This window comes from Ictalurus punctatus, chromosome 27 (genome assembly GCF_001660625.3).
Source record: "Ictalurus punctatus breed USDA103 chromosome 27, Coco_2.0, whole genome shotgun sequence".
Lineage (NCBI taxonomy): Eukaryota > Metazoa > Chordata > Actinopteri > Siluriformes > Ictaluridae > Ictalurus > Ictalurus punctatus.
The window spans coordinates 11,852,738-11,913,685 of record NC_030442.2 but is presented as its reverse complement, the minus strand read 5'-3'; the positions used below and the strand labels follow the sequence as shown (position 1 = coordinate 11,913,685).

At 38.5% G+C, this 60,948-nt stretch overlaps 5 protein-coding genes and 1 long non-coding RNA gene across 9 annotated transcripts in view; 2 read left to right on the top strand and 4 right to left on the bottom strand.

Moving 5' to 3' along the window:
* Positions 1-2,195: 2,195 nt before the first annotated feature.
* smad6a (SMAD family member 6a) lies at positions 2,196-12,140 on the bottom strand. The gene is made up of 4 exons (XM_017459295.3): positions 10,608-12,140; positions 8,962-9,018; positions 8,641-8,718; positions 2,196-3,206 (listed from the first exon to the last, which is right to left on the bottom strand). Exons 1-4 carry the CDS (start codon positions 11,308-11,310, stop codon positions 2,671-2,673), a joined length of 1,374 nt encoding a protein of 457 aa, XP_017314784.2. The 5' UTR covers positions 11,311-12,140; the 3' UTR covers positions 2,196-2,670.
* A 1,892-nt stretch (positions 12,141-14,032) lies between these two features.
* Positions 14,033-18,402, bottom strand: LOC124626427 (uncharacterized). The gene is made up of 2 exons (XR_006981246.2): positions 18,232-18,402; positions 14,033-14,880 (listed from the first exon to the last, which is right to left on the bottom strand). It is a non-coding gene; the product is annotated as an uncharacterized LOC124626427 (long non-coding RNA).
* A 19,600-nt stretch (positions 18,403-38,002) lies between these two features.
* crybgx (crystallin beta gamma X) lies at positions 38,003-40,870 on the bottom strand. Its single transcript, XM_017458979.3, has 6 exons — positions 40,748-40,870; positions 39,929-39,977; positions 39,543-39,664; positions 38,632-38,767; positions 38,384-38,523; positions 38,003-38,258 (listed from the first exon to the last, which is right to left on the bottom strand). Exons 1-6 carry the CDS (start codon positions 40,789-40,791, stop codon positions 38,126-38,128), a joined length of 624 nt encoding a protein of 207 aa, XP_017314468.1. The 5' UTR covers positions 40,792-40,870; the 3' UTR covers positions 38,003-38,125.
* A 2,620-nt stretch (positions 40,871-43,490) lies between these two features.
* Positions 43,491-51,282, top strand: lctla (lactase-like a). 2 transcript variants are annotated; one of them, XM_053676594.1, is made up of 14 exons: positions 43,491-43,740; positions 44,266-44,426; positions 44,650-44,737; positions 44,836-44,945; positions 45,200-45,328; positions 47,148-47,243; positions 47,391-47,445; positions 47,743-47,908; positions 48,992-49,262; positions 49,376-49,502; positions 49,595-49,794; positions 50,389-50,452; positions 50,728-50,801; positions 50,925-51,054. In XM_053676594.1, exons 1-13 carry the CDS (start codon positions 43,614-43,616, stop codon positions 50,799-50,801), a joined length of 1,668 nt encoding a protein of 555 aa, XP_053532569.1. In that variant the 5' UTR covers positions 43,491-43,613; the 3' UTR covers positions 50,925-51,054. The 2 variants fall into 2 exon arrangements, with proteins under 2 accessions (XP_053532569.1, XP_053532568.1); XM_053676593.1 differs by lacking the exon at positions 50,728-50,801 and having other exon boundaries at positions 43,496-43,740; positions 50,925-51,282.
* A 1,823-nt stretch (positions 51,283-53,105) lies between these two features.
* tipin (timeless interacting protein) lies at positions 53,106-57,281 on the top strand. Of its 3 annotated transcripts, none has more exons than XM_017458984.3 (8): positions 53,106-53,478; positions 53,831-53,981; positions 54,061-54,151; positions 54,240-54,315; positions 54,470-54,592; positions 55,819-55,885; positions 55,982-56,161; positions 56,386-57,281. In XM_017458984.3, the coding sequence occupies exons 2-8, from the start codon at positions 53,840-53,842 to the stop codon at positions 56,598-56,600; spliced, it is 894 nt and encodes a 297-aa protein (XP_017314473.1). In that variant the 5' UTR covers positions 53,106-53,478; positions 53,831-53,839; the 3' UTR covers positions 56,601-57,281. The 3 variants fall into 3 exon arrangements, with proteins under 3 accessions (XP_017314473.1, XP_017314474.1, XP_017314476.1); XM_017458985.3 differs by having other exon boundaries at positions 53,106-53,533; XM_017458987.3 differs by having other exon boundaries at positions 53,109-53,177.
* A 143-nt stretch (positions 57,282-57,424) lies between these two features.
* The window catches only part of dis3l (DIS3 like exosome 3'-5' exoribonuclease), an 11,938-nt gene continuing 8,414 nt past the window's right edge, over positions 57,425-60,948 (bottom strand). Inside the window, exons 14-17 of the mRNA XM_017458980.3 lie at positions 60,113-60,291; positions 59,267-59,412; positions 58,924-59,095; positions 57,425-58,313 (exon numbers count right to left, since the gene is read on the bottom strand). Of these exons, the coding sequence (XP_017314469.1) occupies positions 57,972-58,313; positions 58,924-59,095; positions 59,267-59,412; positions 60,113-60,291 (839 nt within the window). The 3' untranslated portion in view covers positions 57,425-57,971. The remainder of the gene's footprint in view (positions 58,314-58,923; positions 59,096-59,266; positions 59,413-60,112; positions 60,292-60,948) is intronic.

Sequence of the window (60,948 nt, the reverse complement as noted above, 5' to 3'; positions counted from 1 at the left end):
CGTTTAATACAATGATGATGTTACCATAACTGATGGAATTCACTTTACAATTCAATCCATAATTATGTGTTAATTAATTAAGTATCAAACACCTACTACCAGTCAGAAATTAGATAGCTAAGGGTTTTCTTCATTTTGTATTGTTTTCTATAATTTTAGCATAATAATTAAGATATTAACACTACAGTTTAAACAATTAAAACTATGTTTTTATCTATATTATAAATTCTTAACAGTATTCCTGATGAAGCTTTTCACATACCCTCTCGACAAGGAGCTTCACCCAGTAGGATTTTCTTGAACTTCCCAAATCTATTTGGGGAATTTTCATTTTCATTTTAAGAACAAACTGCTTGTTTTGTATCCCAAGTGGCACAACAGAAAAAAAATTCACACTATTGTTGGGGGATTGTTTGAATCCCAACAATACCACAGCCATCCGTGGTCATAAGCCAAGCGAGCAAAATTGGCCACTGGTGCTTTCTGGATGGGAGGGATGACATGCTCTCATTCCCCTGTCAATCATAGTGATACTAGCCAATCTATGAGCTCATGCATGGAGAAGAGTGCAGACAGCAGACATTCTCTGAGTGTTTTACACTATCATGTTCCTCATCACTGACACAAGTTTGCAAAGATGCAGTTGGCTGGAGGAAGCACGTTAGCCTTCTCCCTCCTGTTTGTAGTTGTCATATGATAGGGCAGGGGCTGGCTTGTGGGTGGGAAGTGACAGGTGATGAAATTGTGGAGAAAATGCGAGAAAAAACCCTACGTGTTTTAAGTGAAGACTACTTAAACAAATTTATACATGGGTTTCAACTTGACCTCTTACTTTTGTCTACCATAAGCTTTTACAAAAGTCTTTAAAGGCACAATAGTTGATTTTTCTTATAAATAATAAGTATAAGCTGGAAAAATATGTCGAATGTGATCAAAATTATGGTTTACGCCGTAACTCAGGAGAATAGTATTACGTGGCTGAGAAAACCTCTTTTGAAAACTGTTTTATGGCCTGAAATGCATGTTTGTGTTTACGTGGCTATCCTGTCATTCATTTTATAAACACTCCCTCACACTTCTTCACTTATGAAGAAAAAAGGACAGGGACTGCACTTGGGACCATTCTCATAAATCACTGAGCCAGATTTTGCGTGTTTATATTATAGTGTTATATAATGTACTGGAAAGTGATGTCATGACAATCCTCGCTAATGCTAACTCTCGTTGAACCACCGCTTTGTGTTCATGGGTAGACTGAAAGAGTAAAAAATCTTATTTAGCTCCAACAACTTAAACGATAGAAACCTAATCTTGACAAATTTTGAGAAATCTTACCTAATGCACCTTGAAGACATGAAAAACGTGTATTCACTGCATCGTGTCCACACTTCTGACTGTGTAATACAGTATATTCTGCACAGGGATCGGCTTTTCGTATCCAATAACTGTGATACAGTGCTGTTATTCAGCACTGTTATTCAGGGATGCCTGTTTTCAGCTGTGTTGTAACTGGATGTGAAGTATAAAGGCGCTGACCTAATATGGTTCACTGTGAGGTTACAAAAAAAAAAAAGCCTGCAAACAGACCATAATAGTTTACGGAACCTAACATTGAGTGCAATATAATTTTTTTAGAAGGCTACTGTTAACTACTGAGCTCATATGTTCGTGGGTAAGAACAGGGTCGAAATTGAAATTGAAACGGACAAATTTTTCCTCTGTTCGAAACAGTAACATGAGTATTAGAGGAAACAGCAGGAAAACACAACCATCCCTCCCATCCAGAAGGTCTTTTCCAGTGTAAGGCACAGACACAAACCGTGTGAACATGCTAATTTTCCTTGCCTGTCTCCACAGTCATAATAATGCATTCATGGACTTGAAGAATTCGTCTGGAGGCTGGGAGGTCAGCGCACTGTGGCACATGCATATAATGTGCATGTGGCTTTCTGAGAGCCTTGTTTTAAAAGGGATGAGGTGGGGCCGGCCTGGCTGCTGAATAAGCCAGAGCAGTCGCCTTCCAGTACAAACAGAGGCTTTAAAAGAAAACGTTGCCTTCCCCCGACCCCGGGTGCGAGCCCTTTTACTAGACCTGCAGCTTAAAACAAGGTGGGTTAAAGTTCAACACAGTGCATATGAATGCACATACTGTACAACTAATCAAAATTGTGAATAAGGACAGCTGACAATGAAAATATCTGAGGAATACTTTATTATCAATGTGTCCATGGTACTTAGTTTTTCTTTTCTGGATATTGATCGTATATGAAAACTATACACCAAAACCAGGGTTTCTGTACACATCCGTTAGTAAAAATGGCAAAGATTCCATGTGAGCATATAGAATCCAAAGTGCATCACCTGATCATCTTGTTTTTCCTTATGTCCATATACACATTGCACCATACATAAATAATTACACTGTAAAAAGGACTCATATTTACAAGTATAATGTCCTTTATATAATATGTATATATAAAACTTTATATTAAATCTAGATAGATTACATTTTGGGACTGGGATTGTGAATGTATTTGTGTGCCTGTATGTGTATGTGTGTGTGTGTGTGTGTGTGTGTGTGTGAGAGAGAGAGAGAGATAGAGAGAGAGAGATAGAGAGAGAGAGAGAGAGAGAGAGAGAGAGAGGAATAAGCATGTGTGTGTGTGTGTGCTATCTGTGGTTGTTGAGTAGAATCTCCAGCCAGCAAGGACATGACGTGACAAACTGTCTTGAGTAGCACGGCCCCCAGCCCTTAGCAAAGCTGATCCTCACGCTGTTTGGATCGTACGGCCCTTCCGAGTGCATCAGGTGCCCAATTTGGCATGACTTCTCGTAGTCAAAAACCTTAACTGAGTAGCCTGGCATCACCCTTGTGACGGTGGGGCTGCGGCAGCGGGGGAGCTCCAGGGTGGGTGAGTTGATGAAGATGGGGTGCTGGCTGCGGTTGTAGGCCCACACGCCGTCAGCCTCTCGGCTCAGCAGGATACCGTAGCCGATTTTGGCGCGTGCTCGCTGAACTGATGAGCTGGCGCGGCCCGTGTTGGGCAGCAGGCCCAAGCACAGGCCCGTGCCCTGAGGTAGGTCATAGAAAATGCTGAGGGAGGAGTCGTACACCGGATACAGGCGGCCCACACGCATCCGGTGCTCCCAGTACGCCACGTTACACCAATGAGTGCGTCCAAGCGAAGAGGGAGATGTGCTGGTATCTGCAATTTAAAAAAAAAACCTGAGATGCAAAAATGTGCATAAAGGAAAGAGTGGAATCAGCATGTTGTATTTTAAATCATCAACACTGAAAAAAATGCAGCAGAATAGTCAAACTGTACTGATAGTGATAGTGATGCATATAATGTCCATCCACATATTTTTGTGAAATATTTCCGAAGGGAGTACTGAGTTCAAACATGAACAGACCCACAAATCTTAGCCAGCAGGATCCAAAAATACACATTCACTAGACGCTAGGAAAGTCTTTATCATATGAAATTGTAGGAAAAACTCCTGATACATCCAGTCCAAAATGGTGGGTAAATCTCATGAGTGAAATTAATACCGATAATACAGATCTGATATAACAGTCATATAACAACATCCGTCTAAGCCAAATACAAGCGATAGCATCGCTCTAGCATCACAACTCAAATCAAGCTCAATTTCTGCAATGATGAAATCATGATACTGCAACTCTAAAGCAACAGTGTATATATATATATATATATATATATATATATATATATATATATATATATATATATATATACACACACACACACACACACACACACACACACACACACACACAAACACACAGTGCTGTGAAAATGTATTTGCCCCATCCTGATTTCTTCTGTTTTTGTGTACATCTCATACTAAATTGTTTCAGAAATTAAAACAAAATCTAAGATAAAACAAAGCCAATGTGAGTAAACACAAAATACAGTTTTTATATGATAATGTTATATACTGAAGCAAAAAGTTTTCCAATACTAACTGGGCCTGTGTGAAAATGTATTTGCCCCCGTAGTTACTAATTCCCCAAATCTATGAAACTGCATTCATAATGGGGTTCAGCTGAACTAGACTCAACCAGGCCTGATTACTGCAAACCTTGTTCAGTCATATCAACACTTAAATAAAACTTTTTCTACAGCATGAAGTTGGTTAAAAGGTCCTACACAGTAACACACTATGCTGAAATTGAAAGAAATTCCAGAAACGATGAGGAAGAAGGTGATTGAAATACATCAGTCTGGGAAGGGTTACAAAACTATTTCAAAATCTCTGGAACTCCAAAGAGCCACAGTGAGAGCCATCATGGAAAAAGTCGGCACAGTAGTGAACCTTCCCAGAAGTGTCTGACTTTCCAAAATTCCTCCAAGAGCGCAGTAACGACTCATCCAGGAAGTCACAAAAGACCCAACGACAACATCAAAGGACCTACAGGCCTCTCTTGAATCAATAAAGGTCACTGTTCGTGACATCCATGGAAGCGTGGCAAGGTAAAAACCACTGCTAACCCAGAAGAACATTAAGGCTTGTCTGAATTTTGGAAAAACATACCTTTATGATCCACAATCCTTTTTAAAGAATGTTCTGTGGACTGATGAATAGAAAGTGGAACTGTTTGGAAGACAGGGGTCCCGTTACTTCTGGCTTAAACCAAACACTGAATTCCACAAAAAGAACATCATAGCTACTGTCAAGGATGCTGGTGGAAGGGTGATGGTGTGGCAAGCTTTGCTGCTTCAGGGTCTGGGCAACTTGCAATAATTGAGGGAAACCTGAATTCTGCTCTGTACCAGAAAATCCTAAAGGAAAATGTCTGCTCTTCAGTCCATAAGCTGAAGCTCAACTGGATTATGCAGCAACACAATGATCCAAAGCATAGGAGTAAGTCCTAGTCCTAGAAGTAAGTGAAAGTCTGATCTCGGGTGTGTTTGGTTGCAGTTATTGCTGCTAAAGGTGGCACAACCAGATTTTAAGTTTAAGGGGGCAATCAGTTTTTCACATTGGTGATAGGTGTTGGATAACAGTTTATGTTTATGTTTACTCAGGTTGCCTTTGTTTTATGTTGTATTTAGTTTGAAGGTCTAAGACTATTTAAAATTATATATATATATATATATATATATATATATATATATATATATATATATATATTTTTTTTTTTTACTAGAAGAAAACCACAGGCACTAGTTTGCAGGCTTCTGAAACATGAGAACACTGCTCTGCAGCATTATATCAAACGTTCCATTCACTTTCATGTAGATATTTATTTTTTTGCTGTTATGCTGAGCGGAAGTGCTACCTCATTTCCTTACAGTTTTACAGTTCCCTTTGAGAGGGATTTGGCTCTGAAGAGGCACTGGTTCCCACTAAAAGGCCCAAATCTGTCATCTCTACCTCCAACACATACACACACACCCCTCCCTGCATTCCAGCGGGCCACTCAGGGGCCCTTCTCCCCCTCTGAGGGCCTCCATTCAGCTCCCTGACAACTCGTGACCTCCTGACCCCCCAGCCGCCAGCCTATCAGCTCTGATTAACTGGCACACAGACTGATGGCATTATTTTGCTTCACAGGCTCCATTGAGGGGGAGGATCTAAAGGCCTGGGCCTGTGGCGCCATTCTGCTCGCACTCCTCTCCCTGAAGCAGCTGGAGAAGCGCTGCTAATGAAACGAGACTGGTTTAAGGAAAGTGCAGGAAGGCGCATTGACTCCACTATTGATGAATCTTTATGACTCCAAGTGTAATATGAGGAGGAAATAGTACTGGCCCTAGGTGTAAATATGGACAGTAATTAATATATGCATGTGAGTGAGTGAGTGTGTGTTTGTGTGTGTGTGTGTGAGAGAGAGAGAGAGAGAGAGAGAGAGAGAGAGAGAGAGAAACAGAAAAAAGCAGAGCAGTGTGGTAAATCACGACATCGATTTCCTGAACTTTTGTTCAGTTTGACCAGGAAAAAGCATCAATGTTTTAAAAGACCCACTTCACATTTTAAACAGTTAACATTATAAAACAGCTTTTTTTGGCCTGATAAACCAGTTCTGCACTCCTCACAGCCGGCAAATCTACAAAGATTATGATGCGAAAATCTATGACCTTTATCTGCATAAAAAAGAAAACAAAATGCAAAACATCAACAAAAAAAATAATATAACAATTTACTGTGTAATAAAATGCTGCTGCTAATTTTACTCCATTTTCCATACTTTTTATATCCAAATGGTTCACAGAGTGTGTATTACTATTCAAGATGCTCATGGGTGGTGAGGCATGTACGCCCATCAGAAGAGGTCTGAGCACAGCTAAGCCTAAACCAACACCGCCAAATGAGAGAAGGAAGGGGGCGAAGCAGTGCTGTGTGTCCTGCTGAGCCAAAAATGAGATCTCCCTGCACAGATTAGACTCTTCCAGCATGCTGGGTGAGAGAAGGGAGTGAGAGAGCAAGAGAGAGAGAGAGAGACAGAGAGAGAGAGAGAGATTTCTGAGGAGGGAGAAACATGCAAAAGCCAAAACCAAAAATGCTTGCAACACAACTGCTGGCTTGACAATGCAATGAGAGCTATTTTTGCTATTCTGGACCAAAAACAAAGTTCATACTGTTGCAGAAGTAAGACAGTGTTCCTTTTGTAACTCGTTTTTTTTTAAAGGAATGATTGTGCTTGGAAATGTTAAAATGACTAATTACTAAAGGTTAAATTTACTGTGGAATCCTCTGGAATATGCGCATGGTATTATGGAATCCTCTGGAAAACGTGCATGGTATTATGTGCCGGAATGGATTTATTTTTCAATTTGATAAGTGATAGATGTGAGCAATTAGACTGGATATCGATCCAGCCCTCAGATGAAGAAAACTAGCTACGTCAGGATGAAAGAAGGCAGACGCTTCACAGTGTCACAACACTCAACTCAGAGACAAAATGCTCAATCACACACACACACACACAGAAAATCAACAGAAACACACCCTGAACCGTCTCCTCCACTTTTCCAACAACTGATAGAGTCGTCCCTTGTCGACATCTGTAAAGAATCTCTGCTCAGACTGGCAGGATTTCATTAGTTAAATTGCGTGTTGGCCTGCGCTCAGTCAGGAAGAGGAAAAGCCACAGCGAGCCCTGTAATTTAAACCTTATTTTAAAATGCGACTGGCTGGCCGTGCCGGAGCCTGCGTTGCAAAACTCAGCAGGAAACAACAACATGCAAATAATGGAGCAAGAGCCATGTGTGACACGCCAAAAGAGGATCTTGTTCCTTGTCTTCAGACCACAAAAGGCGCGGTAATTATGCGGTGCTCTGAGACTTCCCACTGCTGCTGGAAACAGCGAGGCCCGCGCTCACAAAACTGCCCATTGTTGGTCATAATCTAATTTACAAGGAGTTGCGCCTCAAGTCTGGACGCCGGGAAGTGTGCAAATGATGTTGAGGAATCTTTTCACTGCTATAAAGAAGTCTTAAAGAGTTCAACTAGATTAGCAACCAGGAAAATGTTTCTCTGTTATGCTTTTGAACTGGAAAGCAAAATGGACAGGCAGTCCAGAAGTGACAAAACCATACAGGACAAAGTCAGATGTAAAGTATGTTAATAATACTATAAAAAAAAAAAAGAGAGTATACGGTAACCGCAACTTGGTCCACAACTTGGATCTACTCATTACTCATGTTTATTTTAATGCTCTCAACTTCCTCTAGAGGGTGTGCTTCCCAGCAAAACCACTACAGAGTTTACAGAATACATTTTATTAATCTACCCACCACTAATAATAACAAATAATAAATAAATTCACACATAGGAAGCATTCAAACTAGCAAGAATCATGCCATCCTCGTCAATGCAAATTTAAAAACCGCTCCAGCATTCCGCAATGTAATCTCTATCTACTGTATCTGTAGTGTGTGATTACCACCGACAAATTTTCAAAAAGAATAATTCCTTGTACAAAGAAAAGAACATGAAAATGTGTTTACTCAAAACATACTTATGATGGAAGCCTAATGATTTTAGTTTTTACGACTTGTACAAGTACAATGAAATTCAGATTAATCTCTGTTAATAAATTTTTTTTGTGAAATTCATATTTTTGTAGAACGCTTTGATGAATTGTAATTTAAGCTCTAAATCTGGATCATTTATTGTCCTTTAAGAGAGGAATATTTTTCCCGACAGAGAATCTGTTGATATGTGTTAGACGACGCGATTGTAAAACCTTCAGTACAGAGTAAACAACCAGAATTACTATTTACAGTTTTGCTTCAGTGTTATGTTGTTAACTTGGAAAAAAACTACATAAAAACCACTTTAGTAAGACATTCGCTCATGTCTGTCTCATCCAAAGACCTTTATAGTCAGAATTTAACGGCTGTTGTTCTAAATGAATTTGAAACCTTTAGTGATGGATCTGGCTTTTGACTTCCCTTATATGTGAGTTTTGATGAATGAGAGTATCTATTCTTTTTTTCAGTACAGGTGAACAACTGAAAGGGATTGTCCAGGATAATCACTCACATGCTCCCAGCACATGTAACCCAACACATAAGACATAGAGAGCCATCCAAGTGAAATACATTCAGCAGCAAACATCTCATCACAGCTTAGGTTGAATGATATTTCAATGAAAACGAGAGTACTCACCTGAGTGACCCCCAGATGTGCTGCTGGGTGACGCAGTCGCCTCAATCTCAGTATAAGGCAACACCGAGTGTATAGGAACTATAAAAGATCATTTTAAAAAAGAACATAAAAGACTATAAAAGATCATTTAAAAATATTACCCAATTTCTGTCTAAGACAAAACAGAATACTGTACAAAAGCAATGTATTTCTAGTTTGTGATGTTCTTTCTTCTTAGTTCTTTGGTTCGTTTTTTTTTAAGCACACAACTCAAAATATATCACAAACTACTACCCTCTCTATAATACGGCAATAAAGGGAGTGATGATGCAAAAGACTTACCCAGAGACTCCTGTCCCAGTTTGGGAGAGAGCTGTGAGTAGGGAGGAGGGGGCGAATCTAAAAGGAAAGAGTTTATATTAGAACTTGCTTTATATTCAGCATCCAAAACTTACATATCCATCATGATATATCTGTATCACAGCCACTAAGACTGCACCAGGCGTGAAGCATCCTGGGCCGAACCATAACACAACGGCGAGTACAGAGCCGTGGATGTCTCCTGCTGCAAAGCATGCACTGTCTGGTTGAATTCATTTTTTCTTTTGAATAGTTATTTAAAATGGATTTGACAACTTATGGACTTGACCATTTCTCAATCAAAAATGACATTATTTATTGAAAAGGGTGACTACAATCAAGTCACCACTAGTTCACTTCGCAAACTGTTTTCAGATCAGTGGCGACACACCTGCACTGCAGTGCATTTTCTATGCTAGTGTCTATTCTGCATGCAAAAACTTTACAGAAAATGATTAATATGCCTACCTATCATGATAGTTACATTTGCACACGTTCAGGACTCTGTTTATCCTGTACATGATACATAATTATCTGTACTTTGCACATTGCACACACATTGTTATTTGTTTCTCAGTTTATTTTCTTTTCAATTATATTCTTGACATATTTTTGTAATCTTTTCCCTGATTTGTTTCAGTTTAATCTGTGATAATGGAGCAAATACCACCTTAAGTTTCTTGTAAGTAAAATCCTTCTTAGCCAATGAAACTCTGAATCTGATTCTTTCTCATTTTCCTTCTCTGTTGTCCCATAAAAAGTGTTTACAGGGAAAAAAATTACAACTTAAGGGAGGAATGAAGCTCTAAAGGACAAAACTGCCCTTCAGAATAACTCCACGTTACACTTCTAGTATTGAATCTTTAACAAAAAGGTCATTATATAAATAAACAATATGCATACTATTTCATTGTTGCAAGAACAGCCTTAATCTTCACTTGATTATTGGGTAGAAGCATGACTCAATGCGAAGGAAAATTTGGTGAGTGCACAAAATTAGGCTTGTCTTTTACAGTCCAAAATATGGAAAACCTCTAAATAACTGATCTCATGAGAACTACTACACCCTGCCTGGGCAGCAGCCCTGAGAGCTGCTCTGTGCGCACTGACTGTGTGTTTTTGTGAATAACAGACTTGAATGAGGAGCAAAAGAACTAAGCGTCCCAGTAGGGTAATGAATTGGGAGTTCCACTTCCTGAATGAGAGAGTGTCACAGGCCAGCTCCTCTCTCTCTCTCTCTCTCTCTCTCTCTAATTCCCACCATGCAAATGCAGGATTGTGCAAGATCTTCTAAGAAATGATGGACATTTCATATAGCCTTGCAATGTCTCACTGAAAATTTAAACCTGTCTGCAAATCTGTCACTCTAATTTTTAATGGAGGTTTCATAAAACCCCTACATGAGGCTATATATATATATATATATATATATATATATATATATATATATATATATATATATATATATATAGTACTACTAGTGTAGTAGTGCCAGTACATTTTGTGAACTGATTGTATACTGTGCTATAAAATTTATTGGAATTGTACGATTGTTGCAGAAGCCTTCGCTTTTGTACCCTCAGATATTTGATGACGCCATCATGTCCCTTTGCTTCGAGCATCCTCACCTGGTCCACAAAGGCGGCTGTAATGATAGGGGTTGCAACATGGCGCCTCGCCGCCTGGCACCTTGAAACTCTGACAGCAGCACAGTGCTTTGAGCGGGGAGGCAAGCTGCAGGTCAGGCCAGCGGAAAAACCTACACAGCAGGTATTGAGGAGACACAGCACAACCTCCGACATGCAGCTCGGCCTGAGGAGCTACAACACAACCACCCAACACGGCTCCTTTAGACTCCACCGCCTCCAACAAGACGCCCAAAGGTTTCTCCTTCAACTTTTTCAGGAGCCCATAGGCACACCTCTGAAGTTCTTGCTCCAGTAATGTTCTACGAGTTCTTGACTCTGCAGCACTGTGCTCTCTAATCTGAAAGTGATCAGAAAGGTCACTTTTGCTTCTGTGCCGGTCTTTAAACCAACAGCAGGTCACTGTCCTGCTGCTCTCCTCGGATGGAGGGAGTCCACGCTGCTCCTGGACGCACATGTCCACCTGAATGCCTTCTTGCTCTAGAACAAGCTCTGATCCTGCACTTTCCACCAGAGCCAGGGTGTCGCTCGATCCCCCGGAGTTTCCCACAGCCGCAGGCTCCGTTTGGGAGATGTTCTCCGGATCGTCGCCGCTCTTGCTGCCTCCATCGGCCTCCTCTCCGTCCGCGATCAAACGGCTTCTCCAGAGTCGCCGAACCAGAGCGCCGCGTCTCGTCCTGAACATACGACACCTTAACCGCTTCTCATGCGCGCTTCTTTCTGAGTGTGTATGTGTGTGTCCTACGTCTGTTCCCGATCCCGACGATGCTCGTGCTCGTTGTCCGACATCAAGGCTCCGTGAGCGCCGTGCACTAGCCTAGACGCACAGCCGCGGGCGCATTCCTCCTGGCCGGAGCACAACATTAGACTCGGCGATCGTGGCAGTTTTGCAGCAAAGTGGCGGCGCTGTCACGGCGCATTAGTGCCAACAATAATAATAATAATAATAATAAAATTTTTAAAAAACGGTGCTGCGTGCAGCGCTAAGTCTGCAAAACATGAACATAAGAAAGTTGATTTATAGGCTTGCTTGAGTCCTCTGCATTCCTGCACAGCCGTTATATTCACATCCAGAACAGGATTAACACACTCTTGATCAGCCAAACCTCTATCACCTATATAGTAGTTTTAGATCTGTACAGGCGCGTGGACAGAGCAACTCCGCAACAAACCCAAAAGTAATCCTTTGACGCTGAACAGTTCCATCCTGATACGCCAAAAAAAAAAAAAAAAAAAAAAAAATTCTTCACGCAACGGAAACATCCATTAAGTGTGCGCCAGGAAGACTTGCCCTTTAAATCCTTTCACTCCGCGCAGCAGCGATCGAGATGAACGGGATCCTACGATTGTTCCTTACGCGCGCGCTCTCTCTATCTCTCTCCCTCTTTCTCTCTCACGCACGCACGCACACACGCACAATTACAAGCGTGCGCGCGCGGTCGCGGGGCCCTCGAAGGAGCACGGCGGAGTCATTGGCTGTTTCTCATCATGTGCTCGTCTAGACTCGGTGGCGGCTGCGGGGCGCGCGGAGTGCTGCGCAGGCGCGGTGTCGGGTTTCTGCACACTTAAAGGGGCCACTCACTCACAGAGTACTGGAAAACCTAAAATTGCAGTAAACATATACATATACATATACAAGATTAAACATTCTTTGATAAATGTGACAAACATGCATGATCATTTTGTACATGAAAGCAAACTAGCAAGCAAACAATAAATAAACGAATTACCTAAACATGCATATGCATATGCATGTGATGCATAAAAAAAATAATTAAAAAAAAACACACAAGCACCATGCAATCCCATAAATAAATCATTCATGTTGCATGCACTACACTTGTTTTGGTGTTCCTGTTCCTCCATGCAAAGATAAACACGTTTATATTTATTACTGCAATAAGTATTAGTATCGGTTGTTACAGTATTAATAGCACTAACTATTATACTAACAGTAATAATAGTAATAGCAGGGGTACTATTAGTGAAACAGTATCAGCAAACTCCACAAAAGGGTTCATTCTTCCCATGTGGAGTTAGAGAAGAGAAAACACACCCCGTAATACACTGTCTTGATCACAGTAACTAAAGTGCTGCAGAAAAGTTGATGTCTTTGATACTGAGAAAGTCTTATTTCCACTGAGAAGGTTAAAGTTTAATAGCAATTTGGCCCACCCTTTAAAATACTTCAGGAGGCAAGGCAGACGTGCCCATGTGCTATTAATGGATGAAATCATCAGGCTGTAAATCATGGGCTAACTCCTGCAGACCTATGCTTAGGCTATAGCTTTTGATCATCCTGACAGGAGCTCTTCTCGCACTTCTAACAGTGGTGTGCACATGAAGCTTCTGTAATCATGTCTCACCTGGCTAATTTTTGCCTGGTCTTACAATCAGATGTATCATTTGTGTTAGTAAATGTGCACTTGTTGGTGTGGACAGTCAAGATTTTATGTTTTTAAAATAACAATACAAAACGTTTATAATGAAATACACCAGACTTTCCAACTGCCAAGTTTGCTAAAGAATATAATAAACACACACACACACACACACACACACATATATATATATTTTATATATATATATATATAATAATTGAAAATCTCTGTCCAAAGTTAACTAATGACCACGCCTTAATCCTCTAAACAACAACAGCCTTTGAGTTGCATGAGCAATTGTACTCTGTTATTGCACTTGGTATTTAGTTCATGTACACCATCTTCATGAGAATGAATTATGCCAGTTGTTATAAAGGAACTAGCACCTACAAGTTTACAAAAACGTTGTAAAAAATCTTTATGTGTTATATAAGAATGTCAAATAGTCTGTCAGTACCAGTGCCACTTGCTTAGTATGACGCTGCTGAAAACTTGTGTCGGCTACAAACTCAGTAAAGTACTGCATTATGGCCTTCCTCTGTATGACGATTGGTGGGATCCTCATCACAGCTCCCGTCACTTATCAGTGCTCTGAGTGGACGATAAACGCACTTGCCTGGCGTCAGGTTCATAACTACTCTGACTCCCATTTAGTCTCCTGTAGATAATCTATCAGCAAAGAAGTTTAGAGCTAAGGAGACAGGGAGTCCGGCACCAAACCACCTCCCAAAATAGCCTCGTGTCCACCCAGGCTCTGGGCAGCCGTGGTGCTGTCGTAAGGGGCCTAGCAAGACCCAGCACAGGAATGCCATGTCATCAGGAGCAGTAATGAGGCTATAGCAAGGTTGCAAAAAGCAGCAAGTGAAGGAAGTCACTCTGAGTCCATGAAGGCCTGAAATGGATTGGGGGCAGATAGAGTGGCCTTTGCAGGCTGGAATTGATCTCAGGCTACTGGAGAAAATGGATAATGAGAAATGGATACAGAACAGTGAGATGGTGATTTAAGAGGCTGGATGAAAGACGCCGTTCTGAAGTACATTTACACTTGTACTATGCTTGTATTGAGTTTGTAATGCAATAGACAAGAAATCAGACTTTCTGACTCCAATGCATATTCAAAGAATGTTCACAACAAACACATTAAACACATAAAAACATTATAATTGGAAAGCTTTCCCAGAGAAACCAGATTCCCAGAATATATACAGTGCAAAGGTTTTAATCACACAAAATTTTATCTTTCATTCTAATTTTATATATACTGTATCAGTATATCAGTAGAAAAATAGATTTCCGAAAGACTCAGTGATACAGAGAAATTTTTGTGTTTTGTTTTGCAATGGGCCATAATAAGTAACAGAGCACATCATCAAGGATGTCTGGGATTTTACTTGTGCAACAAAAAGTTCTCCAAGAAGCCTAAAAACAATATACCAGCCAATTTCCTCAGAACTCTTCTCCACAGTGTCCCTAAGAGAATTTATGCAATTGTAAACACGAATGTAATTTATAGTTTGATTGAATTTTTTATGGTTATGTTATTATTTACTGCTAAATACCATCAATATTTTAACACTATTCAGCAGCAGCATGGTGGAGCATTGGGTAGCATTGCTGCCTCACAGATCCAGAGTCTCTGGTTTGCTTCTGAGCTGGGATTACTGTCTGTGTGGAGTTTCTGTGCATGTTCTCTTCATGTCTGTGGGCTCCCAAAAACATGCCAGTAGATGGATTGGCTAAGATAAATTAGTCCTTGGCGTGAATGTATGTGTACAACATGTCCTGTAATCGTCTGGTGTCCCAGCCAGGGTGTATTCAGGCCTCATACCCAGTGTTCCCAGGATAGACTCTAGATCCATCATGTAAAGCAGATACTGAATATGAGTGAGGGAGAGAGAGAAGAAACTTCATTTCATTATTTCTGAAGGTATGTATGCTTTACAAAATTTCTTTAGAAGTGCCTAAGAGTGTTGCATATAAAATATAACATTTCTATATAAATACATTATTAGTGTAGCAAAATTGTTAAGAATTGGAATTCAAACATTCGATTTGGAGGAAAATTATGCACTTTGTTTCTTTTTCAACATGTTTGTCTTGTTAAAAAACATTCACAAGATATTAGAAGGAATTTATATGATATAATAGTTATGCATTTCCAGTATGTTCATCTTGTATTTGGTATATACACATACACACACAAGCACATATATATGTGTGTGTATGTATGTATATACACACACACACACACACACACACACACACACACACACACACACACACACACACACACACACACACACACATCCACATATACACATGTAAGTATGTAGTCTATAGTCTAAAGTATTTGTTTGAACTCAGTAGCCACATTATTACGTATGCCTGCCTTGCCTTAACACCTTGGCCATTTTATCAAATATTTTCCCATGTTTGATAAAGTGGCCAGTAAGTAAGCACAGTGCTTAAAATCCTTAATATCACTGCAGTGCCTGATACACTCGGACCAAATAGAACCCAAATAGAATCTGGTCAGTTGTAGTCCCTTTCCACTGACAGGTGGAATCATTATAGATTATAGATTAACAGGCTAGAGTCTGTAATTATATATGTACAAACAGTACCTTGGATGTTACCTGATAAAAATAGCCAATGTACTGTATTAGTTAGGAATACAGTAAATGGATCTCTGGGCGTCATGGGATTTGAAGACGCAACCTTCTGGTCACAATCACTGAGCTACCACTGACACTGTGTTTTGTAAAAAATATCCATGTAAAATGAAAACCATTTGTATCACATTGATAAATAAAAGACCATTGCTAGTTTTGCAATTTCACTGACAATGAAGTGCACTGTAACAGCAAGACTCAGACAGACATATTCAGTGGAATCTGTCTGGGGAAATTTCTGGCCTTCAAACCAGTGTTTCGGCACATGGAGCCTCATTTCTGGTTAAACGATGGAGACAGCCAGAGCCCTCAATGAGTATCTGCTGGGAAAACATGGGGTAGATTCTTCAACGTGGCACAAGTTGGAAAATGTCTGAGCAGAGCTAAATCCACACCAAAAACATTTGATTGGTTACTGTATGTAGAGTCAGTAGACAGGGACCATTGATTAAGTAGCTGAGTGCACGTGTTCTTATACTTTACAATAATGTAACATTGTGTTATATACAAATGCGACCATGTCATATTTAAAAATAAAACAGTAGTGGTCTTATAGGAAAATAATCAATGATGTATTTGTGTGTTGTGGCCAGATGTGAAACAGAGGGCTGTTACCACTCAGAAGTTGGATTATTTTCATATTTTAAATTTTATACAACAATGCTTACAAGTTTTATCAATTAAAAAACAACACATCATACATTTTATTTTGTTTATAGTTAATGTTGAGGAACATCCATGAAACACTCTCCTATCATCCGATAACTACCAACTGGGGAGCATGAAGCTTAGCATGTGCTTCCTCCGTCAACAAATGAGGCAACCCAAATGCATGTTTGTTGAACTGCTGCTCATGCTCCATCACAGGGCAGAGTACTACACTTGAAGGAAAGTGATATTCACCCTCTACTACATACATTAGCTCACAGATGCCTGTGATTGGCTAGCGTCACTATGATTGACAGGGGCCAAAGAGTATACCATCCAGAAAAGCATGGCCAATTTTCGTTCTTTGCCTTCTAGCCACAGATGGCAATGACATTGTTGGGATTCAAAATTCACAATCTCTCAATGGTAGGGTGAATGCTGTTATGTTGAGGACAAAAAAAGTTGTAATATCTCTGATAATCTGCAAAGCCCTCCATCCCAAAGAATTTCCCATGTTGGAAAACTTGAAGTTGCAGCTTTACCTCTTATTGTAACAATGGACACTGAAGACTCCTTCCATGAATGCTAATTAAACTTCCATAAATGCTCACAGAAAACAGCATAAGAACAAATAAACAATGGTTTACATGGAGCGTTCGCTGTACAAGTTCAACCAAACTAGCTGCATGTGTAATCCTACCTCTCCCTTAGTTTGTTTGAGGGGTGTAATTCTAAACTGGCTGGGACAAAATTTCTTCATATGTTATTGTGTAAAAATAAAAGAGTTCATTGTTTCAATTTATCTGCTATCCTGATATAATTGCACAGCCGTAAACTAAACCTATCATATTTTTTGTGTATTCAAATCAGCTTGACAGTGTAAATCAAGATCAGTATTGTCTTTGTACCGTAATAACAAATAAATAGTATTTCCTAACATGCAACTTCATGACCATTGTGTAGAATGACAGGCGTCACGCTTCTTTGTGTTTAGAACTGTCATTAGAAGATTATAAGCTTTTAAAGTCTCCAGCAAATCTTGAAGCACTTTTTAGGTTACAATAAACTAGAAAGGACCACAAAAACTGGGGTATTGCTGTTTACATGGAACAATCATAAACAATGTCAGGAACATACAATGAAGGCCCCGGTCCTGAAACACTCTCATAAACACTCTTAACCAACAATTATTTGGCCTGCCTCCAGCTTTTTATCATGCTGCACAGAAATATACAGCCATATAATATATTTATGTATTAAACAAGAGTAAGGCAACTCCAGACCTGAGGTTCTGTGTTCAGCCACTTTTATTCCTCTACATGCTTTCTAAACATGCCCATGTTTAGACTGAGAGGGAGAAAGAGAATATCTAAGAAATTGAGGAAGGAAATGAGTTGAAAACAAAGGAAAGGGCAAGAAAGGCAGTGTGACAGAGGGCTGCGCGGCTACTGATTGCGGCGGAGGCTCCAAAGCGCTCGGCGCCGGCTGAACAGGCCACAGAGTTCCAGACAGTGAGATTAGCTTCTGCACTCACACTGGTGCAAATACACACTGTCTGCACTGCTCTGGTGTGCTTATGATGCACTTATGAAGGGTGATGGGATTCTGTCTATATCAGCTGAGTAGATGGTGAATGCCTGTTAAAGGCGCCTACCTGGCTTACATCATTAACTCTAAAGTATTAAAAAAAAGTTTGGTTTTATATGGAATTTTTCTGGGAAAAAGAAGAATCTTGGCAGGGTAAAAGGACAAGTACAACAATGACTGCATGGCCAACAGATAATTGGCCAAATGTTCCATGTGCAGGACATTGTCATGGTCGCAACATGTAGCTAAAACTTTCTTCAAAGTAGTGAAAATTTTTTGCTGAAAAAGAGATAGGGAAAGATGAAGAACATCACTAACCTTACAAAAGCAGAGGCAGACACGTCCTGTCAACAGCCGTGGCCTTTGCGTGCATTTGACCACCAGTGTTTACGTCAGCAGGTACAGAGACCGTATCTAATCTCCAAGAGTGAGACAGAGAAGGGGGGCTCAAGTGCCACTACGGGCTGGGGTGCCTGAGGGGCAGACTGCTTTGAGGGAGAGAGAGAGAGAGAGAGAGAGAGAGAGAGAATGAAAGCAAAGGGAGGGAGGAGAAAGGGAGGGGTGGGGGAGAGGGAGTAAATCAGCAGAGGAGATTTGAGACAGGAAGAGCATGGCGTCAGTACAGGCTGGAGATAAGGACTTGAGCTCCATACACAAACATGCTTTTTCCCTGGGCCTGGCAAATACTCTCTCTCTCTCTCTCTCTCTCTCTCTCTCTCTCTCTCTCTCTCTCTCTCTCTCTCTCTCTCTCTCGAGCATTTGTTTCTCTCTTTGTCTCAAGTAAAGGAACTGAGCAGGTGCCACTTTTCTGTTGCTCTTCATCCTGACTCATAGGCCTTCCTCTGAGAGAATTTTTCAGCAAGTCCTAAAATAAGCACACATTCACTTAATGTCTTAATTATCTTAAGTATGTACATTTAGTAACTCATATACACTATGTGGCCAAAAGTATGTGGACACCCCTACTAATGATTGGGTTCAAGTGTTTCAGCCACACCCACTGCTAACAGCAGCAGTCTCTATAGACAAACATCAGCAGTAGAATGGGTCATACTGAAGAGCTCAGTGACTTTAAACCTGACATTGTCATAGGATGCCAACTTTGCCAGAAGTCAGTTTGTGATATTTTTGACCTGATAGATCTACCCTGGTCAACTGTAATTGCTATTATAGCAAATGGAAGAGTCTATGCAAACTCACAGACTCTGAGGGCTCCAAACTGCCTCTGAAGGCAGCATCAGCACACGAACTGTTCATCAGGAGCTTTATGAAATAGGATTCCATGGCCAAGCAGCTGCACGCAAGTCAAAGACCACTATGCAATAGCGAGCATCGGCTGGAGAGGTGTTAAGCAATGCCATTGGACTCTGGAGCAGTGAAAAACATACTCTCTGGATTGGTGAATCTGGAAGTATAATGGATGATTCAGGGTTTGGTGGATGCCTGGAGAACAAAATGAGATCCATAAAGACATGGTTTGATGAGGAGAAACTCCAGTGGCCTGCACAGAGCCCTGACCTCAAACTACAGAACACCTTTGGGATGAATTGTAACAGTTATGAGTCAGGTCAGGAGATCTCCTCTGAATGTAGAAAACCTTCACAGAAGAGTGGAGGCTGTTTTAGCCATCAACTCTGTATTGATACCCATGGTTTTGGAATGGGATGTCCAACAAGCTCATGTAGGTGTGATAGTCAGGTGCCCACATACTTTTGGCAATATAATGTACATATACTCATATATACAGTGCCCTGAACTAGTATTGGCACCCTGGGAAAATATGAGCAAAGAAGGCTGTGAAATTTTGAATTGTCTTTATTGTTTAACCTTTTGATCTTTTCTTTTGTTTAAAATCCATGAGAGCAGAATAAGTTTGTGAATTTTTGGAACAAAAGATCAAAAGCTTAAACAATAAAGACAAATTTTCACAGCCTTCTTTGCTCATATTTACTCATATTAGTGGAGGGCACTGTATTTTTGCATATTAGTAATACACTCTCGACTCTGACCTTTACAATTATATTTGGAAACAAGGCAAAGGTAGTAAAACATACAACAAAATATGTGCAAGGTACAAATGGACTCTCATCTCCTCTAGTAAATCTGTCCTAATATACGCCACAGTAATTCGATCCTGCTCTTCTGCAACTTCTTACCTCTATTCCACCTTTTAATCCTGGCAATGATCTGAAACATTTCCCAGTTACTCCCAAAATTTCCTTAATAAGAACCAGATTATGAAAAAAACTGACCAATGTAAAAAGGCAGAAAGTTGCTACTTTGAAATGTAGGCCAACTCAAATATTAAAAAGTAACTGTTTTTAACTGATAAAATTAAGTTATCGTCTGTTTTTTTTATGTGAAAAGTAACTTTTAATTCTTAGAAATTTTAGCTAGTGTAATCAATGCCAGTCTAAGCTGACATACACACACACACACACACACACACACACACACACACACACACACACACACACACACACACACACACACACACAAAACAGGTTAACTTAGTTAAATATAGTCAACATTAACAAATTTACCAAATTTACTTCAAGACGCTTTTCAACAAAAAATTGGATAGAGTTCATCAGGGAGGAAAAGGAGGCACCTCATTATACATGAGTCTCTGCTTACTTCAACATTGTGAAACATTTTACTGAGGTAGGGCTGGGGGTGCTCATCCTCAAGTTCCATACAGCAGTCTTGTGGCTTATATATCTTCAAATGCACATGGATAACTTTAACTACATACTGTAGCATGAGAAGGTCACAGAAGATTGGTACGATTCACCATATTTTTTTCTACATTGATGAACCTGACTGAAGGTGACTGAGCAAAACTAAAGTGATTGGATGTTAAGCTGAGGCTATTCTATTGATGTATACAGTACAGTCATTGGCTGAATGAGAGAAGCCACCTTCAAGATTTATAATGAGTATTTTTGAAGGTCTAAATAAAGCTGTAAGGAGTAAAAAGAAAGTTGTTCTTAGAAATGTAATTCAGAGTATTCAATAATGCTGAAATAAACTTTCAAGATGTAGAGTAACAAAGCATAATTACGCAAAAATTGTCCGCCCCTACATATTAATTACTGTTTAATAACTTAAAGCAGAATGACTGAATTTCTCCTTTTTTGGAGAAAAAGACCCCATTTGGTATACTTTTTGGAGGCGTTTTTATACTCAGAGTCATTTCATATGGCTATTGATATAACTACATAAATAAACCGCTTAAAATATCACAGCTGTCAGGGGTTCAGACTTCCACAAACATTCCCCATTCTCATAACTACATACCTTTCCTATTCCCTGTAGGAACTGAATAATTAATATAGATTACAGAATAATATGCTCCAAGATGCATACCTGAATAAAGAGATGACAGGTTAGGGTGTTAATAAATAATAATTAATTGCTATATTTGAAATATTAGTATGGCAAGCTGTATTTGGGGTTAAGATCTGTGCTTTCTTGAATAATACGACAACATGTTTATGCTGTTTTATGAACAAAACAGCAGCAATGGACTAGCTGAACTCAACTGTTTCTTCCTCAAACCGGCAAGGCACACAAGGTGCTACCACAAGGAAACAAGGCCTCAAGCAAGCGATGTTTTGAGTCTCGGTCCCGCCAGGGGTCAGAGGAACTTTTCCTTAAAGATAAGAGAGAGAGTAGGCGGAAAGGAGACATAAAGGAAAACACTGCGTCTCTTGGGAAGAGTGTTTTGCTTTGAAAATGTTGTAATTGTGATGTGAAATTGTTTAAAAGGAATAGATGTTTTTAAGTGTGTGTGTGTGTGTGTGTGTGTGTGTGTGTGTGTGTGTGTGTGTGCGTGCAGCCTGTGATACAATTGGCACTGTTGTGGGAAAACACAGCATGCATAATATTGCCAGTGTAGGATAATTACACCTACTCTCCTCCTACTCAACCCCCGGTCCCTTGTTCACTGTCCCGCTCTATTATACATTATCTTTCACGTACACACAAAAAATCCAAGTGTTTAGTTCCATCACTTCCTTCCTCTCTTGCTTGAATGATCAGAAAACAATCACTAAGCTGTTTTTGTGACACCATACAATAAGTCATACTTTGTTATTGACTATATTACTGATTTATTGAAATTGAATACTTGTACTTTTACTTAATTTCAAGCAAACTTACATTTCACTCCCAACATTTAAATTTTGATCTTCTGTTTTTGTGTATATCTGATACTAAAGTGTGTCAGAAATTAAAACTGTATAGTGTGTTTACTCAGGTTGCCTTTGTTTTATGTTGTATTTCATTTGAAGATCTAAAACTATTTACTCATTCCAGTTGCTAACATAAATTGGCTGGATATTAGTTAAATATGGTCAAATAACTAAATAAATAAATAATTTTACCATTTTATGTATTTACTTGCTTTAGAATTTTTTTACTACTTTCAAATGATGTAGCGTTAGCCATGCATAGGACCAGCATACAGAGATTGAATGATGTTTTCAGGCAAAGCAGCATGGTTAGTTTAAAAGGAAAATCATTTTAGATCGTAATTAACTAATTAACATTAACTTAATTTCATCCATTAAAACCATTTAATTTAATTTAACCCTTAAGTACATTTAAAAGTAGCATGTTCTTTTTTTTACTTTCTTTTCAGTATATTATTTGCTGGAGACATCCCCTTTTAATTAAATACTTTTCCACCAGTAATGATAGCTTATATTAATTAGAGATTAGACTTATCAGAAACAGGAAACTATATGGTAATTATAAGTAATTTCTGGTACTTTGCATATAACTTCATCCTGATCTCGTTAGGATTGAGCAAGGTCATTGTGGTATGAACACTAACCCCAGCCCAATCCTAGTCTTTTTATGCAGATTATTCAAGTTTACAAACTACAAGATTTGTTCAGCAATACTTGGTGCCAAAATACAATCAGTTATGTTTTAAGTTATTTATGTACAGGTAGTAATGTTCTGCAAGTAAGACCAGATTGCAGTAATCTGAAAACTACCACACTTATTAATGCTAAGAAACGACATAGTAGTGGTAAAGTCTACCATCTAAAACGATTCCATCTCCATATGCTCAAAATATCACTCATTATATTCATTTTGGCTCATTTGGTGCCAGTACCTTAACTGTATTTACCCTGTTAGATCTGAAATATCTGTAATGTAACTCAAAGTACAGACATACACACCTGTTAGTTTTTACACTAATTACTATGTAGCCAACTTGAATATTGAAGCAGACATTATTTTTAATGACTGTAAATTTGCCTATTAAACAGTAGGTAGTTACTGTAAAATAAAGTGCTACCGGATTATGAGAGTGCAAATGCCTTACAGGAAAAACTCTTTCATATGGAGAAAACAGTGATTCAATAAGGATAACTCTACAATGTGCAGTATAAGGCATTTAACACACCAAAGAAAGTTGAACCTCTACATAAACCAGAGATAAAATGGAGGCTCGGGATTACATAGACTACATATAACTACTACAAGAAGTCATTGTGAGTGAAAAAGGATGGAGAGGGAAGAGTGGAGTGCTCATAGGATTGGGGGAAGTGGAGAATGAGAAGGAGAACTGAGTGACCTCTCTCTTTCTTGTCGCCACATACCGTGCTCTGTGTGTATATGTATGTGCATGTGTGTGTATGTATGCATGCATGCACTCTGGCCAGGCCCCTGTTTTCGTCTCTCCTCTGATTGTTGCTCTGCGGTAGTGTGAGGAATGCTTTGCATTCTGTATCTCCAGGGGGAAGCGAGAGATTTTCCCCTCCTTTACCACACCATATACACAGCAGACCCACCCCCCCCCCCCCCCACCCCCCCACCACAACCCCCCCACACACAAAGACTGAGGAACAAGAAGATATTTCACTAGGTTAAAGCCAGGTAATGGTGCTAGCTGTGCAAAAGTTATGTTTAGTTTTCTCTCCGTGCCTTTATCAGTCATCAATCATTGAAAAAATGTCTTCAAACACATGAAGATCAATCTAACCAACTTAGCAAAAGATCTAGCTGATATGTTTAGCGCTATGCATCTGACATCACAGTTGAGCTAGCTGAATGCTGAAGCTAACTTCATTGACTAATTTAATAAACTTCAATTTAATTGAAAGATCTAGACATATTTTTGGTAAGTAGGTCACAAGGAAATTTACTGTATGAGAATGCTCCTAAGAGAAATCACTCAAACACACCTGACTCCTGTAATCAGCTTATTTGCTCATTTGTGCCATAGGTTCTGGACTCTCCAACTATCGGAAATCGACTGGTTTAAAAAGAAATATGATTATAGAATGTACACGTGGATGAGTTACAGTCTAATCATTAGCATATTTTCTATGCAGTTATTTTCACAAAGTATAAAGATTCAGGTTGTGGATTCACAGGCGGTTACATGTCACTGCAGCAGTCAGACAAAAGGGCACCTATGCTAACAATAGAGTTTGAAACGGTGTTAATCAGCCCCTGCAGGCATGCAGGAAGAGTCAAAGAACAGGTAGAGTGGGGGAAAAGTCAATCTTTCTATCTTTCCTTTTTCAAATTACAAACTACAGTTGTTTAAAGCCATTAATATGATTTTTGTTGTTTTTGGTCTGGTAAAAAGTAGGTAATTCAGTGAACACACTCAAATCTCTGTACAGGTTCTGCATAGACCCTACAACAGAGGGCTTCCATTTCAAAAACATTAAGAAAGCTATACTGGTAATTAACCAAGCAACCTTTGAAGAACTCTTTTTTTCCTTACAGTGAAAAGAAGATTATCTGACCCTTACATTACTCAGAATATCCTGAAAACTCGACAGATTGAGTGTCCTAGAAACCGAGAGGTTATGTTCTCGAAATGTTCTGCTAACCTAAAATTATTCCGCACAGCACTCCTCCTAAGTGTGTTTATATAAAGGGTAAAAAACTTCTAGGAAGACTTTAACAAGGAGGGCCGAGGTTATTATATGGTGTATAGAGTTTACAGAGTTTGTGTGTGTGTGTGTGTTTGTGTGTGAGGGACAGAGAAAGAGAGAGAGAGTGGGAGGATGTGCTCAGCATGGGTTGAGCACTCTTGGAGAACGTGCTTTATATCACAAGTAATTGCATGTGATTCTCCTTCTGACTTCAAAGCGTGCAGCATTACAGTTCAGGGGTCGGAGGCCAGACCACTACCAAAGCGTCCCCCAATTTCCTGTCCCTCTCTGGCTTCAAGCAAGACAAGAGGCCCAACGGTCTAGGAGCAGAGATGAGACATATCTGCACCTTGACCCTATTGAAGGACAAATGCAACAATAAATAAGAGCTAAAAGTTAGGTTCCTCATCTATTGCCTCAGCATCCCAAAACAAACCTTTAGCTTTTTGTTTAGTTACTTTTAGTGACCTTTTATAATTGTTTAAGATTCCAGGATGCAAGACCTACTGATAATAAAAGTTAAAATAAATAAATAAATAAATAAATCCTACAGAAGGAGAAAATGCATTTGCTATCAGAGCCTAAACAGTGGGGCACAATCAACCAATATTTTTAACAAAAACTTATTTTTAGATCATTTTTAAATCCAGGCTAAAACATACAGCTCTTACAGCAATTCATTATGATACAGCTAATAAGCTAATTCATTAAGATTCAGCTTATTGACCCCTTAAACCTCTTAAACCTCCAGGACATATCAAGTCCATTTCCTATATTTTCACTTAATAGTTGTTAAATAATATACTTTAAAATGAATAACTGAATAAAAAGATTTATCAAGGAAATAACATTTTAATTTTAACATTTAAAACTTTTGCAGAATGTTCACAGAGAGACACTAAGTTTCAGTTGTTGTTTGAACATCTAGGTTTATTTGCTGTCAGATTTATTTATTTATTTATTTTCCATTTGCTGTCAAGATTTCTTTAGTGAAAGAAAACAGACATTGGGTGAAAGATGAATACTGCTTTTTGGTTATTTGGCTAATATTTCCCAGAAGTGGTTTATCAATATGTTCTAGTTATGTCAAGGAATGATAAGGGAAATCTTTGAGTATGGGTTCTGTCCCTTGTCATGTCACGATACACAACATTATATATGATATCTCAGAGCGTCAGTTTCCCTTCATATCAGACAGAGCCAACTAAATCTCCCCATCTCTTACCGCCCTCCCCTTCTCTTCCCGACATCTCTCCCTGACATTTCCTTTTTAATCATTTCCCGTTTTCCCGGACCTCTGTCAGTGACACAAGTGTTAATTGTCAGTAAAATAAGAGCATACACAGACATCAGTTTACCAAGAGTGGAGACCAATAGAAAAAGAAGGGCCTCAACGGACCAATCAAGGATCAGCTTCTCTCATCTTTATCTATACATATGATAATGTCCAAAAGTTTGCATGCATTACCAAGGAATAGTTTTTATTCCATTAACTGTACTACTCTAAAAAGTTAGAACAACAACCCCTTCTAAAAAGATGTATCTTATAATTTCTTGGCCGATACAGAACATATTGAAACACCACTTCTCCAACATATTAGCTAATTAATCAGAAAATAGTATTTCAGCTTTCACTTGATGTCTGTTTTCTTATCTGACAGCAAATAAATAGAGATGTTTGTTCATACAACAATTGAATATTGAAAAGTTTCCTTTTTTATCCTAATATAAGCAAGTTCAATACAGTATGTCCAAATGTAATGCATTAAATAATGTATTAGCTGATATACTAAATAAATAGGAATGTATACTAACCTATTTACATCCAGTTTAGTTTTGTTGGTTCCCATCTGTTCCTGACTCTCCCTGTCATACAATAGCAACCAGCATGAAAGTTACCTTAATGTTAGCTAACTTGAACTAGCTAAAACACTTGGCTAATACTGAAATTTTTAACCAAACAATACAATAGTTAATTTAATGTTGTATAGTTTGCTAGACGACTCAGCTACTGTTTTAATCTGGCATTAGAAATATTACAGGGAGCAAAAACACAAACCGAAAATGAAGCAAAATTTTCACTGAATGTGAAAAAAAAATGCAAACAAAATCATTTAAAATGGTTCCAGAGTGAATATATTCTTTTAAAACCTCAACTAAGTGTTGTAGTTATTTCTTCATTATGGTCTCAGACTTGTAGCAATATGATACAGAGCTGCAAAAATTACTGGTTAAAGGGATAAAACATCTTTTTTTGCTATCTTAGGTGGACTGTACTCCAGACAGGAAGAGGTTTGTTCACTGGGAAGGGGTTGTTCACACGGCTTAAGACATAATCACACGTACATGAGAGCAAAGATACAATGTGCGAGTGCCTGCAGTCACGTCTCTCTTAAGTGTGCATTATTTTTATCTGTCTGGCATGTGCACGTGCACACACACACACACACACAAATAGGTTACAAATGCTGTAAAGCCAAGCCATATTCATATTCATCACTTTTACTACAACCATGTTCAGTTTCTGAGAGCATTCATGCGATTATCCTCAATTACTGAAATAACATAAAACAAAAAAAACAACAACATAATTTTGCTTCCTAAAAATGGTAGCACTGGCAAAGCTCAAATTTACTTTGCCTTAAGGTGGGGTAGACCCTGATACATGACTCGGATTAATATATACACCCATGAACACCCCTTCACTCCCACACACACATACATACACGCAGTGCTGGTGCTCCAGATCATGGCTCCATGGTCCATATCATGGCTCGTAGCATGGATTGACTATGACATGTGAATGTGGAGCAGCCCTGATTTAGGTGGCCATGTTTTTAAGCCCATAATGGCTGCACTATAAGAGCTAAAGGAGCCAGGCAGAAACACTGCAGAGCACTAGACAATATTTCCTAACCTTTGTGTAGCATGAAATAGGAAAAGCCATTCTGTTCTTGGTGCATAACTGTGTAAACTGTAGTCATAACTTTATTCTTACAGTAATATGTGTCTCAGTGAGGACAGAAAGACTATAGATGCTTCTAAGTATGATTCAATTAAGTTTGAATTTAAAACGTGAAAGAGCCAGTGAGTAACCACATTAACCGTCTTAGAGTAACTGTCTCAAATTTTGTAGTAGGTTTCTAGAGAAACAGGATGTTTTGGCCAAATGTCCTTCATCACCCTTGCACGTTTTGTTAATGAATGTGACTGGTTAAAGTGTAATTCTACTCAGCCATTAGATCTAGAGGCAGATACAAATTAAATGAAAAAAAAAACAAAAACTAAAAGTGTCTCAGTAAGGTGTTGGGCCACAACAATCAATGCACAGATTCAACAAGTCTCAGGAACCATACTGGAAGGATAAATACCATTCTTCTGCAAAGATAATCATTCAATTAGTGTTTTGATGATAGTGGTGGAGAGCACTGTCTAATATGCCAGGTCAATATCTCCCATAGGTGTCCAATTGGGCTGAGATCTGATGACTCTGAAGGCCATAGCATATGATTTACACCATTTTCATCCTCATTAAACGATTCAGAGAACCCTCATGGCCTGTGGATGGAGGCAGGGTCATCCTGGAAAAGATCCACTCCTATCAGGATAGAAATCTGACATCATAAAATAAAGGTGATCAGTAAGTACAACTTTGTTTTGATTTACAGTGACCCCTCTCTCTAAGAGGATAAGTAGACCCAAACCAAAGATTGTATCCAAAGTGACCTAAAAGCGAGGCAGACTCATTAAAGGAATTGAGGGTGATATTTGCACCAAATGTCCACCAAAAAGTAAGACAGTTTGTAGGCCACACTGAAAACTAAACACACGGGTTAGAGGAAGTGGTAGTAATCAGGAGTGATACACAGTGGTCACAGAGCAGCTGTTCAAACTACAAATGATACAGTCTACAGCATGAAGTCAAGAAGGCTAACGTGCAATAGAGTTAATAATAAACGGAACCATGCACAACAAACGAATTAAAACAGGTGGTGTAGAAATTTCCCCAGTCATTTTGTCATTAAGTAAATCATCAGTCTTGGTGTTGAAAGGGTAGCAAAGGGAAGGGTAGCAAATGTAATAGTCACCTACAAAGCCTTCCCCAACTAGAAATAATATAAGATCACAAAAAGTCATCTACTTCTGTGGTTCTTGATATTTCCCAATTACTGATTATTACCTGAACTTACCATTTTTATACAACTGTACACACTAAACGTCAAGGAAGTTTGCATAGACAGGGGCGTCAAAGCTTTCGGAAATCCAAGGCTGAACAGTGGCTGAGAGTAGGGCTGTGGCACGCCTGTGTGTCAATCAGTAAAGTGCTTTGGCCTGTGTTTGTGTTTGATAGGATCAGTAGCACAGTGGGTGGCAGAGAGTCTGATGACTTCAGGGCTGAGCCTTTTAAAACTGCTCTCTGGTTCACAGGCTGATCCTCACTTCCATCTCCACATGACTGCCTGGGCCTGAATGTAAACAACCAAACAAGCTTGTGCTCTTTTGCTTGAAGCTTCCAGGATTAATTAGAAACAGACTGCAACACACACACTCAAAAAAAAAACCCTTCACTCTGAGATTTCTATGATACTGTTGTTCAGGAGTGGGTGTATTACTAAAAGTGTTAGTCATTTTGTTATACAGTTGTTAAAGATCAATCTCTACTATGAATTTATGATTTTAGTTTTTGTTTGAAAAAGCATCAAGTCACATAATCATGTTCTGAAATGTTTTGCACTTTGACTTGACACACCATTGAAATTCTTGATTTCTGTGAGGCTTGGCTGGAGGAGTAGGGAAATAAATGTGTGGTATAGCTGATTATACTTGGCAACTAAGTCAGTGCACACTATGCACGCACACACACACACACACACACACACACACACACACACACACACACACACATCTTACTATCCTTTGTGAAGAAGACCTTCCATTGACAATTATTAATTCAGCTAATTATTGCTATCATACACCTAAATGTAACTCTAACCTTAAACTCACAGGTGGCTCTTTTTTCTTTTCTTTAAAAAGAAAAAAATTATAGCCACAGTTTTGGGGGAAAAGTAGTTTAACTTGTGTGGACGAGCCAAATGTCCCCAGAAGGTCAAAACTGTCAGATATTCCTATCCCTGTGGAACATTCGGTCCCCATCAACACAGAAAAACATGCCCGTCCACACACACACACACACACACACACACACACACACACACACACACACACACAGAATGCTGAAGGTCATTATAAAAAAGTGAGAGGGATGAGAGTGAGTCAGATCTGGCAGTAGCACTAGGTCTGTTAGTTATGGCTGAATGGAAGAGAGCGTACATGAGGCTTAATTGGTCTAGTGTGTGTGTATGTGTGTGTGTGTGTGTGTGAGCGTTGGTGATAATTGTGGTTCACAGGTGGCCACAGTGGTCGCCTCACACAGTCCAGACTGAGAGTTCACATCAGGGCCTGGGACAAAACACACACACATTCCAAAGCGCAAATCTTCAGCCATGTTGCTCAGTTGCTCATTCACTTTGACTCATTATTACCGTCATTTAGGCTTAAGTTATTTTCATAATTGCTACAAAGAAGCTTAATGACTAAACTCATTCCATCATCTTATCAGACAGGGTGTATAGTCAGTGATATGTATATTTTATTCTATTCCTCTATGTATTTCCCCACTGTGCCGAAATACGTACAATCTATTTCCTGTTAAGGTTTCTGAAAATGTACGTTTGGCCTCATCATGGAGCCTGCAGCCTCCCCGAGGCATTTCCTTTCTCTGTTGGCTACAGAGCCGAAAGCGTGTCGTAACAAGACGCCACGCCGCATACTGGCTTGTAGCATCAAGATTTTCCTGATAATCATCCTGAAATAGCTTGTCAGACATGCAGGCATGTGCATTTAAGCCCTGCAAGGTATTTTCTCGTGAGATCATCTGTAATTAAATCTCACCGTACCCTAGACGGAGCTGGCTGAGAGAAAGCATGCAAGGGCAGTGAGATCTGCTATACCAGTATCTGGGGATCTACAACTAGAAAATAGGTATCTGACAGGATGGGTGCGGCAAATGGGGATAAAAACCTAGTGTAATCACTGCACAATGGTGCAGATTGTCAGTATGTGTTATTTAGATTATTCAAAGGTGTTTCAAATATATTTTGCAAGTGTTTTGTATATTTTAAACAACTAAATGTTTTCCTGGACTGAAATATGTTTCTCTATTGCATGTATCTCAACCACAGGTAAAGTTATTACATTTTAAAGTCTGGTTACAACTAGAAAACTGCATTTAAAGATTCTATTTTAACTACACTGACCTAATATATTAATGAAAAAATAACACTAATGACGCGTTACCAAAGGTTATAGGTTTTATGGTGGAAAAACATGTAATCAGTCTGATCATCAGCATTATCCACATCAGTCTTCCAAGTCTCATGTTAACATTTAAACTGACTACTTCTTTACCTATCATGATCTATGTAGAAATACTTCAAGTTTAGAAGGTTACTTAAGCATGACTGACTGATGGCATCACCATTTTAGAGGGTAATTTATTCATGTTTTCTTAAAATAGAGGTGTCAAAGTGTTGTCCAGACTTCAGCCTCAGAATCTTGATGGGATTTCCCAGGTTGCCACATATGTAATCACCATCCAGCTTAATAGGAACATCGGTACACTTTTAATTGGCAATTATCCAATCAGCCAATCATGTGCCAGCAATGCAATGCCTGAAATCATAAAGATATAGCTCAAGAGTTTCAATTAATGTTTACATCAGGTACCAATGAATTTGACCATCCAGTGAGAGGTGGTTCTAGGGTCATAAACATGTTGTTGATGAGAAAGATCAGAAGAGAATAGTCAGACTGGTTTAAGCTGAGAGGAAAGCTACATTAACTTAAATAACCTCTTTTTACAACTGTGGTAAACAGAAAAGCATCTCAGAACCCACAATAGGATTTTTTTTTGTTACATTTAGCACCATTCTTTGTAACCTCTAGAGCAGTGGTCACCAAACCTCTTCCTTGAGATCTACAGTACCTTCCTGCAGGTTTCATCTCTATCCAAAATCTAACACAGCTGTTTTAGGTGATTAAGAACTTCTTAAGGCAATGATTAGATGGTCAGGTGGGCAAAATTATGGTTGGAGCTAAAGTCGTAAGGAAGGTACAGTGCTTTGGAAAAAGTATTTGCCCCATCCTGATTTCTTCTGTTTTTGTGTATATCTCATACTAAATAGTTTTAGATCTTCAAACGAAATATAACATAAAACAAAGGAAACCTGAGTAAACACACTATACAGTTTTTATTTCATTAAAAAATTTTATTGAAGCAAAAAAATTTATCCAACACCTGTGAAAAACTAATTGCCCCCCTTAAAGATAAAATCAGGTTGTGCCACCTTTAGCAGTAATAACTGCAACCAAACGCTTCCAATATCTGGATATCAGACTTTCACTTACTTCTAGGACTAGGATTTACTCCTATGCTTTGGATTATAGTCTTGCTGCATAATCCAGTTGCGAATGAGTTTTAACTTACGCACTGAAGACCAGACATTCTCCTTTAGGATTTTCTGGTAGAGAGCAGAATTCATGTTTCCCTCAATTATTGCAAGTTGCCCAGGCTCTGAAGCAGCAAAGCATCCCCACACCATCACACTGTCACCACCATGCTTGACCATAGGTATTATGTTATTTTTGAGGAATTATTTGTTTGGTTTACGCCAGATATAACGGGACCCCCGTCTTCCAAACAGTTCCACTTTTGACTCATCAGTCCACAGAACATCTCCCAAAAGGTTTGAGGATCATCATGATGTGTTTTGGCAAAATTCAGACACGCCTTAATGTTGTTCTGGGTTAGCAGTGGTTTTCACCTCACCACTCTTCCATGGATGCCATTTTTGTCCAGTGTCTTTCTGATAGCGGGGTCATGAAGAGTGACTATTGATGCAAGGGAGGCCTGTAGGTCCTTTGATGTTGTCCTTGGCTCTGTTGTGACTTCCTGGATGAGTAGTTGCTGTGCTCTTGGAGGAATTTTGGAAAGTCAGACAATTCTGTGAAGGTTCACTACTGGGCTGAGTTTTTCTATTTAGAGATGATGACTCTCACTGTGGTTTTTTGGAGTTCCAGAGATTTTGAAATAATTTTGTAACCCTTCCCAGACTGATGTATTTCAATCACCTTCTTCCTCATCGTTTCTGGAATTTCTTTCAGCTTTAGCATACTGTGTTACTGGGAAAGACCTTTTAAACAACTTCATGCTGTAGAAAAAGTTGTATTTAAGTGTTGATTTGACTGAACAGGGTTTGCATTAATCAGGCCTTCTTGCATCTAGTCCAGCTGAACCCCATTATGAATGCATAGATTTGGGGAATTAGTAACCACTGGGGCAAATACATTTTCACACAGGCCCAGGCGGTATTGGATAACTTTTTTTTGCTTCACTAAATAACATTATCATTTAAAAACTGTATTTTGTGTTTACTCGGGTTGCCTTTGTTTTATCTTTCAATTTCTGAAATATTAATTTCTCCATTTTGATGTGAATATTATCTGAAGCTCTTGGCCTGCACCTGCATGATTTTACACATTGCCCGGCTGTCACATGATTGGATAATTGTGTGAATGAGCAAGTGTATTGGTGTTCCTAATAAAGTGGTCAGTGTGTACATATGTAGGCACTTTCCCAAAACCTTCTTTTCTACTTTCTGGTATCTTTTTCATAATATGATTTGCCTCTTTATTGTTTTAGGACTAGTAGATTTTTTTTTGATTTTTTTTTTACATAAATGGTATTTCCCAATATAATTTTCAGTATCACATTTGTAATATTTGAGCATATTTTTCTTGTTTCCAAAGCCTGTTCTGCTGATTTTTGTTTGGTTTTTCTGTAGTAGGCTGTTCGGGTATAATGTCTATTTTTGCGTTGCTTCCTTGATTACATTTTGCCCCATGCGCTGATTTGTTACAGTTAGAATGGAGAAAATGTTCACAGTAATGACAGTCATTATACAAGAACAATCTCTTTCATCTCTTTATGACAGTGTCTGAAACTGGGGCTGTAAACCGCAGTGACATGGAGGTGCTTGTTTCCTCCTCCAGGCAAAGCAAAGCTGTTGGAATTTCCCAGTTTAGGTTGAGCTAAAAATTGGACAAGGCGTCAGTGTTTTGTTTGTGCAGTGCTTGAGAGTGTGTATGTAGGCTGATCAGAGCTCAGGCTTACTGCAACACTCTTCACACACACATGACGAAGCCAGGGCGTTGCACTTGGTCTGCCAGTGTCAGACCTCAGATGGGGGAAGCCCTCTGGAAGATTGGTTTTGCCACCGTGCAACTACATTCTTCCATCCTGTGACAAAAACACAAACATGCTGCATTTAAAACATTGTGGGGGGAAAAAATGTACCACCTCGTATTTGGAGGTTTGTTTGAATGTTTGATTGAATTGAAGTGTGTTGAGTGTGCACTTTTGTGTTGGGTGAACAACCTTGGGCATAGACTTCAAGAGTCATTTTGCAACTATACAGTAATTTCCTATGCATATAATAATGCAAGTTTTTAAATGAACCACTTAAACATTTTACCTCTCTGATTATCATCTAATTAAAGGGGAAAGTGGCTGAGAATTGTCAAGAATTTGGCCAGGCAGACTCCATATCAAGGTCATGTTATTTAAATGCACAGATAACACAGATGTATTTCTCAGCCAAAGCTTATAATCAGTGGCCACCCAAATCCATGCTAGCTTACACATGCACACTTTAAGTAAAAAAAACTAACAAAAACCATTTCTCAGCATTGACAGCTTTGAGGAACACTGTATGTAATTCAGTTTGAAATATGCTATGATGTCCGGAATGCAAAATATTAAAGGTTGAACATACACATTTTTAACTACTTTAAACTAATAACCCTAAACTACTTTCAGCTAAGAAACCTAAAATACTCTAAACTAAAAATAAAAAACTAAACTAAAAACCTTAAACTACTATAAATTAAGAATTTGAAAGTAAACAAAGAATTCTAAACTATTCTAAACTAGACTAAACTAAGAACCCTAAGGTACTCTAAAACAAGAACCCTAAAATACCCTACACTAAGGACCTACATGCTAAGCTAGCAAGCTAGATAGCTTAGTAAATGTTACAGTGTATTTTTACAGGCTTAGCTACTGGTAAACAAATCCCAGAGAGACCTAGATGCTAAAGTGCCACTAAAGTGTGATAAATGCTAGCTATCTTAGTAGCAGATACTGTAACTAGTCAGCTAGCTGACTTAGCTAACAATAGTTACAGTATTTACAAAATCTTGGGTGTTGTGGCATGTTTGTACATGTTTGGCTACTCATAAAAAATAAAAATAAAAAAAATCTGCTACTAAAAACCATATTCTTGTCTACCTATGAGCTAGTTTACTAGCAGCTAGCTAGCCACAAGATATTCTAGCTAGGTTGAGTTAGATCTTTTTTAATATAAGGGTTAATGTGTAGAGATGTTGTAGGCCATTATCTGTGCATTACAAACATACTGTATTAAGCAATTTATGCTACATAGATTGTTTTTAATGATTTATAATGACATTATTGTATACCTACCCCTAACATATTAGCTTCAAAACCCCTCAAGTTCAATGAGCAAGGATTTGTCTTATCATAGGTTATTTAGACTTGACCATTGACACCTAAATCAAAGCAAAACACAAAAAAGGATGTTGCCTCCCTGTTAATGAATCAAAAAGGGGAAAAGGGCAGTGGGTTGGAATTCCTCTTAAGGCTTGCTGACGTTGGGAGGCTTAAAAAGAGCCTCTCTGGTCAGATTGAACTGCTTGAAGAATATAGACAGTGGCTTATTAACTGAAACCTATTGATTGTGGCTGGCTGATGACCGCTTGTCAGGGAGTGTGTTCCTGGTTGAGACATAAATAAGTGACCACTGGTTTTACTGAAGGTCAGCTGAGGCAGAGCAGCACATCTGACCACGTAAACAGACTGCGGTGAAGGAGCATCTGGGGGATTGAAGGTTTGATGGCTAGCATATGAACTGTGGGTTTTTTGCATGTGTGTAAGTGTGTGTGTGTGTGTGTGTGTGTGTGTGTGTGTGTGTGTGTGTAAGCGTGAAAGAGACAGAGGAGTGTCACGGAATCATTCATAACTGCTTGTAGGTCAAGAAGAATGCAGCGTACGGGTGGTCACTTAGTTTACAGATCCGACTCTGACCAATTGCCTTACAGAGAAAAACAGACAAGAACTCTTCCATTCATCTAACCGCATCATCTCCAGAGCTAGACCCTTTCTAACAGAAAAATCCTACATGTGTGGGTGTGAGAGAGATAGAGAGGGAGGAAAAGAGAGGACAAGCTTTGTGAGGCATTTTTAAAGTTAACACAGCAGATCCACATAATTTTTTTTCTCTTTAAACCAGTTGCCTCAAACTTAAAGTATGTGAGCCTAACCACAGCTTTCCACTGCTAATGACTCTCTCGTTCTCTCTTTTCTACCCATGCTCTTACCCTGTGGCCTAAACAAAAGCCAGAGCTCATCAAAGTTGTGTATAACGAGACAGTACGGTACTCTCTGTGCATCTTATGCAATGTTCTGCATTCCTATAAACCATGCTTCAGTAGTGTACAAGATCTGAATTAAGATTAAGCACTCTTTCCCCACTTCTCTTACTCAAAACTTACTCTCTGTGAGAAACTGCCAAACGGATGTATGACTAGTGTAAAGTGCTACATTCCTGTATTCCAGGACTGCACTAATAGAGGCATCAGCTGGCATTAGCCTGTATCTCAGCACTAGTGCTGAAGACTGGCTGAGTGGCTTGAGAGAGAGACGGATCCTGGTGTCATCAGGCCAACAGAAGGAGAGCAACTGTCGCTCCCACGGCTCACAGAAATACCACTTATGTATCCTACACGGAGCAGGACCTAGCATGTGTGTAGGAGCCAGAGGCCTGCCTTAAACCCATGTGAATTCCTTATCGTATGCTCTCATGTGCACAGAAGTGCCTACAGCTGTGCTTGAAGCGTTTAGGGCATTGAGGACTTAAGCTCTTTAAGCACTGCTCAGGGTCACAGGGTGAGAACAGTGAGTTTATAGCCTACTGCCAGAGGCCCATAACAACTGATGCTATCAAGATTACGGTCAGTAAGATATGCTGATAAACTCGGATATGCCGTCACACATGAATTATTAACCCTTATGTGCATGCATGGTCTTCATCACAGCAGATGGATGATTCAGAGAAGTGAAGTTACCTTAGTAATTGAAAGTGCTTATAATAAATTCATACAGCAGTAAAAAGTCACACTTGTCCAATACTTTGTACACGTGCCCTGAGTTTAAAACTTTAGGTTCATAAATATGAATTTTCATTCACTCATCTTCATTAGACACTATGTCCTCGACAGGGCTATCGTGGATCTGGAGCCTATCCTTGGAAGACTGGGAGCGAGGCAGGATTACATCCTGTATGGACGCCAGTCCATAATTTTTCCTGTCAATTATAATAAACAAGATATCAATTAATATACAAATTCATAAATAAATACAGTATATTTATACATACATCTCCTAGACATCAGGAGTTTGTTAAATGGTTTGGATTAAACATGGAAAGGTGCTGTTATGGTGGTATAATCTAAGGTGAAAATTAAATCTGATCAGATAATATTTCATTAACCTTGCATTCTTAGCAAAGCTGGTCACTTGAGGGGTGTCACATATCATGAAAGGAATTAAAGACGGATCCAGGCAGGACCTAAAAAAAATATGTCAAATCTAGAACTCTAAAGGGCCTTGATTTGTCCCTCTGGGGAACCCCTAACAGTTCTATGTATAACAGAGCATTTGCCTTTCAGAGAGATTTCCAAGCCCCTTAAAAACTAAAGAAACCTGAACTATCCAAAGGTATACCTCTGAGTAACCCATTTCTCTGAAAGTGTAGTCATTGATGATTTCAAATTCAACTGCTTCAAATGATCATTTTCTTTTTAAAAATACAATAGCAAAATATGTCACAACACACCACAAGGGGGCACTCAAATGTGCATACACAGGGGTTTCCAGCTCCAGTTACTTATTATCAAGCTGTTCATGCTTCATGTTCAGCACTCTTTTTGTTTAAAAAGGAACCACAAGATGACCATGCTTGTCTTTTTCATGAGTTTATTACTAAAATAGTTTTTTTCTGCTAGGATGTGGATTGTTTGTGGCTTACATGTTGAGTGTAAAAATGTCAGGGGAGGGGGGGCTTTGGAGGGATTTTACAGGGTTAGAGTGCAGGGTTAGGAGGAGTTCAGCTGAAGCAAATTCTGCGCATGGAGCCCACAGCACTGTTCTGAGCTCCCCAATCTGAGAAGTTGTTGTAGTCTTTCCTTTCCAGGATATAGTGGGATCCTCTGTAATTGGGCTCCTGGTACACCACCCAGCTATACACACACACACACACACACACACACACATACAAGATCTCAGTTGAATTTAGAGTTTTCACAGAAGCAGTAAGAAAGCCAATAATTGATAAATAAAGAACAGAGTAGAATTAGATACTCACGCTCCGCCCAGCACCCGGATTGAGGAGGTTCTGTTCAGGTTATATCTTGTCATGAGGTTGGGGATGTCATCATGGATCTCTATCTTTCTCCCAGAGAAACCTTGCCTCTCAAACAGCTGAGCACGTGGAGGGTTTGTATCCTGCATAGACCACACATTCACTCATTGCATTCAAGGAAATGTTGTGACACAGTTTAATGAAACGACAAGTTTTGAATGTATTCATAAAGGATCGAGAGAGTGTCTCACCTGCTTCACAGAGCGTACAGATGAGATGTGGTCACCCTGGCCACACCACCTATCTGTGCAGTTATATTCTCCCCGATCAGACATGTCCCACAAATACTGGCGCCCACGGAAGTGCTCATGCTCATAGCCCACCCAGCTGCTCACAACAAAAACACCCACATATTAGCAAAGTTTATAAGGATGTCTGTAAATATAATGGCTATAATGGCTTAGAGCACTTCACTAAAGAGGGCTTAAAAATCCAAACATATCTTCAAAAGGACAGTGACAGATTCGATCTGTGTTAAATTACATTCAGTTATCATTTCGTGTCATATCATATCAATATGCACATGGAAGTCTTATTAACATGGTATTGTAAACATGGTATTAACATGGTATTTGACTAGCTTTAAACAGATTCAATTTGCAGCAATTATGAACAATGTGGGTGTTTACACATGCATATGTATGGCATCATTATTTGACTTCAGGCATATACAAAGTACTCAAGTCATGTAAACAACATGATACAGGACAATTTTAGTAAAATTATCTGTGAATTATTTTGTGAACTTGGACCATTTATCTACATAGCTGCATGTGTGCAAACATAACTGGATCCGCCCCATTAGTAAATAAAGAGATTGAATACTAATTTTTAAATGGTGTCTTGCCCTTCATCTTCAATGGGTTTGCATACAACCTTGTTGATCATTATCAGATTTTTGTACATATAAGTCCAGTAAATGTAACCTGTTATGATTATGACCCTGCAATGATTAGTAATAAAAACATTTCAATAAATAGACGTGATTCTGTTCAGGTGGGTTTTAGTTGAGACCAAAGTTAAGACAAGTTCTTATGAAATTCAAGCTATAGTAGTTATGGGAAGCAATTGCAGGATGTGTGTGTAAGCACTGTATACTTACGCTCCACTCTCCACCTGCACGGAGTTACATCTTTCAGGGAAGTTCTTGTCGCTCAGTTTCTGGCAGTCTGAGCTGAGGTCCAGGCGCTGGCCAGCAAAGTTCCTCTGCTCAAAAAGGGTCACCTGACACAAAGCATGAGTGCACGCATTTTCCTTCTATTCAATTCATGCTTTAGAAAATTTTAAACAATGGTCTTTCAGTAGACGACTATAAATGACTAGAGTGTTCTGGAGGCACATGGATAAAACCTTCCTGACTAAGCGTGTTGGTCTAGAATTAGTTTACGTATTTCCATAAAATATGCTATCAACAATTATGCATCTTTTAGTCATAAACTAGGAATAGCTATTTATTTCATGCAAGTACAGTGTAAAGAAAAGACTCACCTTCCCACTGGACCCATAAAATGCACGTTGGAGCACAGACCCCAGCTTGCTACAGCACATATGAAAGAGGGATAAAATCACAGTCAGAGAACATTTACACACAACACCATGCAGGGACAGATACACCTTCAAGGGTATATTTATCAAGAATAGATTCTTATAGGCTCCTACACATAGTCACATTGTAAAATAAATCAAATAAACAGAGCACAACAGCATATATCTAGAATATTTGTAAAATGTGTAAATCTGGGCCAGGTTTTCCAAAAGCACCATAAAATTAAAATTATTCTACCTGGTGGAGAGAGAGCGAGAGTGAGAGAGAGTGAGAAAGAGAGAGAGAGAGAGAGAGAGAGAGACAGAGAGAGACAGAGAGAGACAGAGAGAGACAGAGAGAGACAGAGAGAGACAGAGAGAGACAGAGAGAGAGACAGTGTTTAGTGTGATACTCACTCCACCATTGAACAGTGCATTTTGGGAAACTCAGGCCATAACTTTATTAAGAATTGATTCGGTTCGATCTTGCAAACAGTGTAAATAATTTTGAGTTAATGTTTGAGTTAATATTCAAATATAGTACATATTGTCAATTTGACCAAATGAATTCCCTGGCTGTATCTGAGTTGATTAGTTTGTTACAGCGGAAGGAAAAGTCAAACATGAATCCACTTCAGCATACTATCACCCACATACTAGTGTTATTCTTATTTAAACACATTTGGATGTCATAACACATCCCTGCTTACGGGCAGAGGCTCAGACAGATTCAGCCTGCAACTTTTGGTGCTGCTCTGGTTTCTGAACCTAGCACAAACATACCTGGTTTGTTGAGCTATTCCGGGGACTTTAGTAAAGATGTTCATTTCAGCTCATGGAGGGAACAAAAATGCTCCTTAAATACAGCAGCATGAGAGAATAAGGAAGTGCCAGAACACTCATCTGTTTCTCTACAGCTTCTCTGTATTGATATGCTAAACACAGCGGACTGTTTTAGTGTTGAAACACACAAACGCACGCACACACACACACACACACACACACACACACACACACACACGCACACTTACTACATGTGAAAGAATACAGTCATATGCTTACGAGCATTGGGGCATATTGTCATAACCCTTTCCACACACACACACACACACACACACACACACACACACACACACACAAATAGCAGAGTGCAGTGCCAACACTTTTCCACAACAGTTCAGCATGTTTTCTGCACTGAACAAAAATGCTTCTCGGTTTTCAAACTGTATTTAAGCATTAATGAGTAATGCACAAATTAGGAACATGTAAGTTTCACCACAAACACATTAACATCACCATGTGTTTCAATGGAGATTTATTAATCCTTTACAACTAAAATAACTGCTTATCAGAAGAAAATAGAAATGAACAGAGAATTAAACCAACAGACTATTTCATTATCTTGAATTGGATTGCTTATGATGCCATTTGTCCATTTTCTATATTTCAATGACTAACATTTCAGTAAACACCAATCAAACAGTGAAAGAACACAGGATTCACAGGCTTTCATCTGACAATTTACCACAAAATAAATAAATAAAAAATAACTAACATTTGGAATACAGCATTTCATTTTTGTAAGACCTATATATATATATATTTTTTTTTTATAGTTTCTCAGAGACTAAATCAATGTAAAGGAATTTTCATTGTATAAAATATGCAATTGCAGTACTAAACACCAGGATAACTCAGACATCAATAAAATGTCAACAAACTAAGAGGTTTAAATGAGTAAATGAGAGTTCCCAGGGTTTTGTTCGGTAACATTTCAGAAGTAGTCGGTAACTTTAAAAAAAAATTACTTCATATTTTCTTTCTCTTAACTAATATTATCAGCTGCATTAGTTTAATATTAATATTAGCAGATCATAAACAACATTAATAAAACACTGTTAATGTTACCAAAGTAAGTTAACACATAATAACTGATGTTTTGTAAACGTTGATTGAATGCTCCTGCATTAACCTGTTTATTCAAATCAGGACTGAAAATAAATCCACATAAATATGCATCAATTAATTTATAGCATGTTACTAAATGATTATTGGTTGTATTCAGAGTCTCTTTTGCACTCCAGCCATACATTTAACCACTGCAAAAATGGTAGTAATGGCATTGGGCTTATTTTAATTCATGAATGAATTAAATTTTGGTTAGTGCATTAATAAATCTAACACAGTGACTTTTATTAACATTACTTATGCTTTATTAACGGGTTGTTAATGGTTTGTTAAGATAAATTAATTATTAACTAAGCTTAAGCATTACTATAAAGAATGTTAATGTATTTTCGTACATATATAGGTATAATTAGTGCGTGTGTATTTTATGTGCAGAGGTTTAACTGAATAAAAATGGTCAGTACTATAGCTAGTGTAGATTGGTACCTTTGCAGAGCTACCTTATGGGAGATTTACGTGTGCAGGTACAAGTAATGATCCATTTTCTCTGGAAAGTTGTTAAACTGTATGCCTTATAAAAAATCTTTTTTTCTTGTACAGTATGTTTAAAGATTTTACTCCTCATCACCTCCAGTGGAACCCTGCCATCTGCTAGATCATCCTCATTAACATTATTTTGCTTACAGCATCAAATCTGTGTTTCTATTGAACCTGTTTGCACCAGCACTTTTCCCTTTTCACCCCACTGAGCGTGAATGGGGGGTATTTGCGCCAGCGTGTGGGTCATGAGGTTCCTGAATAGCATCAGGAGCTGCTGGATGTTTCTCTTCTACTTTGTGGTGGCTGTACAGCACCTTTCGAGAACAATGTGAGGATGAAATAAGTCCAGAGATTTGGGTTACATTCTGGCATTTTGGGACAAATGCATAGAGAAGAGCAGGTATGCCTGTATATGTGTTCTTTCAGAGAGAGAGAGAGAGAGAGAGAGAGAGAGAGAGAGAGAGAGAGAGAGAGAGAGAGGGATAAGTCCTGATTTTGGCAGTAACTACTTGTGCTAAAAGAGCGCACCTAGATACTCTTTAATTAATCTGTAATTCTACTACATTTTTGAGATGTCTTTCATATTAGCAGCTTTGGATAAATTGACTTACTTTCTCTCTCTGATAGCACTCTGTGTCAGTGTGTCGTATAGCTGGATGAAATGAACACATGGTAATTTAGTCTAATCTGTGCTTGTAATGTATTTTGAATTTATGAATGATTGCATATGAGAAATTTGGCATGTGTCTTTCACATAGCTACAGGCTCTGGACCTTTCTGAGTAAGGTACAAAATTGAAAAATCTCAGGATGTTTCTAGTGCAAGTGACGTTTTTTTTTTTTTTTTGGTGTGTTTTCCTGTTGTAATACTGATATGTCCAGTAGATAGATATGTGGCTTTTATGTTGATAACGAAGCAGCTTAAGATATGACATCATTAAGTAGAATCCACATCACACTGTAGAGAAATTGTGGGTTAAGTAAGCATTAAACTTAACTAGTGTTGAGACTGCATCATGTAAACAAGGTTACATACCAAAAAGCTGCTTTGCTTGAGTCAGTGTAATGTGTGAGAGACTTTGATGTTTTCATGTGTCATATGTGCTATGCTCATATACAGTTTTACAAGTGAAAGGTTTTGACTGTTTTATCTATCTGTTAGGTACAATTATTGGAAGACTGACACATACCATAAGAACACAATGGCACAGCACAGTCTTCTGAGCTTGTGCCATGTTCTCGTGTTGGCATTGTGCGTTTCGGCAGCTGAGGATTTTGACTGGACCAAGAATGAGAAAGGATCCTTTCATTATGGCACTTTCCCTACTGGTAACATTTTGCATTCCAAGAAAGACATAACACCAATTCGACTGTAATGGTTTAATAATCTATTAAGTGACCACAGATGTGAAATAATTTATTTAATTAATACTTTTTATTTTTAATTAATATATACCGTGAATTCAGCTAGTATGAGAAACATTTAGATTTTGTTTGTCTCTGAGATGTTTTGTGTCCTTGTGAAATCACATAGTAGATTTCTAAAATCCCATGTAGCTGGTAACACAGTGGTGTAGTCAGTAACACTGGCACCTCACAGCTCCAGGGTTCGATACTGAGCTCGGGTTACAGTTCTGGGCCTCCCTGTGTCCGTATGAGTTTGCCTCACCTTCCAAAACCATGCCAGTATGTGGATTGGCTACACATAATTGCCCCTAGGTGTATTGTAAAGTTAAATGACTGCGCAGTACGCTATCGATCTAATTTTCATTTTATATTGGCTCCCTCTAGTGGGCAAATAGATTCCTATATACTGTTAAAAAATAATTTGGGTGCATGTGTCTAATATCACAGCATTCTCTTGGGGTGCTGGCAGCTCAGCATATCAGACTGAGGGAGCCTGGAATAAAGATGGCAAAGGGATGAGCATCTGGGATGTGTTTTCACATAAAATAGGCAAAACCCACCTGAACAACACTGGAGATTCTTCCTGTGAGAGCTACTACAAACTCAAGGTGACGTACAACGTACATGTACAGTCTGTATACTGTCTTTATGTATAATATGTATAATGTGATATTGTTTGTATAATGTAATGTAATGTCTAATATTTAATGTAATATATTAAGGCTTAACGTATTAACATCATGGAATCAATCCTTTTAGATATAAGCCTGTGTATACAGAAGAACTGGTCCACTATCCTAAATGACTTTTTAACTTTTTCTTCATATTCAGGATGACATCTTGTTAATGAAAGACATGAAGCTGAATCACTACCGTTTTTCTATTTCCTGGCCAAGGATCCTACCTACTGGAATTAAGTGTAAGACAGATTTTTTTTTTAATTAACTAAAAGTAACCTATCACAATTACTTCGCCACTAAATCAAGAAATCCTGAGACAGTTTGTTCTGTTTAATAGCTGATCAAATCAATGAAAAGGGAATACAACACTATGACAATCTCATCAATATGCTTCTGGAGAGTCAGATCACGCCCATTGTAACCCTTTATCACTGGGATTTGCCTCAGGTGAGTATTACAGGGGGTTTAGGTAACCCTTTTTTTTTTAAAAATGAAGCATTCTTACTCAGGATAATAACTGTAGTACTTAGTTAGATTCTACAGGAAGATTCAGAGATCATTTATTTGTGCATAACCCGTGGTGGGAATGTGCATAGCCGTATTGTCTGGGAACGGAGATAATGACATTTCCACACAGAGCTCTGATCAAATTTGCTTCCTGTATGATTCAGAGGGTCAGGAATTCACATGCATATTTTCAGGTTCTTCAGGAGAAATATGGTGGTTGGCAGAACAGCAGCATGGTCAATTTCTTTAATGACTACGCCAACCTGTGCTTCGAGAGATTTGGTAATCGGGTAAAACACTGGATCACTTTTAACAATCCATGGGTAAGCAAAACGAATCTCATCTTTCTGAAGCTGAATATATACAGTGCCCTCCACTAATATTAGCACCCTGGGTAAATATGAGCAAAGAAGGTGAAAAAAAATTGTATTTATAGTTTAACCTTTAGATCTTTTGTTCAAATAATTCACAAATTATTAGAGTATAAATACTCTGCTCTCATGGATATCAAACAATTGCAAACACAACACACAACACATAATATCCCATTGATATTTTACACTTTTTAGTACACCTGGGTGACTGGGAACAGGAAATATTTCCACCATGACTTCCTGTTTCACAGGGGTATAAATATGAGGTAACACATAGGCCAAATTCCCTTAGTCATTCATAACACTGGGTAATACCAAGCAATTTAGCTGTGTGCAGCAAAAGGTTGTTGAGCTTCACAAAGTGGCTATAACAAAATAGCACAAGCATTGAAAATGCCCATTTCCACCATCAGGGCAATAATTAAGAAGTTCCAGTCAATTGGAAATGTTATGAATCAACCTGGAAGAGGACGTGTGTCTATGTGTCTATATTGTCTCAACACATTGTGAAGAGGATGGCTCGAGTGGCCAAAAAATCTCCAAGGATCACAGCTGGAGAATTGGAGAAGCTAGTTGCATCTTGGGGTCAGAAAGTCTCCAAAACTACAATCCGAAGTCACCTACTTCACCACAAGTTGTTTGGAAGGATTTCAAGAAAAAAGTCTCTACTCTCATCCAAAAACAAACTCAAGGGTCTTCAGTTTGCCAGACACTACTGGGACTTCAAATGGGATCGGGTTCTATGGTCAGATGAAACCAAAACAGAGCTTTTTGGTAATAAACACCAGAGGTGGTTTTGGCGCACACTGAGAGGTAGCCATATGGAAAAGTACGTCACACCCACGGTTAACTATAGTGATGGCTCTTTAATGTTCTGGGGCTGTTTTTCTGCCAGAGTATCTGGACATTTTGTTAGGATACATGGCATCATGGACTCTATCAAATATTAACAGATATTAAGTGAAAACCTGACTGCCTCTGCCAGAAAGCTTAAAATAGGCATGGTTGGATTTTCCAGTAGGACAATGGTCCAAAACATACATCAAAATCAACAAAATGGTTTACTGACCAAAAAATCAAGGTCCTGCCATGTCCATCCCAGTCCCATGACTTGAAACCCATAGAAAACCTGTGGGGTGAACTGAAGAGGAGAGTCAATCAGCATAGACCTTGAAATTTGAAGGATCTGGACAGATTCTGTATGGAGGAATGGTCTCAGATCCCTTGCCATGTATTCTCCAACCTCATCAGGCATTATAGGAGACTATAATTTTATAGGGTGTATAAATTTATAGTGTGCCAATAATTGTTGCACAACTATATTTAACAAAGATTTTTTTTTGGATAAATCTGTGTTTTGTTTGCAATTATTTGATATCCATGAGAGCAGAGTATTTTTGTGAATTTTCTTTAACAAAAGATCAAAAGGTTAAACAATAAAACAATTTTTCACAGCCTTCTTTGCTCATATTTAACAAGGGTGCCAATATTAGTGGAAGGCACTGTACATACTTACATATACATATAGCTATTTACCTATTTGAACCATGTCAAAACATTTTCATTTATTATTTTTCATAATGTAGTTTATGTAGTTTATGTAGTTTGCCATGAAGCACTTTTTGTGTATATAGACATCACAAGGCCATAAATGGAAATTTATAGAGCCACCATTTTCTTTCGGCCTGCCCAAATATGAGGAGTTCATATGAGAAAATCATTTTAAAATGCACTTACTGTACATGATACAATATCATTTTCATTCCAGTCAGTTGCAGTGGAGGGTTATGAGACTGGTGAACATGCTCCTGGACTGAAACTGAAAGGCACTGGCGCCTACAAGGCTGCCCACAACATCATTAAGGTAAACACGAACCTGTAAGTTCTCATTTCTCAAAGCAGGAATACAATCAAGCTACATATACTGGAAGACTATTATCATATAGCTATAGTAATGTTTAAAATTATACACTAAAGCTGAGCTTGAGTCTTTTCCTATTTAAACCTGCAGGCTCATGCTAAAGTTTGGCACACTTATGACATCCAGTGGCGAAGCAAACAGAAAGGTAAAAAAAAAAAAAAAATAAATTCCTCCGTTAGCAGAAACTGAACAATGTCTCACTGATGTGGCTACTAAAAAACGAGTAAACATGCAGAAGTCGGACGTTTTCTGGAGAAAAATTAAATGAAAAATTACTTTAAAGGTAAATCTCTACATAACATTGAGTAAAAATTTGAGGGGGAAACTTTTAAAAAAAAAAATTTCTCTAAATTAAACTGTTTTTAATTTACTCAAATACTTTACCTATACTTCAGTACTGTAATCCAACTGACTGCATTTAGAAAGCTCTGCTTGACCTCAGGGCTAGTGGGCATCTCTCTGTCTACTGACTGGGGGGAGCCAGTGGACATCACCAATCAGAGGGACATTGAAGCAGCTGACAGATACATGCAGTTTTACCTGGGCTGGTTTGCTGCACCACTCTTCAGTGGAGACTATCCTCAAGTGATGAAGGAATATGTAGGCAAGTTATTATATCCAAACACATCTTTCTAACAACTAAGAGCAGAAAAAGTATAGAGACCATAGACAATTCTAAATATGTGCAATTAATATTGTTTTATTTCACTTCGTTTCTTAACTTGTCAACTTGTCTGGATTACTGTAATCCTCTTTTATCTCGTTTACCAAAGAACTCTATGACTAGTTTACAGAGAGTACAAAATATTGCGGCATGAATCTTGACTTGGCATGAATTGGAATGATGGATTCGATAAATATTACACTTGTTCTTAAACATTAGCTACCAGTGTTCTTGTGCCACTGTAACTCAATGAATTGGTTGTTAGATAAGTTCCAGAGCTCTCAGATTAACAAATAGATTTATGTTGGTCATACCCACTCCTCTGGCTAAATAGTGGTGAGGTAGCTATTATTTTGTCCACAAATTTTGAAGTTGCCCCCTGATGAGCTGAGAGCTCTTAGTGATTTGGGGAAATTTGTTCTAGTGAGCTTTTAAGTAAGGAATAAAACATGCTGTTTGGAAAAAAAATATTAACTTGATTATCTACCAACAACAGTAAATCTCAAAGTTTCTAATTGTTTTATACCACAGCGATTTGCCAATGACTACATTTTTAATATTTTACGAATGACATGTCGTGCTTTTTCTCAGTTTATAGTTAGTTTTAATGTTGTGGAATGTCCACAAAACAAGTGCATATGCTATAGCTACTATAAACCGAGGCTCATCCCCTCAACAGTTTCTATTTATTCTCTCTTGAATAACACACAGAAAAGTCAAATGTAATCTTACTGAGGAACCAGAAAAAACTCCTCTGTCCTGAAGACCCTATGGTGGCGGAAAACATACTGACTGATACAAAGTACTGACACCTGAGACTCCTTACAGAAATGTTAAATAAACACCTTGTCACAAAAACCTTCACCATATCAACTGCTAGATGTTTTTCTTACAGAATAACATGTTATAACAATTTAATTCCGATATCATGTTATAACATGTTAATTATAACATATTCGACTGAGAAGTTTGTAGACATTGTTGTAAAATGAAGATCTAAATAAAGATTATTTTATTCTTCAGGCAGGAAGAGTGCACAGCAAGGCCTGGGGAGTTCCCGTCTGCCCACTTTCAGCCCTCATGAGAAAAGCTACGTCAAGGGCACCTGCGACTTCTTGGGAATCGGCCACTTCACCACACGCTACATCACACAGAAGAACTTTCCCTCAAACCGTGGAGGTACTTACTTTACTGATCGGGACCTAGCAGAGCTCGTAGACCCGCTCTGGCCTGATCCTGGTTCTGAATGGCTCTACTCTGTGCCGTGGGGCTTCCGTCGGCTGCTTCACTATGTGAAGGTATTGCTCATTTTACTCACCTGTTAACACTAAAGACGTTAGTTGTGCAGAGACAAATTCAAGACGTGAACTATGCGCAGTGACATAAACCTAGCCTGATTTCCTTTCTTCAGACGCAGTATGGAAACCCTATGATATATGTGACAGAAAACGGCGTCTCAGAGAAGATAGTGTGCACTGACCTGTGTGATGAATGGAGGATACAGTACTTCAGGGATTACATCAATGAAATGCTTAAAGGTCAGTGTGAAACTAGAAGATATAAATTTTACACTTGTCTTATTCCAGCTTTACTAATTGAGCTAACAATTCTTATGTTCTTATCTCCTCAGCGGTTAACGATGGGGTAGATGTGAAAGGATATACTGCGTGGTCTCTGCTTGACATGTTTGAATGGGATGAGGGCTACTCTGAGCGATTTGGCCTGTACTACGTGGACTTTGACAGCAAAAATAAACAGCGTTACCCAAAAGCCTCTGTTCAGTTCTACAAACGCATCATCAACTCCAATGGCTTTCCCAATCAGAGAGAGGTATTTTTTTTGTTTTTTGCTTCTTATTTATTTATTTTTTTTGCAACAGTTACTGACGCAGTGCTAAAACTAGGATAGGAAATGAAGATGTAGCCACAAAGGGAACATCTGGTTACATTTATGAGCAGAACAGCTCCAGCTGGCTGCTACTATATTACTTAGACCAGGGATTAAAGTGGAAAGAAATACTCATGACATCCTCATTTTTTGCTCATTTTTAAACGCCTGTTTTCAACATTTGTCCAATATCACACTAGAAGATGAGATGTGAAAACAGAACTCCTAAGTAAGTGCTTTTATTCAGATTTATCTGTAAAAAGATATAGTATGGTGTTGACAAGATGCATGTTATGTTGAACTTTAAATGGCCTTGGAGATAAAGATTTGCAGTGAATTGTCCATAAATTATGTGAAAACTGCTTTACTATGGAACCCTCCCCACCAACATAAATATTTGTGCAAATGACCTCTATAAAATACATATGGTGATGAAGAACATTAATCTATGTTGGATGTCTTAATCTGTCCTTTACATAACAGTTCAACGGGTTTATTTGTGTCTGATGTGTTTTAATGCTGTTTTGTTTTTCACAGATTGAAAGCTGGAAAAGGAAAGCGACAGAAACCTGCACCTCTAGTAACCAGCTTCTAGCAGCAGGTCAGTACATTTGAGAAAATGTCTTTCTTAAGAATATGTCAGAAACTCACAATATCCTTTCAAATCTAGCTGGGGCAAACAAAAGAAACCCTTTTTACAATTTTAGTCATCCTGGTAGGAAAATTTAGTTTGTTAAATAAGAACAAATTGCTTAATGAATGGCCAGCAGGTCACAACTATGGATTTCTGGCTTAGTGCACAAATCTAATTAACTTAAAAAAAAAAAAAAACCCAACCTAAATCTAACAGGAATTTTCTTTTGTTTGCTCCTCCAGCTAGAAGAAAATCCAAGGAAAATAAGGGGCATGCAGAAATGCCAAAGGTTTGGCCTGCACATGATGAGGTTTAGGTACTAGAGAATGCTTTTTTTTATTTCAGGGATTTGCTTACATCTTGTCCTGGTTGTACTGATGCAAGTCTATTTTCTATCCTTGCATTTTCCCATCAATTTTAAAAATGTAATGTGTTTTAGATCCACTGAGCAGTCACATGGAGCTGGTGACGGAGATCGTGGTTCCTACCGTGGGTACCGTCTGTATTCTCCTCACTGCCGTCTTCCTCATGTTCCTCCTGAAGAGTCGCCTCTGAGGCCTCGAATTCTGTACATGCCAGCCCTCCCTGTCCTTCTTAAGCACGTTCCTCTCTTCTTCATCTGTAGCCTCTGGAGTTATCGAATACCTTCTGTACAGCAAATAAAAGACACAGTTACGTCATTATTGTCAGTATTACTAACAGCAACATTATGAAAGGAATCTGCTTGTACGTGAAATACATCGCTGGAAAATGTCCCATTGCAAAACAATATATTAAACTCTCAGTGGACACCTTAATGGTTTGCTGTTTGATCTGAGGTTAAGGGTGAATTTTGGAATCTCCAAAATATTAACAGACATTCTGGATTAATATTTGGTACTTCACTTAAAAACATACCTTTTTTTTGTTTTGTAATTCTCTGAGAGATCATAATGAAAGTCGGTATATGCAAATGCATGATGGAAATGCGATGTGCAACATCCATATCTTAAATAAAGGTCATAACCCTATATTTAGTTTAATTTTCTCTTATGTTGTATGTCTCTAAACAAACTCTAAATCAGTCAGTGAAACCAAACTCAACTAAACAATATGACAATTACACATAATATAAAATAAAAATAGGAGAATTAGCAACAAATAAATGACATTACACATTCAACACACACACACACACACACACACACACACACACACACACACACACATACAGCGTATGTTTGGCACAATCTAAACTTTAAAAAATAAAAACAGTAATTTATGTAATCCATTCATCTCCAGTAACCACTTTATTTTGGTCTGGGTTGTGGTGGTTCCGGAGCCTGTCTCTGGCAAACTGGACAGAAATACATCCAAAACGGTAAACTCATTGACATCACAGGACATCTACCAGCATATGTAAGCCGTAGAAGCACAATGGTGCAGTCAGTAGTTTTTGGCTTTCTCTATACTGTGTGGTTTTCCTCTGGGTTCTCCGGTTTCCTCCGACCTCCCAAAACATTCCAATGTTTGGACTGGCTGATAGTGTGAATACGTGTTATAGTGTGAATAACAGTTTCTTCCATGAGGCAGTCATATTACTCAACACCCTGTTGTCTCCCAACGCTCACCTGGGCTAGTCAAACACCTAACTCAGTATAACCCTGTACCACTGCACTCTGCACTTAACAAAGCTGCATCAGACACTTTATGGAAAAGTAAACTTATTGCCCCAAGACCCAGTAAGGATAAGCGGTACAGAAAATGGATGGATGGATGGATAAACATATTGCTGCTACAGATATACATTATATATTGCTGCTACACTACCAAATACTTTACAGCAGTGTTCCTTAACTGGGGGTCCGTGGACCACTTGTACTTGTGTGTGTGTGTGTGTGTGTGTGTGTGTGTGTGTGTGTGTGTATATATATATATATATATATATATATATATATATATATATATATATATATATATATATATATATAAACGATAATTTGCAAAAACCTGAGTGGTAGACAAGTTCAAGTGTCACACTGACATAAAATAAACAAAAGATAATTCAGAGAGTCAAATTAAATGTCACACCAACAAAAAATTTTTAAAAATTAAATCTCAAAATGTTTTGATTAATTTTTGAATGTCCAATGCTAATATTGTTAATCTTAAATATTAATCAAATAAATTAACATATAGAAATGACTGTTAAATATAAAGCCTATAATTGTTGTGGAGTGAGGGGGTCCTTGTGGATTGTTCGAAATATGCTAGGCGTCCAGAGCTCACAAAAGGTTGAGAACCACTGCTTTACAGTTTACAGCCCCTGTTCTGTATATTTAGCGTCCTGTGTATTTATTGTCCTGCACTCATCTCACACTGCGGTGTATTTGCACTTTAAGTAGTCTTGTGTACTGTTATGTGTTGCACTTTGGTCCTGGAGGAAGGACATTTATGCAGAGTGAAGCTAAACAGAGTCTGCCAGTAGGAGACCGGTAACAAGAAATTAGCTTTTCCCCCCCCTCCCCAATAAAGCAACACCCGATGGAATATAACTAATGACTATGTAAGAAATGTTTCACTAGGTGGCGCCATTAGCACTGAGACACACAGTGTGGAATAACAGAAGCAGTGCTCACGGTCAATCTGATTGGCTGAGAGAAAAACCCGGCAGAAACAACGAGAAGCTGGATTTATACATCCTCCGGCTGAGGTCCGTGGAAATTGTTTTCGGACGGTTGAAACTGTTTATAAGGCTGAAAATAGCACAGCGTTATTACATTGTGAGCTTGTGTTGCTTTTTATGCTTACCTCACCTGAGCGAATCGTGCTTAGCACAGCATTTAACAGCTAGCAAGCTACAAAGCAGTAGCAGAAGGTTTATTTAGTTTCCTACTCGTTTTCCGGAAACCTCCCGCATTTTGCACGTGCACTCCCAAGAAGACAGCTGATTGGACAAATAACCTGTTGGCGGGACCATTCTGGCCAAGCCTAGCACGGGTGACCGAATACAGGTGGGAAAATAAAGAAGAACGGTAGGACTCGGATAACAGGAAGTTTTAATCAGAGGTATTATTAAGTTTATTAAGATGCAGGTGATACACTCTACACTTTTAGCTAGAGATAACGGTTACCATATATACTCTAGACATTGCTCATAAATTTATATTACGTTAACGACACAAGATGTAAATAATGCATTGTAATGATTTAATGTTATAAACATGAAGGATGGTTTATTTGGATCACGTGACTTACTGTTCATGGATTTCCGAGATGAATAAAATAAATTCTGGGTTTTTTATTTTATTTTATTTTTTTTAAGTGATGCTCCTGGTTGATGATATAGTGTGCTTTTCTGTCCAGAGTCCATGCATGATGTATGATCCATCAGAAAACGGTCTGTTTGGTGTGTCTGACTATGACCAGATAGAGGACGAGTCCTTTCCCCCTCTCCCACCACCGCTGTCCCCTGGAGAGGGCAACTTCGATGAGGAGCCTGCGGCCAGCGGAGAGGGTAAGATCCTTACACACACTCAGCTCACCTTTGTTTAGATGACTGTGTACTGAATTCACCAGCTGTGCCGTGTGTGTAGGTGAAGAGGGAGAACTGTCCAAGCTACCTGATGTTCCTGTAGTTAAAAGGCGAACAGTTAAGAGACCCCAGCCTAAACTAAACTCTCAGAGGTAATTATTATTGTGTACATGACCTCCATAAACACGGGGGATATCAGGCTTCATGTTCATCACTTTTCTCCTCTTCCTTCTGTCGTAGGTTGCTATCTGAACGAGGACTTCCTGCCTTACGTACATTATTCACCGATGTCAAGTTTAAAGGCAAAGGCCATGAGGTGACTTAGCCTTTACTGCAGCTTTACTGCATATATGACTAATCAGTTATCACTTCATATATGACTAATCAGTTATCAGCGCATTTATTTATTTATTTACTTACTCACTTGCTTTGAACAACTAATATATACCCTCTCCTTCTGTCGGCATTAGGCTGAGGATCTTAAGGTTCTGATGCGGAAAATGGAGAACTGGGCTCACAGACTTTATCCCAAACTACAGTTTGAGGACTTCATTGACAAACTGGAGGCTCTAGGAGGCAAGAAAGACGTACAGGTATGTCTGTCAGTCCATTTCCACAAGAACATGTAACTTTAATCAAAATGGCATTTATAGGGTGTTTTAGTATAGAGGTGTAACGATCCATCGATATCAATCATCAAATATCCAACGAGCCTATGTATCGATGCAATGCGTAATTATTGATGCTGGTACAATTTTTAAGATGGGCCTTTATTTAGGATACTCTGACTCCAGCCACGTCCTGAACGTGACGTCCATACTCATTTTCATCTTGCGTCATTTTCAAGTTTTAAAAGCATCAGCCGATGCCACAACATAGCACCATGTGCGATCAAGAAGAAAACGTTTTCACTTTAAATCATGGGTGTGGGAAAGTATGTTGTCACTGAAGCACTAAACATTTATGTGAAATTCAACCCAAAACTTCTACCATGGTGGAGGAAAAGATTATATATATAATTTTATATTTCAGAAGTCAAAGTTTAAGTTCATCACGGCTCCTTCTTTGCACGGAATTATGTAGCATTTCATAATAAAAAGCTCAATAAATTGTTCAGAATGCATTTTGGTTGCGTTCGTGAATTAATAGAAATGTTACTGATTGTGTGAAATAGACTCATCGTTTAATATCGATCAAGATCACTTCGTGGCAGTCATCAAGGCATCTGTAATTATCGACTCGCTGGCTAAAAGAATCAATATTAGATTATATCATCATGAAACTTGCTATTCACACCACTATTATAGGATGTTAATACAATATAGATATTTCCCTTAATGTAAATTCCCTTCAAAAAACAATATTAGTGGCTTAATCTCTTTGAACACTTAAAGAGCCTAACTCATAATAACGGACATAAGAGTCGTTGTTAAATGACTCTTCTGTTAAAGTTTAAGTGTGTGTATGTACAAAAGTCACATTACATCAAAGCTTTGGACATATAGGACCTAGCAATTAAATATAAATCAGCTCAAACATACCTTTATTACTCAGTTCTTGCATAATTCAATATGTTAACATACCTGATTTTTTTTTTAATTAAAAGGACGAACAATGAAATTTACTCAGTAACATAATCAGCGCCAAGGAAACATGTCACTGTATCTCCAGAGCCTAGACAAGTAAATGGAAGATGAACAAATCTATTAGTCACCTAAAATGGACATGCTTTATAATGTGAAAGCCTTCCATGACGTGTCATTTTCAAACAATGTTGAGATGTTATTGTAAACTGTTACGTGTCATTGTTCTCCTTTAGACGTGTCTCAAGCGAATCCGACTGGACATGCCTCTGACCCACGAGGATTTCACTGGAAATGATGGCGGTGAGAAAAACATTAAGCTTTAGCACCAAGTGATTTCTCCTAATGCATGTGGTTTCATGCAGTGGAATGTAATTATTTTATTTATTTTGTGTTTAGATGAAGCAGAGGTCCGCTTCCAAGAAGATGCAGACCCGTTTGAAGATCGAAGCTTCTCTGAAGATCCGTTTATCCACTCCACTCCTGCTCCGCTCTCTCTTACGGAGGAACAGCAGCAGCGCATCGAGCGCAATAAACAGCTGGCCCTGGAGAGAAGGCTGGCTCGACAAAAACAGCTAGGTGACTGGTTATAGCATACACATGTGTTACCTTATACATTGTGAGATGCAACATTACAATATTGTACAGTTGCATTACATTTGACGTGTAATAGGCTGTATTACTACATAGGTATGACAGGAATTTGCTGTGTAAGGTTAATGTCTTTTTGTTCATTGGCAGTACATTATTTATCTTTTATTTTGAAATACTTTGAAGTAACAAACTAATTTATCAATTCTCAGAGTCGTCACAGTCAGCGTTCCCAGATGAACCTGCTGCAAGTCCCACAGCACATCACCTCAGCCAAGATGAGCATAAAGAACTGGATCAAACCACAGGAAACACTGACACACCTTTAAATCAGGATCCTGTGGAGTCTCAGAGCTCCACTCAGTATAACAAATGTGACAGTCCAGTTCCAGAGATAACAAATGGCAGAGATAACGAAAGCGACTGATCAGTTTTACTTTTCCTGATTGATGCAGAATGACTGCCAACAAATTGTTCAGAGTAAAAAAAACAACAACAACAAAAAACTTTCAATTGTAGCTGTTGGACCATGATGGGTACTTCCTCTGTTAATCCAGCCAAATGCTAATAGACTGCTTGTATTGTTCTTGACATCCTCTGTGAGGATTTATAATGAGAAAAGACTGGCTTGATTTATGCTTTCCTTACTTCCTGTAATTAAATATAACCATAATTAAAATGCAGAGATACAGAGAACCAGCTGCTGTAGCTGACCTTTTTATTAGTAGCTGGTGTTATTGGGTTCTGTTTATTGCATGACTTTCTTTGTTAGGTATCTGTAATAATGGCTGATGAATACAGAATCAGTGAAGAAATGCACTTACACACAACAAGGTCTAAACTGATGGTCTCACCTAGTGCTTAGCAGCTTTAACTGTTGTCTTATAATATATTAAAGCATATATTATATCTAATCCAACTATCACTAACAAAAGGTTTGATTAAGATGAGAGCATAGAGTTTGTTGAGCTGTTTAGGAATTTGAGTTTTCAATATTCTCATGCATTTCCTTTACATGGTTTGTCTTGGGTGTTCTTTTTTTTTTTTAAGTATAATTTTCCATTCATGTTTCATTGGAATATTCCAAATAAAGTGTTTAATGATTGTGTGTTAATGTCACCATGACCTGATCAAAGCTGGGTAAAAATTTTATTAGCAGGGCCGATATCAATATAATGGATGCTGTTGATTTGATGTAATTTTTTAAAAACTAAATGTCTTTGTAGGCATTAAAGACAAGCATCGTCAAACTTAAAAAAAATTTTTTGTTTATTTTACTACTGTTTTGCAGACAGTTTGTTAGTTAAATTATATATAGTGATACGCATCGTGTATAGTAGAAATGTCCCTGTGTTTCGCGATATCATATTTGTCAAATCATCTAGCCCTAGGCAGAATTATATTGGCATGTTTTTGTGCAGAAGTCCTAGAATGACCACCTTTTGGTCACAAGTTTAAATTTGGTCCAAAGGGGCACAAAAGGTCACTCCATACAGTTTATGAAAAATATTTTTTAATGAAACACTCCAGTTAGATTCAGTGCAAAATATCATTCATAAAGGTACAATTTATGAATTCTTGGAGAAAATATATACTGAACAAAACACCAAATCTAATGTTAATTTGTTAATCAGTGCAACAATAAAATGGATTTTAACCAATTAAGGGCCATTCTTTAGCATACAAGCAATATCTGAGTAAATCCCTGGCCAAAACAAAAGTAAGTAAACTTTCGTTATATCTAAGTAATAAAATCTAAATGTCAGATTCCGGACTGAATTGAATTTTCTCAGCTAAACTATGCTGATATGGTGCATGCCGGTACTTCAGTGTTTTGTAAGTGACAGAAAGCCGTATCAAGCAGGGCAAACTCACTGATCTCCTGCAGGATTGAGTAAAGATTTGGCTTTTTGCTCTGTCTGAACTCCCTCTCCTCTTTGCTCAGTCTAGGTCTCCTCGTCTTCTCCACTTCTGCCTGAAGAAACGCCTCTTCCCTGCGCACCACCTCCTCAATCAGCTCAGATTGGACCCGACTGCTCGTCCTAGATTCGGCCACAGAGGACTGATGTGGCTTGTTCCTGATGAGTTCCAGATGCAAGTTGTCAGAATGGCAGCGGGAATTTTCCACAGAGATACGCACCTGAAGAGTATATGGGGAAAAAAATTATTAGTACGTCAAAGGATTGTGGGATATCAGTAGGTAGTGACTAAAGCCTTCATGACATCAAGATTTACATGCATGTTTACATGTACTGTATATTAAAGTATTGAAATACCACTGCACTTAAATATGTGCTGTTTAACCCTGCTATTATGTTGGAAAAAATTTACATACATTATGTTATGGGTCAAAATGACTTCCACAGTTTAAATACACGCAACAACAGCAAAGAACAGCTTAAAACAGTAAACCTTTATTATGGCTTATCTGAGACAAGCTATAAGAAGAAATAGTTGCATATAAGTTCATGACCCTACATGAGGAAAGTCAAAAAACTTCAAAGAGAAAAAGAGATTAACCAGTATTTCTCAAATATCTCAAATGTGGAAATGCTTCAAATTGACCCATTCCATAATAGGAGGGTTAAATGGTTCTCTCTTCTTGTGACAGAGACATTTCCAATTTGCATTTCATGCATATTCATATGTCTTGGCATTCTCTATCGTTTTAAATAATTCCTAAAATAGTAAACATTAAAATGTATTATTCTACATTAATGATTTTACACTGTGTGTGTGTGTGTACTCACTGTGACATGGTCGAAAAGGTGAAAGGTGTTTGTTCCTGTGCTGGTGCAGGAGCTGATCCTGTCTGGATACCTCTGCAGTGTCCCCACCTGCCACACACACCCGCCGTCGTCTCCCACACTCACTACCTGACTCTCCCGATTCTTCAGGTACACTGCACCCTTCAAACCATACCTGCAAGCACACACACATACATAGAGAGCAAATCTTCTAGGGTTCTCTGTTACGGCATATCAAGTATTTGGGATGGTTTCTGGGGGGTAAACTGGTTTAATTATAATACTATTTCAAATAGAAAGTAAACAACACTCGCTGTCTCTCCAGAAATGTTAAGCTGCAGTTTACCGTGGGACAAAGACCAGTACACCGTTGGCCCTGATGGAGTAGATAATAGCATCAGCTACACAGCGCTCATCAGTGAGTGGGTCCTTATCTCGGAAGTAGAGACATTGGAAAAGCTCTGTGGACTGCTTCTGAGCATGCTGAGCTGCCTACAGGTTACAAAGAAATCTGCTGTCACTCAGAGTTATAATATATTTTCAGCTGGTTTCATATAATGCTGTCATCTAGTAGCTATTATGTCATACCTCATCACATTGGATTTTATATATTTAATACCACGCCAATTCCAAAAAAGTTGGGACACTATGTAAAAGGTAAATAAAAACAGAATGCAACGATTTGCAAATCTCATAAACCCATATGTTCTTCACAATAGGAAAAAATATCAAATGTTTAAACTGAAGAAATGAACCATTTTAAGTAAGAAACAAGGTAATTTTGAATTTGATGGCCACAACGTGTCTCAAAAAATTTGGGATGGGGGCAAAAAAAGGCTGGAAAAGTGTTACTTTTTTGAGACGTCAATTACTTTATTTTTTCCTTAAAATGGTACATTTCCTTAGTTTAAATGTTTCATATGTTCTATTGTGAATAACATATGGGTTTATGATATTTGCAAATCATTGCATTCTGTTTTTAGTTACATTTTACACACCGTCCCAATTTTTTTGGAACTAGGGTTGTAGATTAAAAAAAAAAGTTAATAGTAAGTGTAATTATATAAGGACTTATATAAGCACCAGAAACAGTACATTTGTATCCATGGTATCCAAGGACGATGCTGGATTACATTGAACATGATCTTAACTCTAAAACACCAGCACTTGTGTAGGAATATAAACAATTTACTCGGTTTCTGTTGTTGATTTGATGAGCCAGTTCTTCCAGTTCCTTGTTGCTAGCTACGCTCTTGTGAAAGCACTCCTCTTTGTCTGACTGGACAGCAGCCATGAGAAGACGGTGCACTATGATGTCAGCATAGCGCCTGATTGGAGAGGTGAAATGGGTGTACCGATCCAGCGCAAGACCTGCCAATAAGAAGCAGACAGAGCAAGTGAGAATCCGATGTTTCATTCAGCGTCTAGTTTACGTCAACAGATAGATTCATTTCCTGGACAGGGATTAAGTTACAATACCCAAGAGTCCATTGCCAAGAAGTGTTTTTCATTTCTAAAATGAAACTAAAGGTTTTTGTTTGTTTGTTTTAAGATGAAGGATTTTATGGTTTTGTTTATTTTAAATGTTTTTTTTTAATTAGACTAACTGTATAACAACTTAATAAATATAATATAATTGACAAACATATGTTATTCAGTGACAAAATAAAGATTATGCTGGACTATAAATTGTTGTTCATAATGGTTTTGTAGCAGCTTTTTAGTCAACAAAGATCAAGACCTTAAAGTTGCAGTTTGTAATATTTAACAATGATTAGAGACCTATAATGATCATATAGAAAATTCAAAAGATATTCTAGAAAAAAAAATCACTTGCAATATTGACATTTAATGAAGCTCATACTTCCTCCATTTCAGGTTTTACATTTTTCTGGCCCGGAAATCAGCTCTGGTACACGGCTGCTCGGCTCCACCCCTTTTCCATGAAAGGCAACTTACAAAGTGTATATAGTACAGACTGCTCCGACAATAAGTCAGTGAAACCTGACCTTTACCTCATCAGTTCAT

Bases quoted from the DNA above. Each gene is read 5' to 3' on its own strand.
- smad6a (XM_017459295.3), bottom strand. From the start codon at position 11,310: ATGTTCAGGACGAGACGCGGCGCTCTGGTTCGGCGACTCTGGAGAAGC. The intron at 9,019-10,607 runs GTGAGGATGCTC...CTTTCCTTTTAG, and splicing joins CAGCCGCCTTTGTGGACCAG to ATTCGCCCCCTCCTCCCTAC. The intron at 3,207-8,640 runs GTGAGTACTCTC...TTTAAATTGCAG, and splicing joins CACATCTGGGGGTCACTCAG to ATACCAGCACATCTCCCTCT.
- crybgx (XM_017458979.3), bottom strand. From the start codon at position 40,791: ATGAACATCTTTACTAAAGTCCCCGGAATAGCTCAACAAACCAG. The intron at 39,978-40,747 runs GTATGTTTGTGC...TATGTGCTGTAG, and splicing joins GGAATAGCTCAACAAACCAG to CAAGCTGGGGTCTGTGCTCC. The intron at 38,768-39,542 runs GTAAGTATACAG...TGTTGTGAGCAG, and splicing joins GTGCAGGTGGAGAGTGGAGC to CTGGGTGGGCTATGAGCATG.
- lctla (XM_053676593.1), top strand. From the start codon at position 43,614: ATGGCACAGCACAGTCTTCTGAGCTTGTGCCATGTTCTCGTGTTGGCA. The intron at 44,738-44,835 runs GTAAGACAGATT...TCTGTTTAATAG, and splicing joins CCTACCTACTGGAATTAAGT to CTGATCAAATCAATGAAAAG. The intron at 49,503-49,594 runs GTCAGTGTGAAA...TTATCTCCTCAG, and splicing joins CATCAATGAAATGCTTAAAG to CGGTTAACGATGGGGTAGAT.
- tipin (XM_017458984.3), top strand. From the start codon at position 53,840: ATGATGTATGATCCATCAGAAAACGGTCTGTTTGGTGTGTCTGACTAT. The intron at 54,152-54,239 runs GTAATTATTATT...CTTCTGTCGTAG, and splicing joins CCTAAACTAAACTCTCAGAG to GTTGCTATCTGAACGAGGAC. The intron at 54,593-55,818 runs GTATGTCTGTCA...GTTCTCCTTTAG, and splicing joins GAGGCAAGAAAGACGTACAG to ACGTGTCTCAAGCGAATCCG.